We start from the raw sequence: 72,089 nt of genomic DNA, 5'->3' as shown, positions 1-72,089 counted from the left end.
CTGAACGGGCTTTGCTTGCTATTTGGGAAAGGAGGGCGGTGGATATATGAAGGCTGCAGACGCTGAAAGACAATGGCTTACCATGGCCGCATGCAAGCCGAATTCTGATGCCCGGACCTGCGTCTGTGATCTCTAACACCAAAGCCACAGGCATTCAATATTAAGATGCAAAATGCGACCTTGAAGTGAGATCACATGTGCTATATAAGATGAATAGTGTTGTTCACCGTGAAAGAGTATAACCATTGTTCTGTAAAATGTAGCTTTTTAAGAACATAACATAAGAACATAAGAATTGCCAAAGGTCCATCTAGCCCAGTATCTGTCTACCGACAGTGGCCAATGCCAGGTGCCCCAGAGGGAGTGAACCTAACAGGCAATGATCAAGTGATCTCTCTCCTGCCATCCATCTCCATCCTCTGACGAACAGAGGCTAGGGACACCATTCTTACCCATCCTGGCTAATAGCCATTTATGGACTTAGCCACCATGAATTTATCCAGTTCCCTTTTTAAATACTTCTCTCCCTTTTTTCCCTCCCTCCTGCAGCTGCAAATTTTTCAAGTCTCCCTCCTCCGTCCCAAAGGCTATCTCAGATAAGGCAGTGGAAAAAAAAGATGCGAAACGAAATGTTCTTGGAAATCATGGAAGTGACCCGCAATGAAAGAGCTCATCTGAATGAGTGGAAGGACGTGGTATCAAAGTACAGGAAAGATGCCAGGGACTGTGAGGACAGGAGGGACCAACGTGAGGACAGGAGGGATGAACGTGAGGAGAGGAGAGACGCTCGAGATGAGAGGTGGTGGCAGGAAGATTTGAGGTGTCGGGATGCAACTCTGGGGCTGCTGCGTGATCAAACTGACATGCTCCGGCATCTGGTGGAGCTTCAGGAACAGCAGCAGGATCACAGAGTGCCGCTGCAGCTGCTGTATAACCACCCACCCCCCTCACCATGTTCCTTAGCCTCCTCACCCACCAGATGACTAAGAACGCATGGGGGGAGGATCCGTGCACTTGCCAATTCCACCTCAGTGGACAGCCAACCAAAAGGCTGTCATTATTTTGAAATTTTTTTAGTGGCCTTCTCATTCCCTCCTATCCTCCTCCCAAACCCCACCCGGGCTACCTTGTCAGTTCTCTCCCTCTTTTTATAATTAATTAATAAAGAATACATGATTTTTAAATGAGATGACTTTATTTCCTTAGGAAGCAAGCGGTAATCGAAGGGGGAGGGTGGGTGGCTTACAGGGAATGAGTCAATCAAGGGGGGGCGTTCATCAAGGAGAAACAAACACAGCAGTCACACCCTACCCTGGCCAGTGATGAAGCTCGTTTTCAAAGCTTCTCTGATGCACACCGCTTCCTGGTGTGCTCTTCTAATCGCCCTGGTGTCTGGCTGCGCGTAATCAGCGGCCAGGTGATTTGCCTCAGCCTCCCACCCCGCCATAAAGGTCTCCCCCTTACTCTCACAGAGATTGTGGAGCACACAGCAAGCAGCAATAACAATGGGGACATTGGTTTGGCTGAGGTCTGAGCGAGTCAGTAATGTGCGCCAGCGTGCCTTTAAACGGCCAAATGCACATTCTACCACCATTCTGCACTTGCTCAGCCTGTAGTTGAACAACTCCTGACTACTGTCCAGGCTGCCTGTGTATGGCTTCATGAGCCATGGCATCAAGGGGTAGGCTGGGTCCCCCAGGATAACGACAGGCATTTCAACATCCCCAACTGTTAATTTCTGGTCTGGGAAGTAATTTCCTTGCTGCAGCAGTTTAAACAGAGTAGTGTTCCTGAAGACGTGAGCGTCATGAACCCTTCCCGGCCATCCCACGTGGATGTTGGTGAAACGTCCCTTGTGATCCACCAGTGCTTGCAGCACCATGGAAAAGTACCCCTTGCGGTTTATGTAGTGGGTGCCCTGGTGCTCCGGTGCCAAGATAGGGATATGGGTTCCATCTACCGCCCCCGCACAGTTAGGGAATCCCATTGCAGCAAAGCCATTCACTATGACCTGCACATTTCCCAGAGTCACAACCTTTCGTAGCAGCAGCTTAGTGATTGCTTTGGCTGCTTGCATCACAGCAGCCCCCACAATAGATTTGCCCACTCCAAATTGATTCCTGACTGACCGGTAGCTGTCTGGCATTGCAAGCTTCCATAGGGCTATCGCCACTCGCTTCTCAACTGTGAGGGCTGCTCTCATCTTGGTATTCTGGCGTTTCAGGGCAGGGGAAAGCAAGTCACAAAGTTCCATGAAAGTGCCCTTACGCATGCGAAAGTTTCGCAGCCACTGGGAATCGTCCCACACCTGCAACACTATGCGGTCCCACCAGTCTGTGCTTGTTTCCCAAAATCGGTGTTCCGTGGCTAGAACCTGCCCCATTACCATCAGGATCTCCAATGAGCAGGGGCCCGCGGTTTGAGAGAATTCTGTGTCCGTGTCCTCAACACTCTCGTCGCTGCGCTGCCGTAGCCGCCGCCTCCTCACCTGGTTTTGCAGGTCCTTGTTCAGCATAGACTGCACGAGAACGCGCGAGGTGTTTACAATGTCCATGATTGCTGTCTTGAGCTGAGCAGTGTCCATGCTTGCTGTGCTATGGCGTCTGCACAGTTCACCCAGGAAAAAAGGTGCGAAACGGTTGTCTGCTACCCTCAACAGGAGGGGTGAGGCTGTACCCAGAACCACCCATGACAATGTTTTTTGCCCCATCAGGCACTGGGATCTCAACCCAGAATTCCAATGGGCGGAGGAGACTGCGGGAACTATGGGATAGCTATGGGATAGCTACCCACAGTGCAGTGCTCCGGAAATCAACACTAGCCTGGGTACATGGACGCACACCACCGAATTAATGTGCTTAGTGTGGCCACGTGCACTCAACTTTATACAATCTGTTTTAAAAAACTGGTTTTTGTAAAATCAGAATAATCTCGTAGTGTAGATATACCCTTAGTCTTATTGCATGGCAGGTCAGGATCAGTTAGCATGACTTTATGATGCTGGGACAGAGTATGATGCAGCAAAATATCAGACATCTATTGCAATGGAGCAATAAATATATCCATTTCTAACACTTTCTCTCTATTAATTATTATTATTACAACAATTGTCAGCTGGCTGTGAAGGCGTCTTACACAGAAACAAAGGAGATTAAAGGTCCTCTAATCACAGGTCTGAAGACACAGCTGAAAGTAAATTATTCTTCGCATTAAAAAAAATCTAAGCAATAAAGAGCCTATAGTCTTGATTTAAGGTAAAAGAAACCCTAAAGAACCCAGATATTTACAGGGCTTTCAGGTACCATGTGGGGTGCAAGTGGGAGCCAGGTCTCCTGCAATCTATTCCTGGCTTGTCTTCTGGCTCACTGTGTGACCCTGGGCTAGTTACTTAACCTCCCTGGTTCTATTTCCTCACCTTGAAAATACACATTATAATCTATCACCCCGTAAATGCTATGTAGTTATTATCAATTAAATTGATATGGTTGATTAATATTTGGAAAGTGATTTGATATCCGCAGATGAAGGGTGCTGGAGAAGTATAAAGTATGATTCTTATTTAGAAAGAAGTGAAAAGGACACAAAATAATTTAGAACAAAACAATTCAAATTGATCATAGTTCTGAAGGTACTGTAGAGCAAAGCAATATTTTTCCAAAAGAAAATAAAATGTTTAGCTTTTACTGCCAGTAACACTAGGTGGTGCTAATATACAGATGGTCCACTGGAGATTGGGTACATGTTCTGGTCTGTGCCAGTACCAAACATATTGTACCTATTGGTTCAAAGTGAAAACTGTATAGCCCTACTGGAAAGCTAACGTTCAGTTCATCAGTAGTGGAATGGCGGTTGCGGTGGAAGGAGATCTGGAAACGTTAGCTAAGTTCTTATAGAGAAACCAATATTGCATGATTTGATCCAATCAAACTTGGGTAAATGGGAGTTTTCAAATTGCTTTCACCTGACTTATCTCAGTGGATAAACTAAAAAGCATCTGATTTGCAAGGGCAATTGTAGTGAATACAATTAAAATTGATTGAGTGCAAACCTTTTAATTGTATAACATTTTGATTGATGACATCAATAAACAAATCTAATTAGGGATAATGCAAACATGTTTGGGGGAATTTAGAACCCACTCAGTCATTGTGGGTTCAGAATGTCTAGACAGAACCAAACCTTTTGAGATTCGAAGTCCATTGCTCATACTGTCCCTTTAAGGTAATGTACGAAAGGGGAGGAAGCTTAAATAATACTTTATACTCTCCGTTGTCCACTAGTGGGCTGAAAAAACAGTGCTGTGGGGCAAGGAACTTCACAGCACCACGGAGAGGTCTTAGAGCTGCCTAAAACTGCTTTTAGCCTGATCCTCATCCCTCAAGGATGCATGTTGTGGGTAGAGAGGGCGTGTTTCAATTAGAGGAGTGTGCTTGAGGGGTCAGGGGCTATAGCACCCAGCATTCTGACAAATCCCTTGCCAGCAGAATGGCTCTAATTTATGCTGGACAAATCAAACCCCAGGATTACGATAGACAGAACAGTGCCATTACACTTTCTCTGCCTCCCCACCTAAAGGTGCACTGAACTCATCTTAGGTGCACTTATAGGTTGAGCTGCTCTCCTGATTAACGGCCAGAAGCTCACTGAACAACCATGTGACAAGTGCAGTCTCTGTGCCATGCTTTGTTGGGAACCCAGATTGACACTGGTCAAGGAAGTTAGAAGGATCAAGATACTCTGAGGCCTGGTCTACGCTACGCGTTTAAACTGAATTTAGCAGCGTTAAACCGATTTAACCCTGCACCCGTCCACACAATGGGGCCCTTTATATTGATATAAAGGGCTCTTTAAACCGGTTTCTGTACTCCTCCCCGATGAGAGGAGTAGCGCTGAAATCGGTATTGCCATGTCAGATTAGGGTTAGTGTGACCGCAAATCGACGGTATTGGCCTCCAGGCGGTATCCCACAGTGCACCACTGTGACCGCTCTGGAAAGCAATCTGAACTCGGATGCACTGGTCAGGTAGACAGGAAAAGCCCCGCGAACTTTTGAATTTCATTTCCTGTTTGCCGAGCGTGGAGCTCTGATCAGCACGGGTGGCGATGCAGTCCCAAATCCAAAAAGAGCTCCAGCATGGACCGTACGGGAGATACTGGATCTGATCGCTGTACGGGGAGACAAATCTGTTCTATCAGAGCTCCGTTACAGAAGACGAAATGACAAAGCATTTGAAAAAATCTCCAGGCTATGATAGACAGAGGCCACAGCAGGGACTCAGCACAGTGCTGCGTGACAAGCGTAATGGAAAGCCAAAGCATCAAATGGACACTCATGGAGGGAGGGAGGGGGTATTGAGGATTCCAGCTATCCCACAGTCCCCGCAGTCTCCGGAAAGCATTTGCATTCTTGACTAGGCTCCAAATGCCTGAAGGGTCAAAAACATTTTCCCGGGTGTTTCAGGGTATATGTCGTCAATTTACACACTTCCCCTCCGCCGAAAGAAAAGGGAAAAAAATCATTTCTCGCCTTTTTTCCATGTCACCCTATGTCTACTGCATGCTGCTGGTAGATGGGGTGCTGCAGCGCTAAACCGCAGCATCCTCTCCCCGCCCCTCCCCGGTGGCAGACGGTACGGTACAAAAGGACTGGTATCCGTCCTCATCATCATCCTGTGAGTGCTCCTGGCTGGCCTCAGTGAGGTTGGCCGGGGGCGCCTGGGTAAAAATAGGAATGACTCCTGGTCATTCCCAGCAGATGGTACAGAACGGCCGGTAACCGTCCTCATCATAGCAACTGGGGGCTGAGCTCCATCAGCCCCCCGCCCCCTTTCATGTGTAAAGAAAAGATTCTGTACTGCCTGGACTATCATAGCAGTGGGGGCTGGGCTCCTCTCCCCCCCACCCTTTAATGTCCTGCCTGGACTATCATAGCAGCTGGAGGCTTCCTCCCCCTCATTTTATCTCACTAAAAAGTCTGTGTTTCTTATTCCTGTATTCTTTATTACTTCATCACACAAATGGGGGGACACTGCCACTGTAGCCCAGGAGGGTTGGGGGAGGAGGGAAGCAACAGGTGGGGTTGTTGTAGGGGCACCCCCTAGAATGGCATGCAGCTCATCATTTCTGCGGGATCTCTGGGGCTCTGACACGGAGCGGCTGTGCTCTCTGGTTCTCTAGGAGACTTGCCCCATATTCTAGGCTGGACTGACTCTATTTTTAGACAAAACATAGGAAGGGAATGACCCAGGGAGTCATTCCCATTTTTGCCTATGCGCCCCCGGCCAACCTCAGCGAGGCCAGCCAGGAGCACCCATGATAGCAGCAGATGGTACAGAACGACTGATAACCATCATCTCATTGCCAATTTACAATGGCAGATGGTGCAATATGACTGGTAACCGTCTCTGCTATCTTGCAAAGGCAAATGAATGCTGCTGTGTAGCAGTGCAGTACCGCGTCTGTCAGCAGCATCCAGTACACATACGGTGACAGTGACAAAAGGCAAAACGGGCTCCATGATTGCCATGCTATGGCGTCTGCCAGGGCAATCCAGGGAAAAAGGGCGCGAAATGATTGTCTGCTGTTGCTTTCCCGGAGGAAGGATTGAGTGACGACATTTACCCAGAATCACCCGCGACACTGTTTTTGCATTGGGATTTCAACCCAGAATTCCAATGGTCAGGGGAGACTGTGGGAACTATGGGATAGCTACAGGATAGCTACCCACAGTGCAACGCTCCGGAAATCGACGCTAGCCTCGGTACATGTACGCACACCGCCGAATTAATGTGCTTAGTGTGGCTGCATGCACTCGACTTTATACAATCTGTTTTACAAAACCGGTTTATGTAAAATCGGAATAAACCCGTAGTGTAGACATACCCTGAGAGTTAACTTGCCACCACATTTTTCATGATTTTCACTTAATCAGGAAGATTAGATACTGGTCAATAACTGGCTGTATTGTCAGCAACAAGGATTGACTTTCTGAGCAAAGATTGAACACATGCCTCCTTTAAAGCAATTGGTACCTTTACCTCCTCATAGGCAGCACTGACAGCCTCTGCCAGCAAAGGAACTTGTATTTCTTCACTGGTCTTCACCAGGTAGGAGGGCCCAGGGTTCAGAGAACAAGTTGCCATACCACATTCTCCCAATGCATCCAGAGCCTCCATTCTAAGGTAAGCCATGCTGGCTGAAACTCAGAGAAGACTTCGTATTTATTCCCTCTAAATATTGCCTTGCCTCTACAGAAGCAGACAGTTCAGTGCAGATCTACTCAGTTCTATCTCCAAAGTAAGCTGAAGTTTCCTCACAATGGGGAGGTCATGCATCAGCAAACAAGTGGAGACAGTGTGGATAAACTGGGCTGTCCACCACAAGGAACATATCTGCTGATTGAGACTTTGCAGATGCTCTAGTGGCTTCAAGAATTCAGAAAGTCTTTCTGGTGCAGTCAGTCAGCTGCAGCATGAGGCTTCTATCACTGGAGTTTTAGCAGTTTGCCTCCTGGCCTCATTTTCTTCAGGTCATCTATAAATCTGAGAGACTTGCGAGGACAGAAATGCAGAGGAGTGTACCAAATCAGTAGCTGAGGACAAAAGATCAGTATAAAGTCTGACTAAACCAGCAATAAAGTGACCAGCCAGCAATGTCATACTCTTTCTCAGAGCCCTCCAGAAACACGTGGGTTAGGTTAAACACTGAAGACTGACCATCAAACCAGGTTCCTTCTCAAAAGGAGAGATGAGTCTCAGTCTAAATTTAAACTACAGGAAACACAATGGTTGATATAATATCCAGCTATCCAATCTCTAAGTAATTCATGCATCCTATTCAGAGCATGGCTACCTGTATTAGATGAGAATATTTGTATCTAGGATAGTCGTGTGAAATCCTGAGCTGACTCAGAAGACTCAGCATCCACAAGGATGTTAGTCATGAAGTGCTATCAGCCTCAGTATATGGTTATTTCTCCTGCAGGAACACAACTGAGGGCACATGCAGTGTTTTTATAATTGTTCAGAGTCTTAAATAATTAGAGACTATTCCTTACACTAGAGAGATTTTACTCCTGAAATTTTTCTTCTTCTGTGCATGTATGGAAACCTTAAATTTTTGCACAAAATAAGTACTTTTAATAGATGTCTACTAAGGTGGATTGGGATATGGAGCTGTTTTATTCCAATCCCATTGAGCAGCAGGAAATTTCAAAAGAAAGCTCTCTGGGTTCGAAAAGATGACAGTCAAAACCAGACCAAGATTGTGTGTGTGTGTGTTTGTGCATCTTATCCCACTGTATCCTTAGCAATTATTGTAAGATAATCCTAGGGTATATCTACACATCAAGCTGAGTGTGATTCTCGGTTTGAGAAGACATATTTGCGCTAGCTCTCATCAAGCTAGCATGCTAAAAATAGAACGTGCCTATGGCGGTGTAAGTGGCTGGAGGGGCTAGCCACCCCATGTGAATACCTGAGGACTCTGATAGGCATTGTACTTGGGGCGGCTGGCTCCTTGTGCTGCCGTGGCTACACTCTCTATTTTTAGTGCACTAGCTTGAGGACAGCTAGTGCAAGTATGCCTTCTCAAACTGAGAACCAGACCCCCAGCTCCAAGTTTAGACATACCCGTAGTGGTCGTAATGAGAACTTCCTATGTAAATCCATCATACATCTCCGCTTACGTCTCTAGATCACTCCTTCAGCATGTCCTTTGGAGGATCCTCTTCAAACTTCCTCCAGCTTTCTGTGGGGTTCCACAAGGCTTAGTCCTTAGTCCCTTTCTCTTTTCCCTGTACATTTTTCCTCTACATTTTTTCTCTTGTCCTTAGTCCCTTTCTCTTTCCCCTCTACGTCAGGGGTAGGCAACCTATGGTACGCATACCGAAGGCAGCATGCGTGCTGATTTTCAGTGACACTCACACTGCCTGGGTCCTGGCCACTGGTCTGGAGGGCTCTGCATTTTAATTTAATTTTAAAGGAAGCTTCTTAAACAGTTTAAAAACCTTATTATTTTACATACAACAATAGTTTAGTTATATATTATAGACTTATAGAAAGAGATCTTCTAAAAACATTACAATGTATTACTGGCACGCAAAACCTTAAATTAGAGTGAATAAATGAAGACTCGGCACAGCACTTCTGAAAGGTTGCTGACCCTGCTCTACATTATCTCTGAGTAATCTCATCGGCAAACACAAATTCACATACTACCATTGCTATGCTGACGACTCACAGATCTACCTCTCTACTCCAGGCCAGTCTCCTTCTGGCCAAACAAAATTCTTGACCTCTCTCTCTGATGTTTCCTTGTTGATGTCTGGTCATCAGCTCAAGCTCAATGTGGCTTAAATGGCTCTCTTAATCTTTCCCTACAAGCCTTCCTTGCTATCTTCTTTCTCAGTTACTGTGGACAATTCCACCTTCCTGCCTGTCATTCAGGCTTGTAATGTGGGCATGATCTTTGACTTGAACATCTTTCTAGTTCCTTACATCCAGGTTATGTCTAAATTGCAGATTCTTTCTGCTTAACATCTCTAAGGCCATGTCTACACTACAAAGTTAAGTCGACTTAATGTAAGTCGACATCGAGCCTTCGATTTAAGCAAGTCGATCTTGCATGTCCACACTATGCTCATTGTGTCGGCGGAGTTCATCCTCACTAGCAGGGCTTGCACTGACGCACAGAGCACTGCACTGTGGGTAGCTATCCCACAGTGCACGTAGCTGAGTGGAATTTTGGGATGGACTTGCAATGGCTTATGGGACCAAAACATTGGCACAGGTGGTTATAGGAACATGGCATTAGCTTCCCATGATGCACTTACCTCCCTTCCTCCCTGAAATCAACAGCAAAGAAACCAAGCCTTTTTTGTGCCTTTTTTGGTAAGCCTGGGTTACCTGCGTGGATGCCATAGCACCATAAGCATGGACCCGTTCAGCTGTACACTGTTGTTGTGAGCATTACAAACACCTCACACCTTATCCTACAGTATTTACACAGTCGATACAGGAGCCGCCGCGTGGAACAATGTGATGCCACGCAAGCAGCCCTGCTGGAAGACATAGACCAGAGCAATTGGCAGTTGCTGGTGACAGAAAGAGGTGGATGAAATAAGGCAGCCCTTCCCATAAACCTTCTGCAAAGGATTGCAGAGTACCTCCAGGAACACTTCCTAGAGATCTCCGTGGAGGATTCCCAGGCCATCCTTGTGCACATAAACAGACTTTTTCGGAGAGCACACTCTGTGTAGCTGGAGTGGCCACTGATACCCACTACACCTAATTTTTTGTTCAGATTAAACATAAAAAATAATAGCATGTAACCCTACAGCTTGATTGGAAATGTGTATTCACCAGAGGTGTCTTCCCTGGCATCACGCTCTGCCGCCAACTGGTCCTGTGACAATGTCCTCCTCATTGTTGCTCAAGGTTGCCTGGGGCTCCTGGGAAGTATCCACAGAGTGTTTTGGGGTAGTGATGGGGCTGCTGCTGAGAATTGCATGCAGCTCCTCATAAAAGCGGCATGTCTGTGGGGCAGAACCAGAACAACTGTTCGCCTCCCTTGTCTTCTGGTATGCTTGCTGAAGCTTCTTTATTTTCAAGTGGCACTGCTGTGTGTCTCTGGTGTAGTTCTTCTTCCCCATGCCCTGTGCAATCTTGGCATAGATGTCAGTGTTTCTTCTGCTGGATCAGAGCTTGGCCTGCACAGACTCTTCTCCCCACACACGTTTGAGGCCTTGAGTCTCCATGATCAGCTGTGCTGGTGAGCTCTCCGTGCTGGTCAAACAGGAAATGAAAATTCAAAAGTTCCCAGGACTTTAACAGGGGAGCAGCTGTTTCCTATGTACCTGGCTGATGTGCAGTGGTGTTGAAAGCAGGGCCGGCTCTACTGTTTTTGCTGCCCCAAGCAGCGTGCCGAATTACTGCCACAGATGGCGGGGGCAGTCCGTATGCCGTCAGGGCGGCACACACGTTGCAGCGGCGACGGCAATTCGGCGGCAGCTTCTGTGTTCAGCTGTCCGCGGCAGCACAGCTTCTGTCAGGGCGGCACGCACGTTTCCGCAGCGGCGGCAATTTGGCAGCAGCTTCTATGTTCAGCTGTTCGTGGTGGCGCAGCTTCTGTCTTCCAGCTGAAGACAGAAGCTGCCGCCGAATTGCCGCCACAACAGAAACGCGCGTGCCATCCTAATGGCACACGGACTGCCCCCGCCGTCCGTGGTGGCAATTCGGCGCACTGTTTGGGGGCAAAAACACACAGACTGCTGCCGCTTGCAGATTGCCGCCCCAAGCACCTGCTTGGAATGCTTGTGCCTGGAGCCGGCCCTGGTTGAAAGTGCTCTCCAGAGTGGTCACAGCGGAGCACTGTGGGATACCTCCTGGAGGCCAATTCATCTGAATTACACAATACAGTATCTACACTATCCCCATGTCGACCCACGCCTCTCGTGGAGGTGGACTACACAAGGCGACTTTACAGGCCACTTAGGTCAGTGGAAGGGACTCAGTAGTGTAGATACATACATTATTAGATTGACTTAACGCAGCTTATGTCGACTTTAAGTTTGAAGTGTAGACCAAGCCTCAGATATAGCCTTTCCTATTCATCCACACAGCTAAAACTGTCGTCCATAGGGTGACCAGTCAGCAAATGTGAAAAATCGGGACGGGGGTGGGGGGTAATAGGAGCCTATATAAGAAAAAGACCCCAAAATCGGGACTGTCCCTATAAAATCGGGACATCTGGTCACCCTAGTCGTCCAAGCTGTCTTGATTACTACAATGATTTTCTACGGCTACGACAAACGTAATCCCGCGCTGCTCATATCCTTTCAGAATGCTGCTGCAAAGACCATTTTCCTAGCCTGCCACTTTGACCGTGCCACTCCTCTCTTTATATCCCTCCACTGGCTCCCCCTTCTCTATTACAGCAAATATAAGATGCTTATCTTCATTTCAAGGCCCTTCAAGCCCTACCCCACCCTACCTATTATCTCTCATTCATCATCAAAATGTTGACTTCCGCGTCCGACTTGATGCCAGCCTCCATCCCCACCCTTGTTAACTTTTCAAACTAAAACTTTTGTGCTTTCTTCCATGCTGCCCCTCATGCTTGGGAAGAGGTCCCGGTGGTAAACATTTGCAAAACTAACTCATTATCCTCCTTCAAATTCTTCCTTAAAACTTTCCTTTGCTTTGATGCCTGCAAAAATCTTGATGACTCTTAGGCGCTGATCCCATTGCATATCAGGCTGTCTCATTGTTTCCTGGTCTCTTGTCTTATACTGAGATTATAAATTCTTTGGGGCAGGGCCTGTCTTTTTGTTCTGTTTGCACACTGCCTAGCACAATGGGGTCCTGGTAAATGGCTAGGGTTCCTAGGCACTACGGTTATAGAAATAATAAAAATAACAATCAAATACATCAGTGGGAGCATGTCTTCTAGCTTGCATGGCATGATTCAGAATATTTGGTGTGAAACATGGGATAAATTTATCTTGGAGAAAAGCTTATTTCCTAAAACCACAGCAGATTAAATTGAATTATAGTTATCATACTATCAAATGTAGGTATATGAACCTTAAAAATCAAGACACTACTACTCTGTTTGGCAAGAGCCACTTCAGTTTTAAATAACCCAGTGCATTTAATTGCAGAGCTGAACCAGGCAACAGAGTAATAAATCATTAGTAGTGCTACAACACATCTGTCTAAACAGCATTTGAGAGCAAATTGTTTGGGCCAGATCCTCAGCTTCAGTAGAGCTACACTGATGTGCACCACCTGAGGGTTTGTTCTTTAATGTGTATAGCTATCAGTATTTTTTCCTGTGGCTGCCAACATCCATGACACTTCATTGGAGGAGAGACTGGAGTGACAGGTGTAGTTGGAGAAATTGTCAGTAGTCAGATTGAAACTTGCTGCTTTTTATGTTGCTTCTCTTTACTGCACATGCATTTGTCAGATCAGTGACTCAGATAGCCCCATGTTAGAAGGCACACAAAGGCACAGATCTCGCTCACATGGAAGTCAATGGAAATCAGACTGGGCTCATCATTTGGTACATCTTTCTTTATTATTTGAACAAAGTGAAAGGTACAAACCAGATGGACCCACCAAATTTCCTTTTTCATATGGTGCTTGAAACTATCTAGACCAAGACAAAAAACCCCAAACCCAACCAAGCAAAAATCCCTCCCTGTGGATTCTAGTCTCCTCTTTTATGGTCTACATCAATGGTATTAATATAAAAGCTCAATTTTACGAATGGTGACTTTACTCCATTGACTATACAGCCAAGTCAGTACATATAAAATTGCAAGATGCATTTAATGTAATTCAGTTAGGTTTAATTGAATTAAAACTATTATTAAATTCAGCCAAAGGTACGTCTATGGAGTTTTTTTCCTAATAACTCAAAAAGCTTAAGTCTGGATGAGTTTAAAATAATAATCTTACAAGAGAATATGATTGAATGAGTAAGAACATACAAACATTTAGGAGTCTGGCTGGATATTAAGCTGAACTTTATATCTCTCATAAATCAGTTATCAAAGAAATTAAAATCAAGTGGGGAGGGTTCTCTCAACATAATTTTTTGCTCTGTCTTTAAGTGTTTAAAGAAAGATTGATTTCATGTCATTTTAATTGGCTAACCCAGCTAAATGTTGTGGCCCCAGTGTTAATGCAATGAAATATCCTTTGCCATATGGCCGTTGGGTTTATGGAAGCTGTTCACCTAAGCCGTTTCCCCAGTCCCAGCAGTTACTGGCAGCTAATACCTTGTTACTTTACCTTTTCTAGTATAGCATATTGAACAGCTCAAACACTCCGGTCTTCCAGATGTCACCATTTTTAGCCAAAGTCTCCCTTTCTCCCTTTTTCTTTTATCTTCAGATGTCAAGACCTGGTAGTGAGAGTGGACAGCAAATTAGATAGGATTGTGCAGTATGATGGGACAGCTAATATAATCTTGAACTTTATACCTGAAGGCAGCATGGTGTGGAGCTGGGAGCTAATAGTAATTCTCCGTGTGGTGGGTGAGACTCCAGTGGCTGCAAATTTACAGATACCATTGGGGACTGGGATATTATTCAGCATCAAAAGCATAAGCATTTATCATTCATGTGAGGGAAAAAAGTAACTTTATTTGCTGCCATACATAGTAAGCTTTTATCCTTGCAGTGGCCAGCCGCAATAGTACATTGTCATTACTATTTATTATTTTTATTGTGCTAGTACGTAGGGGCCTCAACTGAAATTGAGTCCCTCCTTTGATAGATGTTGTACAAACATATAGCAAAAGGCAGTCCCTGCCCCAAATAATGTAAATAGAGAAGATATCAAAGGACAAGGTGGGTGAGGTAATATATTTTATTGGACCAACTTCTGTCGGTGAGAGAGACAAGCTCTCAATAATACTGCATAAGACATACAAAGACTGACGGAGGCACAGGGAGATGGAGTGACTGGCCTGCAGTCACATAGCAGGGACTACAACTCATTTCTGGATTTCCATACCCAGCGTCCTTTCCACTGGATCAAACTTTTATTTATACTGTTAGGCATGAAAGTGTCATGTGTTAAGAAATACTTCTTCCAGTTGTGTTGGATATGCTAACGTTAAAACATATTTACTGAAGTAATTAGTAGGTTTAGTTGTGTCTTTGATTAAATTCCTGTGGTTTGAAGTTTAATTTAAAAAATCTAATTAAAAAAAAGGAAAAAAGATATTTTGAGATCATATGTCCTGTTTGTATTGTTTCTATTAGAACTAGAGTCTCTCTCTTTTGTCCTCCCTTCATGCTCTTGTATTACATCGAGTCACTCATTGCTTCCTGAGGTAGGCTGTCATCACAATAACCAAAACAGTTTTTCCTGTAGATGGCTCTGTTTTCCTATAAAATGTTGGGAATGCCATAGTCCCAGAAACAATGCATGAACAAGATTGTGCTGGAGTTTTTTTCAGTGTTTGTTATCTCCAGACTAATAACCACTGGAATTAGACATGATTGGGTTTTTTTCACTGGTTGAAAATTTTCTGTCAAAACTGTTAGTTGATGGAAAATTGTGTTTTTGACAAAATGAAATTTTTTGTTTTGCATGTGGACATTTTTTACCTTTTTGGCAGAAAAAAAAGAAAAAAGAGACCATTTTGGCTAAAAACTTTCAACTTTTGGGTTGTAAAAGTTTCAGAAAATGCTGCTATTTGTTTTTTTTGACATTTTCTGCACATCCCTTCCTCTCAGTTTCCACTACATGCATCTGACAAAGTGGGTATTCACCCATGAAAGCTCATGCTCCAATACGTCTGTTAGTCTATAAGGTGCCACAGGACTCTTTGCTGCTTTCACAAAGAGGAAATTAAACGACAGGGCCCTAGTTACTTGGGAAGGAATCCCACAGAAATCATTGTGGGGAGAGTCTAGCTGGGTCAGCTCTGAACGTAAGTTTTGGAGATGCACAGCAAGGTGAATGCTGAATATATTTTAAATACGTTTAGTGAGTATAAATATAATTTCAAATTAGTTGTTCATGTTAATGTACCTCTGCACTGAGTTGTGTCACACCAGGATGCACTGAGCCATATATGTATGTGCATCTGAAAGCAGAATTTGGCTCGCTCTGTCTTTTTTTTTTTTTTTTTTTTTTTAAGAGCAATAATTACTGCATTATCTTCAGTCAGTCAAATTTCAGACATGGTGGTGCTGTTTTCATGCTGGGGATATGCTGGTGCAGAAAGGGGGATAATTACCAGAGAGATGGTTGTCCAAACAAAATTTAAGCATTTTAAAATTAAATTATTGTGAACATTATTTTTAACAAGTACCTAGAGAGATCTAAACATCAAGATTTTTTTCAGAAAAGGGCAAAGGAAGTGATTAGAGGCTAGAAAGACATTTATAATGGGAGAGATTAAAAAGATTAGTTATTTAGTTTAGAAAGGAGATGAATAAGAAGTGACATGACGAAGGTATATAAAGTAATGAATGGTACAGAGAAGGTAGTCATGTGCCCCTATTTATCCTTTTTCATAATACAGGAACAAGAACACACCTAATTAAAATAAAAGGCAGCAAATTTAAAACCAGTAAAGACAATGCGTTATGTGACATATAGTGAATCTGTGGAACTCATTGCCACAATAAATTGTGTAGCCAAAGAATTTAGTTGAATTAAAAAAAGGATTAAATGTTTAAGGATAAAAAAGCCCAATTCTGATTTTCAAAAAGGGGTTTAGGCACTTAGGACCCTAAGTCTTACTGAATTTCAATGAAACCTAGACTCCTAAGTGCCTAAATCAATTTTGAAAATAGAATGTAGGCTCCTAAATCACATAGGCACTTTTGAAAATGTTACCATCAAATGAATAAATGCTCTCCTTCCACAGCTATGACCTCCAAGCTAGGTTCCAATGGAACAATGAAGCTGTTGATTAATAAAGGGAGGCTTGTAAGTGCAGGAGATAGACCTTTCACAGGAGCTGGACCTCATTCACATATGAGATGACAATGACCATGGAACTAACCACTTTCAGAGGTAAATGCACAACTAATTTATTGGATTTAGCCCTAATGGTTCATACTCAACAGCTGACACACAAGAGGTTTTGTGCATAATGTTGTTGACTGAGACGCAGGAGATCTGGGTACAGTACCTGCTTTGACAAACTTCTCCTAAACAGGGGGTCTGTTTTGTAGCTTCCCCTGCAAGGAGGAGAGCAGCCCGCCACCCTGGAGCAGCTTTTCTCCCTGCTGCCACTAGCCCTGCAGTAACTGGCCTCTCCATTACCCTCTGTCACCCAAGGAGGAGTTTTTAAAGGTCTCAGGCAGCCCTTAATTGGACTCAGGTGACCCTAATTGACCCAAAGTAACCCCTTCTCAGCTGACAGGGAAAAGGGTCTTTATTGTTTTAGGGCTAACGTACCTATCTTCACCACTCTTTTGCTGCTAGGCTTGGAGCACCCTCTTCAGCTTTTGTCTGGGCCAGACCCACCCCTTCCCCTACTACCTCACCAGTTGGTGGTCTCCCTGGCTGTTGCTGCTCCTTGGGGGGCCCTGCTGGCTTGCTTCCCAGGAGTGAGGGACCCCGCCACTGACTTTGTTACCATCTGTGGGGTCCCTCCTGGCTGGCTGCTGCTGAGGCTTTTGCTGTTGGCGTGAGGAAGAGGGAGAGGAGCTGCACAGCTTGGACCATCTGGAGCTACTGCAGAACATTGTGGAGGGGGTTTGTTACCAGACTGACTATAATGCCCTTGCTCCTGTGGAGGTAATTACTGTTGTTGTGGGAAAAGAGGGGAGGGGCATGGAGCCCTCTCCCTAGTCTGTCTACTCCCCCCCCCCACTACTCTCAGTCACCATCTGGGACTGCTTTCCACTCTGGGACCTGGCCACATGTCTCACCTTATCCACTTGGCTTTTGCAGCCCCGAGCGGGGACTCTTATACACAAGTGCATGTGGGTGCATGTGCCCTCTCTCCCTTTGGACTTGCCCTCCCCTGCAGCTGCTTTAGGTTGGTGGGCCTCCCTGCCCACTGTTTTTGTCCACTGGCCTCCCACCCTTTGCAGCAGTTTGCTTCCCTTTCTCTTGTTGCCTGCCCCGCCCATCCCTTGCAGGCCATTTTTGCTCCCCCGCCTCCTGCCCTGGTCCCCCTGCCCCTTCCCTGCCTTGATTGGCATCCCCATGACCCCCCTTCCTGGCAAACCTCTCTGAGCTGCAGATCTTCTACCAGGACCTCCTCTGGACCTGGACGCTGGTATTGGCAACCAGGTCCATGGTGGCTGCCTTGCGGAGACCCTGCTACACAATCCCCAAATTGGTGTGCAGGTGGCAGAGTCCCCCTTTGTGCTCCTGCGGTTGGCCCTGGCAGGGGTCACCAGGATTGGAGATCTCTTGGACTATGACCGGGGAAACTGGGTGGATCCCCTGGTGCTCGCTTGGCACATGGGGCTTTCCACCCTTCGAACTCCCCGGCGTGTACTTCAGGAGGTGAGGGCACCCTTGTTGCCCATCTCTCAGGTTTACCTTGAGTGAGTCCTGCAGGAGGGTGCTCCCCGCCCGTCCTACACCCTGGGTCCTCCAGATCTTTTTGTTGGGCCCTTGCCCCATGAGCCTCCTCCCCCATCGGCTGTCCTCCCCGCACACCCTGAGCTGGCCTGCAGATGGTTCACTTCCAAACTGTGCCAAGGGCACCTCTGCACATGCTCATGCTCCATACTCTCCATTTCCTCACCCTTGTGTCCCACCCCGGCACTAAGTGGTGGGACCTGTTGCCACCTATTCAGAGTGAGGAACCTCGGTGGGCCAGCCTATAGTCCATCTTGGTCCCACGGCCCGCTGGGGATATTAGTTGGCGACTCCTTCATGGATGTGTATGTGACATGGTTCACCCCTGTTCCCGATGCCTGTCCCTTTTGTGGTGTGAGGGAGACCCTGGCTCAACCTACCTTGAGTGTGCCAGGTGGCAGCCACTATTCCAGCTCCTCTTGGACTTCCTTTTGCATTTCTGGCAGCACTTCTCCCCCCATCTTCTTATAGATGCACACCCTGTCCATGGTCCCACAAATCCGTGGGACTGCCTTGTCAACTTCCTCTTAGCGATGGCCAAAGTGGTCATCTATAACACCAGGGAGAGAAGGCTGGCTGAGAGGGTTCTTTGTGACTGTGGGTCATATTTCCGTTCTACTCTCTGCTCACGTATCCAGGCAGAGTTCCTCTGGGCAGTGTCCGCTGGTTCCCTTGACACCTTTGAGGCGCAGTGGGCACTGTCCGGTGTTCTCTGCTCAGTATGCCCTTCAGGTTCCATATTTTTGACCCTTTGACTCTCACACCTATCTTGGTTTTTTCTGTTGTCCCCCATACTTGTGTTCCAAGCTCAGTAGGTCCTCCCCAGAGGCAGGGGGATGGTCCTTTAGCTATGGGCGGGCTTGCATCTGCCCATTCCCCAGAACACAACAAGATCACCCTCTTACAGCTGCCCAGCCTGACTTTGTCACGGTCTGAACTAAAAACTAATTCTTACTACACATATATATAGCACCTGGCACCGTAGACCTCTGTCTTGTTTGGAAAGGGAAATAAATAATTATAACAATGATAGCTGTGATTTTCTAAGGGGCCTAAGCGAGTTAGGCACTCAGGTCCTATTGGAATTTGGGTGCCTTACTCCCTTAGATCTCCTGGGAAATCCCAGTCAATAATAACAATTAATACACACATGAATCATTTAGCTATCTCTTTCTTTTTTAAAGATGCCAACTAATAATGGATGACTGTGCTGTAAATCATATTTGTTACTTCAGAAAAGCAGCTAAAATCGGCAAGACTTTTGTTGCTTTGTTTGTATCCAGCCCCCACAACCCAGCTGAATAAATTGGGGGAAAAATTGCATTGCAGTTGTGAAATTCTGTACTGGATTTAGGTCCAGTGTGAATGATAACAGCCAGATTCTAGCCTATCCTTTAATATGATGGTTCATAATGGAAATGACAGACTTTTAGCAGCGCTGGTGAGTGGTCTAATAATTTCACCAATAATCTCTTTAAGATAATAAACTTTCACAGTTATTGGAGCCATGTCATTTTACATTGACTTGACTTCAAATTTGAGACATTTCTCTTTTTGAGGAGTGTGGGGGAGGGGGCACAGAATGAGTTTAGAAGTTGAACTTAATTATGTTTTTGTTGGCTTTGTTTAAACAGGTTCCTCCTTGGTAGGCAGTTAGCTTTAAAACCCTCCACATGTCTGTGGGTTTTGACCTGTTCATGCTAGTAACCAGAAGCTGGTAAAGAGGGCTCTTGTGAAATGTGGGGGAGGAGATCTTCCAACAGGGAATGTCCCTCCAGCAGGTGCCATCCACATGTTAGGAAAGGGATTTCTTTATGTACATCGGGGAGGTCTCTTCTCAGTTTTCACTCAGATGCCCAATGTTTGATTCCCTTTGGGAGTTTATCTGAATAAAGACTGCGTAAAAACCGAGGGCCTGATTTGCATCCCCAAGATCTGTGCGTGGACAGGATGCTCTTTGTGTGGTGTTCTCTTCTTCCTGCAAGAAAGGAAGAATGCTACTTCTCTCCTCCCACCCACTCCTCTAGATCCCACAGAAGACTTTACATGGGTCCAGCAATCTGCAGAGTGGGGGAGCCAGTGGAGAAGTGTGTGGGCCAGGGCAGGGCTGAAAGGTGACATATTTCCTTACACACATGCACAATCCTTGCAGAGATTCTCTTGGAAAGATAAGACAGATATATCTTTCTACAGAGAGGGACCTCAGAAAGGTAATGCTGTCTGGGCCTGTCTGATCTTTCTGAGGTCCCTCTCTCTAGCTGGGAACCTTTCTTAAAGGGTGATGATTCCTGCATGCAGCTGGCTGCAGAAATGATCTGTGCATCTCTAATGGAGTTTGCAAACTTGTTTATTCACATCACTGATGGAATATTTTCCCAATCTTGAAAGGTATTTTCCCCCCTCAAAGGATCTCGACAACAGGATTTTAACCACCTCCTTACTTTTCCCCCTCTGTGTGTGTTGTACATGTGAGCTGTGCACTGTATAACATAATTACTGCTGGCATCAAAGGTGGCAATGGCTGTGCCATCCTTACTGATTGATTAGAGCTCCAGACTTAAATGAAATTAGATCATTAAAGTTTGTGAAAGACTGTTAGTTTCCATTAAGCCAGTCTGGGTTTTCTATTATTTGCTAACTCTCTTTATCGGTATCATTTAGTTCTGGTTTTCTGAACAGACACAAAATTATGATGCTTTCTGTGGGTTCCATTTTGGGAACATCACAGCATGTTAGTGCAAGGGACCGAGTGGAGAAGTGGCAGGTATGCAGAGCCCATGAGTGTATTCAAACCTCAATTGGGGGTGGGGGAGCCAGGGGCGGCTCTAGCCATTTCGCCGCCCCAAGCACGGAGGCACGCCGCGGGGCGGCGCTCTGCCGGTCGCCAGTCCCGCGGCACCGGTGGACCTCCCGCAGGCATGCCTGCGGAGGGTCCGCTGGTCCTGCGGCTTCAGTGGAGCATCCGCAGGCACGCCTGCAGGAGGTCCACCGGAGCTGCCTGCCACCCTCCCGGTGACGGGCAGAGCGCCCCCCGCGGCATGCCGCCCCAAGCATGCGCTTGGCGTGCTGGGGCCTGGAGCTGCCCCTGGGGGGAGCCACGCCCTAGGAGCCCAGCAAGCATGCTCATATTCTGAACGTGTTCACAGTATGCTAAGCCAGCCTCTTATCTTAGCATACAATGGGAGAGTAGTGGCACTACCTTCCTTCCCACCCCCAATTTGACTCCTGTTTCTGGAGGAAGAGGGGTTCACATTTCTCAAGTCCTTGGAAATCCTGCAGATCTACTAACCCTCATTACTAGATATGTAGTCGTCAGATGGGTCTGTTCTGTTAAAATCCAGGAAACATTTCAAGGGATATATTGCATTTAGGGCAAGATTGCTGTTAAAAATTCATTCCTACAAGCTCCCCTTTCTGTATGCTATTCATCTCATCCCATGTAAACATTGCTGAAATAAGTTAGTGTCATAGTAGCTTACATGCAGTTATATTAGAACAATGGCTGGCATAAGAGTTGCTGTGATGTAAGTGAGGGCAGAATGTGTCTTACAGCATCATTGTTGTTGGTTGGGAAAAGGTAAGCTTGACTTTAACATTCCAAATTGGGTTTACAGGCCTTGCAATTAAGAGAACTCTCTTCTCACTTGTCAACTGTGTACATTTGAGAGAAATCACTGAGGCCCGAGTATGAAACCACTATGATAAGAGTTTTTCAGTCACCTCTCAGAGCAGAACTGCACCCTACCTTGCATTTAAAACGTCATTAACAATCCGTTGATGCACCAAGAGGAGTAGACTCCAGCTTGCTTTCCCAGGATTGTTTTGGCCTTACTGTGCAAACAGGAATAACAAGTAGTACGTAACTGACTCTTTGAATGCACACAGGCAGTGGACTAGCAATTAAGAGAATGCTATTTTTGCAGAGTCACTTTTCCAAATAAAACTGCATGTTAAAGAGCAAGCAGGATGCTTACACCTGTGGAAATAAGAGCTTTCTCTTCAATCAAAAGATCCCTTGAACCTGTAACACCTGCATCAGTTCACAAAGCTGCAGTTACTAATGGTAATGGGGTTGCTTTCAAGATTATTAGTCAGAATTCCATGCTCACTAGCTTTTAAAAGATGTGGCCTTTTACACAACACAATTATGGTGTCTGTCCCCTTTTCTTCCACAAATCTTCAAACACTCCCACCCAGGGAGGTAAGTGATTTTTATCCTTTCTGTTCTATATGTTAATACCGTATGAGCTCTGTCATTTTGACCACTATTTCACACTGGGATTACAGGGTTTATCTAATTTTAGAACTGATTTTTTTTTAACTCACCCTATGTTTGTGGATTGTAAATATACTGTAACATGCATGAGTAAGTTTATGTACTTACAGAGATGTTGAGATTAAAAGAAAAATCAGGTGTTTCTCTGTTCTGCTCAATGCAGCACAGTTGCTAAAATTTTGTGGTCTTTCTAACAATTTTGCATGACTCATCTGCCTGTGTCTTTCCTAGCTCTGTGTTGGGTGCATGGAATAGGTTAAAGCAAGAGTACAGCTAACACTGAGGTGTTTGGGGGTCAAACCGTATGAGACAACAAGTGAGATGGAACTTGAGCTATGGCCAGCTGCTTCTCAAGCCACAGGAAATTCGTACACACTTCTATTTGCCTGACCTATTCAAGGCATATTGAGATGCAGAAGACATTATTCCTGGCTCTGCTACAGGCTTACTGTATCATCATGGGCAAGTCATTTAACAGCAGCAGGCCTCAGTTTCCCCATCTACCTAATTAGGTTCAGGCTAATTTATTTTTATAAAATGCTTTGAGATCATCCCATGAAAATCATTATAAGTGCCAAACTTCGATATCAATAGTAGTGGTAGTATTATTGGCACTGGTGGATTATTGGTGACAATGCTATTGGTACTAGTATTCAGTGTTGATCTATATTCCGATAAATGTATTAGAAGTACACTCTTTAGTCTGTAACGCCTATGGTTGTGCCTTTTGTGGAAAACAGCAAAGAATTTGGCTCAGGCGCTCTTCTGGCTTGGGACAGGAAAGTTGCCACAGGGAGAATATTTTGATATCAAAGTGGGATAGAATGGGAAATGTTGGCACTAAATTATCTTCACCGATGGTATTGGATTTCCATTTGTGTTGTAGCAACATCCTCCCTTTTAGATATGGAAAACATGGTGCTCAAGTAGTAAAGTGAGCATGCAGAGTGCTAGAGACAGCTTAGTTATATACATATGCTGCAGGATTGAGCAAGTGCTGCTACCCAATACAAAATGTAACTTCCCATTATAAAGATTATTTTATGCTGGTGATTTTGAACTAGACTTTGTTTAATGCTAATTTTTCTGTCAATTTCAGAAATTGAAGGTGTCCCTTGACCTCCTCCAACCCCCCTCAAAAGAGATACTCTTGTGGGAGCACATTCATTTTATCATAGAATCAATTTTTCAGCATGGGATTATACAGTTTGGCTGTATAGGCTTAAGGCTTTTAATTTGCTTACACATAGATAGACTGGCCTGAGCTCTATACATCACCAGATCAATGCAAATCTGTTTACTTGAAACTCGGTTCAATTTTAAAAAAATTCCATTAACCAGCAATAAAGGCCCTGGATTAATATAATTACTATAGGGTTCCAAGCACACAGGGAAGGATTGGGTATTTTCTATAATAACCTTAACAATAATACTGTGGAACTTCTTTCAAGAAAAATAGGAACTGAAAAGGAAAGAGAGAAAAGACTGTAGATAAATTTTAGATCTTTCCTTTAGCTTTACATATAATATTTGAAAACAACACCAGTGATAATGTAGAGCAGTGGTTCCCAAACTGGAGTTTGTGAACCCCTGGGGGTTCACGAAATGTTATGGGGGTTCTTGGGGAGGGGGGAGATCCCTAAAGGTGGACAGAGCTGTCCCTACGGACTCAGGGCAGCATGGGGTCAGCAGCCTGGAGTCCCTGGACTTCCAAGAGCTAAGCAGATCAAAGCAAGCATATCTATCACACTGAGGGGATTTAAACTTGAAGACTCCTTATAAGAAATGGAAAGAGAGGTGAATATTTTTTGCTGTTTTTAAAATTAAATAGGCAGCTAGTATTGTTTTTAGAATTATTATGAAGAACAAGTTTAAGCTTTGTTGTAACATGCGCTGTTTGCCTGGACTGCTCAAGACATGAATGCTTGTGTAGGAGGACCTCTTTGAGTTGCTTTTAAATACCTTCATGCTGTTTTACATCTAATACTCCTTGATGAAACATAGGAGCTTTGTCTTATAATAGGCTTATTCAAAGTGATACAAGCTACAAAAGGGAGATCTTGGAAGAGTGTTGCCATTTTCATAATGTAATGAAAATACTGTAATGATTAATAATAATAGTGTGTAATAAGCATGTCATAAAAACAAATTTTATATTTTCAAGATCACTGCTTTTATAATTTATACTCAGGTAAAGGAGAAAAACCCTGGAAACATTCATTTTTAGGAGGGGGTTTGCGAGACTTGACGTGTTAGTGAAAGGGGTTCACAGGCTGTTAAAGTTTGGGAACCACTGATGTAGAGGAATACTCACACAGTTTCTGCCAGGAGAGAAAGAACTGGGGAAAATACAGAGGGGCAGGAGTCCTGGAAGGGAGACAGAGTAGCAGGGGACTAGGAAGGACATGGAAGAAATTTTGTGTTCTTAGACAAAGCCAATGTTTGTAATGGTTGAGATAGAAGAAATACTTGTGAATCACTTTGATAGTTATAAGTCCTGTATCTTGGAAATGTCTTGTCCAGTTGACTTCAAATTTTTCAGAATATCTTTTCTATGACAAAAGCCCACCATTGTGAAATATGCAACACACATCCCTGGGGGAATTCTGCATCACTGCACGTGTGCCAGATTCACAGCCCCTGCAGATTTCTTTGCTTCCCCACAGAAAAATGACTTCTGACAGGGAGCATTAGATTGAGGGGCAAGCTGAAAACTTCTCTGTCACGTGCCCCTCCCCAGCAGTGTAGGCAGGCTGGTTTGGATGCTCAGAGCATCCGGTAGAGTTGGAAATCACTGCCGGGGCAGTGGGGCTGGGCAGCCATGCGTGAGAGAGAGAGTGTGTGACACTCTGTCCCTCACTCACTATTGCAGCATGCAGGGGCAGGGCTTTGGGGTGTTTCTGACGAGGCAAGTGTGGGGCAGGCTCTGTCCCTCAGGCAGAGCAGAATGTAGCAGAATGCTTAGTGAATTCTTCCCATTGTTCTTAGTGAATTCCCCCAGGAGTATAAAACAAGTGTGTAAATTTTAAGGCTCCTTTACATTGCCAGAGTGGTGTAAAGGAGCCTTTATTGTAAAGGACAGTTTGGCCTTATAAATGCTTATAGTGCTTTAGTGATTAGAACTGGTCTAAATTTTTGGATTGGAAAAATTTCTGATTAAAAGGTGCTGCGTGAATTGTTCACTACTGTCCTTTCTGGAGGTGGTCAGTAGCCAATATAAATTGTGAGTTTGAGTCCTCAACCTTTGCTTGCTCTTCAGTTGCCTATGATGTAACAGGCTGCATATATATGTTGACGAATAATTAGAAGTAAAAAGCCAATACTAATTACATTACTATTAGAGGGGGTTTCGGGATTTCCTCCAATGCCCCCACTCCATCCATTGTACTATAGTTTTAAATAAATTACCAAAATAATTGAAACTAGCATGATTATATTGTATTATTTTAACAAATAAAATATGCAGAATTTTAAAATATTGTGTGCAGAACTCTCCCAGGGGTAAACACAAAATACACTTGAGGGTGATAGTGTTGTGGAAAAAATCAGGCTCGTCCTAGAAAGGTTATTACAATCTTAACTAGGTAGAGACTGTGATTTTTGCCATAAGAAACCATTACCAAAGTTGCATTTCTCTGTTAGGGTATGTATGCACAGCAGCTGGGATGTGTAATTCCCAGCTTGGGTAGACATACAATTGCTAGCTTGCCTTGAACTAGCATGCTAAAAATAAGTGTGGCAGTGTCATGGATGGTGGCTCAGGCTAGTCACCCAAATACATACCCATAGGATTGGGCAGGATCAGACAGCAGTTCAGTCTGGCCACCCAGGTAGTCATGGCTACACTGTTGTTTTTAGCATGCTAGCTGGATCACAGTTAGCACATCTACCTGAGCTGGAAAATACATCCCTGGCTGCAGATGTAATCGGTGGGTTTCTCCACACACAGAGTGACTGAAAGTTTTCTTTTCAAATAATCCTTTTATTTAGATTAAGCATGGGCTTTGCAAAGAAGTTGCGCTTAATTCCAAATAAAATTTACAGCAGGAGATCGGCCCCAAATTCCCTTGAGGCCTCTAAAAATCCCAGCCTATAAGAACAACAAAATGAGAGAGGACAAAAATAGTTTCCATGAAAGAATGTGACTGTGTCTATTCAGTCTTCTTGGAACTAGGCTGCCATTTTGTGGCCATCTCTTCAGACAGATGTCATTAGAAACTTGAAGGCCACACAGAACAAAGGTATAACTGTTTCATACAGTAGAGCCATGGTTAGGGTGACCACCCATCCTGAATTGGGTGGGATAGTCCTGAAACGCAGAGTTCAAGTCCTGGTCCCGTGCTGAATGTCTCCGAGGCAGCATTTGTCCTGGATTCCCTGTGCCACTGCTCCACACCTGCCTGGGGCTCCGGGGCAGATCCAGCCTCTTCCTGATGGGGGAGGCTGCGGTGGGCCTTAACTCCTCCCCCTCACCATGAGGCCCTCTCCTCCCCCGCCCCAAGGCCCTGTCCCCTGGCCAAGCCAGCAGCTGGGCAATAGTAAGAGCCATCCAGGGAGACTGGGCCATAGTGGGGAGCCCCAGACCCACCATCTGCCCTGGGGAATGAGAACATGGGCCAGGGGCTGCTCTTGGGTGCCCCAGCCTCCTGCCAGGGCAGGTTGGAGGGTCTGGGGCTTCTCAGAGTGGCCCTGGCTCTCTGGGTGGCTCTTAGCACTGCCTGCTTCTGGCCAGGCCAGGGGGTGGGGCCTTGGGAGGAAGAGGAGGAGCAGGGCGTGGGACCATTGAGGGGGTCGGGGCTCCTGCGTGTGTCCTGCTTCTGCCTTTTGGAAAGGTGGTCACCTAGTCACAGGGAGAGGTGTGCTTTAGGTCAAGACTTCCAAAGCTTTCACTGTAACTGCTACAATGTATTAAAAACATAAGGATGCAGGGAAAGGGATGAGGACTGGGATGATAAAGCAAGGATCACAAATGTTCTGTAGTGAAATGGAGTTAAGAAAATGGCCCCTTCATCTCCTAAATGTGATGAGGGAGGTGTGTGAGGGGAGCCAAAGGATGGGCATTGGATCCATCCTTAATGGTTGCATTTGAGGGTGTGACATTTGGATTAATTTTTTTTTTTTAGAGCTGCTCAAAATGTTTTTGATTTTTTTTCAATGAAAATTGTATTCAAATATTTAAATTGATTGAGGGGGACTGTAAAATGTTGAGAATTAGGGAAATTTGGGATTTTTTGAGAGGTGTGAAATATTTTACTTTTTTTTTTTTTAAATCGGCAAAATAGGGACAATCATTGCACTAAATTCTGTCCAGGAATGCAGGTGCGGGGCTGCCACAAACTTCCATGGGAGCTAATCTACATACAAGGAAACTCTATCTTGAAGTCTACACTGTTTGTTTTTTCTCTGGCTTGGGCCACTTACTCAGCCACGGGTCTGATATTTGAAATTCTTTCAACAGTAGTATATTTATTTTTCACCCGCATGAGATGCTGTAAGAAGACCTCATAGTATTTGTCCCAAGATTTATATTGTTAAAAATTCATGAAAAATTTGTTTATCAGTAACTTTTTGGGAAGTAAAAAGAAACTGATGTCATGAAGGCAGATTATGGCCTAATGCAGCAGCCGGGAAAACGCTGTAGAAAAACAATAGATTCCATATTGAAATCTGAAGGTGACAATGTAGCTATCTATGCAACAGTTTCCTAAACTCACTTAGGCCTGGTCCGCACTTAAATTTTTTTGCTGGCATAGCTGTGTTGGTTAGGAGTGTGGAGGCAGAAAAATCACACCACTAAGCAATACAGCTATGCCGGGGGAAAAAGCCTTAGTGGAGATGCAGTTATGCTGTCAAAAAGGTGCTTTAGCTGGTATAGCATTTTTTTTTTAATTCAGGGAACTGGTATAAGCTGTCTCCACTAGGAGGGTTTGCCAGTAAAACTAAACCTAGTCTGGCTATAGGAGCTATAGCTACATCAGCAAGACCTTTCCAGCATGGACAAAGCCTCAGCCTTTGACTCATCTGCCTCCTAACTAGACTTCCTCAGGCTAATTTAAGCATCTTCTGTTTTTTACACTTTATTTTCAGTTTGGTCAGTAAAGAAAAACATACTTTTTGTTTTAGCCTTGTTCTTCAACCTCTGAGCCCTCTTATTTCAAGCAGCCCTAGATTTGACCTTCTTTGACATTAAACATTTTCTTCTTGAAGGAAAAACTTTTGGCCAATTCGGTTCTTCGCTTTCAGCCGCCCGTCCTCTCCCCTCACTGCCCTTACTATGAAAAATCCAGAGTAAAATTCAGAGGATGAGAAAATGTGGTGGAACAGTTTCATTTTTTTTTCTACCAACAACTGAGTTTCGTTCCGTGGAAAGCTGAAGGAATAGATTCTTCGTGGACTTCGGGTCAAACTTGTTTGAAAAGGGAAAATCCTGGGGTTTTTTTGTTTTTTTGTTTTTTTTTTTTTTAATTACTCATTGTCATTTTCATTAGTAATTTCAGGGATCGTGTATGTAAATAGTCTATAATAGCAACGTGTTCCTATGATGGCTGCTGAATGGTATCCCAGATGATACACTATGTGACATTACCCAATATATGTTTGGCAGTAAGTTATTTGGCAGGTTGTGAGAAGGCATATTCTGGAAGTTTTTCACACTCCCATAACCCCATTGGTGCTGGGAATCAGGATTTCCTCATGTGAAGTGCTAATGCAAAATGCATTGGCACTTATCAGCAGGAGAGATGAGCCTATGGGTACCAGGGGGTAATTCAGTCCTTTTCAGTTAGTAGGGTGGGGTCATGCCTTTCCTTGCACCAAAAAGAGAAGGAAAACATGCCCACACTTGCTTTCATGATATTTAACAGAAATAACTTTTTCTTTTAAAATTGTTTCCATTGCCTCTTCATCTGCCAGCCAGAGAAGCTACTATTGTGCCCTAATAGAGAGCTTTTATCCATAGATCTCAAAGTAATTTACAAAGTAAAGCATTGTTATCACCATTTTGCAGGTGGCTAACCTGAAGCTAAAGCCATTGTTTCAAAATGAAATCCCTCAACTTGGGTACCTAAATGAGAGACCTAATTTTCATAAATCAGGCCACTTTCATTCAGATGCCTAAATGTGGATCTAGGTCCTGTGATGAATTGCTGCAGAAAAGTGGCTGTCTCCTCCCAATCTGTGTTCTGGCCACTCAGGGGCGGCTCTAGGCATTTTGCCACCCCAAGCACGGCAGTGCCTCTGAAGCCGCGGGACCAGCGGACCCTCCGCAGGCAAGCCGCCGAAGGCAGCCTGCCTGCTGCCTTTGTGGCAACCAGCAGACCGCCCCCCGTGGCTTGCTGCCCCAAGCATGCGCTTGGCGTGCTGGGGCCTGGAGCCACCCCTGTGTCCACTAGATCATAGATGCCTAAACTGTGTCAGTCTGAGCTGACATGGGAGAAAAACACCTTTCTATAAGATGGGTGTTCTGTTTTCTTCCCCTGCCCCTAGTGGAGTTCTGTAACTATGGGACCTATCCCATTTGTGAGATGCTATGTCTCTGTATGCTGATGGCCTGCAGTATCTTCCTAGATGGTGGGCTATGTGGGACTGAGCTGTTTAGTTCAGTGTGATTTGCCACTGTTGCCACAGCCAAAATAAAATGTTAGGGTTGTTACAAAAAGGTAGGTATGCAAATCACTTGTTACAAGTATTTGCATAAAGAACCCGATTATAAGAATGGTGCTTATCCAAACAGGGAACAGAGTCACATGACCAATCACAGCGAGGCAATGCAGATCAAATTTTAAATAGCCATTGAGTAAGTTAAATTTGTTAGAAGTTTGGATGCATCATGCTGTAAATGCCAGGTATTTACAGCCTCTAATGGAATAAAAGCCAAGATTTTTTTTTTTTTGAAACCATATGCCTAAAGTTAGGCTTCTTAGTCCATAGATATTTCCCTAAATGAAAGTGGTCTAATTTCTGCAGCTGAAAATCTGCTGTTACAATCTAACCTATAAATAATGATTTGTATTACTGTAGCACCTACAAACCACAACTATTATGGGAGTCCCAGTGTTCTAGGTGCCCTGCAAAGATGTACAAAAGACACAGTCCCTGCCCAAAATAATTTACAATCTCAATAGACAAGACTATAGTTGGTTGAAAAGTTTCTGATGGAATCAAAAGTTTTTGACTGAATCAAAATGTGCCATATTTTCTGCCAGCTGGCTCCAGGGCAGCTGGCTGCCTGATTTCCTGGCTGTCTGGCCAGCCAGCTGGCTGTGAAGCTGGCTTGTCAGCCTGATGATTTTTTTTTAACATTTCTATTCCACAGAAGACTTTGCTTTTGACTTTTTGTTCCAATTCTGAATAAAATAATAATTTTGGAAATGTGTAATCTTCCATGGGATGGAAATTCTGGTTAAGACAGGTAGAGTTTGGGAGAGGGAAAAAGAGGTAAAGTCTAACTATTTGTGTTTTGTGTTTTTTTTAAAGCCCCAGCTCATGGAGTCATGTGATTCCATGAGACTCTTGGCTTGTTTTTTTTTTTTTTTTTTAATTTCTAGCATCCTTAAGGCCCACAAACAAGAAGGCAAATAAAAAGAACCTAAAACTTATTCTCTTAAAATAATTTTTTTAAGCAAACCTCATGATTTTTGGAGCCCTGGTTAATGATTTTTTGACCATTAGAGGTTGACAATACTGTTATCCATTAACTAGGCCACACTAATCTATCTCTTAACACCCAACTCATCACCATAGTTCAGTATCTGAGGACCTTACTTATTTCAGAAGAAATGCATAGATTCCCATACAGTCCTCTATCAAGTGTACTCTGAAATGACTTGTGTGATGGGGCTTCAACTGCTTTCAATTCTTTAGGAGTTTCTTCCAGTCTAATGTGGCTCACTGGTAGGGAATTTGTTCTGATAAATAGTCTAAATTTTCCTTTGTCAATTTCAATCCTTTTCTTTAATCTTAGTGTCTCTTTGGACCACCAGTGACAACTCCATAAAGCCCTTGGAGGGCTGTTGAGAGGAAGGTTATTTTATGTACCTACTATACCAGATCTAACTGGTTCAATTTTAGATACTGTTCCCAGGACATCATCCCTGCATATTTACCTTCTGTTTTAAACTTTCATAGACCTCTCTGGAAGAATTGAAGTCTTGGCATAAGATAGCAGAAAATGTTGATTACCTAAATATTATTATAATTGAAAATATTCCTTTAGCTGTATTTTCAGAAGTCTCAGGAAAAGTGTTGCTTTTCCTGATAATTTTTTTAAAATTTATTTTCTCATTCATTAAAGTCTCAAGATCTTCTGTAGCAGAAAATGTCTACTAGGCAACTGCTAATGTAATTAATAATCTTACCAAGGTGACACTGAGAAAATGATTTTCCCATAATGAATCACTGGCTTGATTAAAAGACCTGTGCTCATCTGAAGAAGCTGGGAATATTAAGAAACCATAGAATGCAACTTCATATGTCTGTTTATATATGTTTCATTGGAATTCATTGGAATAATTTTCCAAAATGGCAATGGCAAAGGCAAAGTATAGTGAACAAATTGCCATGTTATGAAAGATGGATCAGAAGGGCCTAACTTTCATGAGTGTATGTGGGGGCATAAGGCCTACACTGTTGTAATTCTACGGTGGGTGAGGAAGAAAATGGATATTTTTGTCACGATTAGAGATGGTAACACCTGCAATGTTGGTTTGTGTGTTCTACCTGTTCAATACAGAAAATGAATTAACTGTTAACTCAAGGAGACTGCTGGCACTTGAAAAATAGAACATTTTATATGACAAGATTGTATCATCAAACATTACAACCCATGCTCGATGGGAACCCTATTCTGAAAGAAATCTTTCCTGAACCCCCTCCTCTGGCCTTCAAACAAACCCCCTCTCCAAGCTCATCACCAGAAGCAAGCTCCCCACAGACCAACTCAAAGGGGCACCAGACCTTGCTAGAACAGATACAAAATCTGCAGACATATCTCTGCTGCTACGATGATCAAGACCCCCCACAACATACCTTTCGAGATCCATGGGTCCTACACATGCCTATCACAACATGTGGTATACCTCATCCATTGCACTGAATGCCCCAGTAACGACTGTGTGGTTTCACTCACATAATCAGTACATTCTCAGAAGAACTTGCGTAGGAAATAAGATGACCAATGCTCTATCACCTGTGGGTGAACACTTTTCTATATCTGACCTATCAGTCTTCATCCTCACAGGAAACCTGCACAACCCTGTAAAAAGACAAACCTGGGAGCTTAAATTCATAACTTTGCTAGACGCTAAAAACCATGGTCTTAATAAAGACACGGGTTATGGCTTATAACCCACTATCCCCATGTTCCCCTATGATTACAGGGGGTGATTTTGTATTTAGCTGTGACACTGGGAGTACCTTTCCTAGACCTGAAGAAGAGCTCTGTGTAGCTCAAAAGCTTCTCTGTCACCAACAGAAACTGGTCCAATAAAAGATATTACCTCACCCACCTTGTCTTTCGAAGGTACATGTGGGACTTGGAAGTATATAAAAATAAAACACCTGAAGATATCTTCAAGCTATATGTCAACATTGGGAAGTATTGTATAACATTGTTCACTAAATACTTTTGTATTGCTGGCTAATCAAGGTGGATTGCCACTAAACACTTCCTACAGTATGCACCGCTGCTTGCACAGACATGCAGGGCCAAATTTTCACTTATGGTCAGCTAAGCTGAGCCCATAAAATGTGCCTGAGCAAAAGACACACTTGTGTGCCTAGATGAGTATCTACTGAATAATAGTATGACCAAGCATACTAGAAATTCAGAGAGAGATGGGTCAAAAAGGGATGATCAGATCTGACATTTCATGGTATCTTGTGATTTCTGCAAGGAACAGGAAGAAATGCCACTCTTATTCACCAAATGTGAACTGCTATATATTAGACTGATCAAGTGAATTTAGTGATAGTGGGAACTCAGGCATAGGCCACTATCTGTTCTTGGTTGATAACCAGGCCATTCTGGTATGGCGGATCCTATGTTCTTGATTGCGTGTGCAATAGGGGTAATGATGCATCTATGGGTTCATTACAGGCATATGTAATTGCATCTTCTTGGGGTACAACTTAGGCACTTACCTTTTTGAAAATTTGACCCACAAAGGTTGACTTGAATCTGCTTTGTGTCTTGTATTTCAGTCTAGAAAGTTTCCCTTTGATTTGGCTTGTCCGGCATTTGTGAGATCCTTTAGGAGAAATCCTCTCTGTTAACTTCTGTTGACAGAACAAAGGCTGTAACATGGGAATTGGAAGATACTTTCGGCCGTTGACAATACCTCTGCAGACCACATTATTAATTGTTTTCATTTTATTCATTGCTCACCATTTAATTCAGCTTGGGAATCTTTTGTTGTGGAGCTGTTTGCTCTACGTTCCCTCAGTCTTCGGGATTCTTAATGTTTCATTTTCTTTAGTTAATTCATCCTTATCCTGGCATTACAAGAAGTGATACAAAGAGGTTCTACAAATAAATATAAGAAGTTAAAGAATTCTCCTGTAACCAAGAACGTCATGGTGCCCTCAGCCTCCTGTTATCCCCAGCCTATGGCATCCCTTTTCAAATTTGCCATTTTCTCAGGTATCACTTTGATTTTTGGTGCCTGTATGGGTCTTAACCTAAATTGTCAAAAGTGACGAGTGATTTTTTTTTTTTGGGTGTCCAACTACAAACACCTTGCAGGGGACCAATCTTCAGAAAATCCTGAGCACCAGCCCCGTGAAAATAGGGCCAAAATTGAAATGTAGCATTTCCTGTTTGTGGCTGATGACCACCTTCCCTTCTCCAAGCTTCTTCACTCCCTACTCTGCATTTTGCAACCCCTGCTTCTCTTTCTTGCTTGAGATCCCCCCACCACTTCCTTCTCCTCCTCCTCCTCGCTCTTCAGACTTGCAAGGCCTCTCCATTAAGACTCAGTGTCAGGGTGCAGTCCCGGTCTCGCTAAGCCTGGCATCCAGTTTAATCAGCCCTTTGCTCTGTGTGGCATTGGGGGTGTGACTCTCACTAGCTGTCTTGTGCTCACTGAACTTTGGCTGCCAACGCCATTCATTTACATATGTGGCCCCCTTTTCTGTGCTCTGTCCTGTCCTCCCAGGGCCATGTGTGTCTGTCATGGTTACCTCAAGACCAGAAAACTAAAAAAGAGGGGGAGGGAAGAATTCTCCCCACCCCCCCAGCTCTTGTGCCACTCCTAGCATGTGCTTCTTTCTGTGCTGTTTCCTTAAACTAATGTCAGACCTGTCCTCTGTTACTTTGTGTGGCCCTGCATGCCTGACTCAGTGACCTGGCTGAACCAATGTTTCCATCTGTTTTGCTTTGTGCCAAGGCCTCTGTTTGTCTGAGCTCACGCTGCATGATCTGTTCTTGATCTGACTGAATCTGTTCTGCCCAGCTCTGCTAACAACCTGTACCGAAGCTCTAGTCTGTCTTTGTAATGGGCACGCATGTGCATTGAGCTCTTGTTCCTGAGGTGGCACTGAGGCAAGTCACTAATGTATGTGACTTGCATTTTATCTAGAGCGAGAACTCCCATGAAGCCATCCCACTCCCCTACCTGAGAATAGTTAATACATTTGTCATGCTTAAAAATAAGTTTTGCTTTAAAAAAAAAAAAGTGTGGAAACCATGCCCTTCATTTTCCTTCTACCCAAAATGTCACATAGTGGGATAGGAAGTAGAGGGGAGTATTAGAAAATCCATCTCTTTTCCTGTTTCTTCTCCTCCTCCCCCACTTCTCTTGAGCTGCTGGTGGCTCCTAAAAGGATTAATTAGAAAGATGTGAGCAGGGGTTGGAACGTCAAAAAACAATCGTCACTTTCATATCTGACCCCTATCACCAGCTGCAGAATTAACAAATTGAATGTCGTCAGCAAACAGGAGTTGCAGATGATATGAAGTTCATTACGAGCAGCACAGGGCTTGTGTTCAAAGCTCACTTTAAACAACTCTTGCTGATTAAATTCCATGCAGGAGCTCCTGCCAGAGACTGTTAGAAAATACGAACATCTAACAACTCTCTCTCTCCCTCTTTTTTTTTAAAACATGTGCCAATTATTTGTCTCCTATCTGCAGGTGCTGGCAAGTATCAGTGCTTTGGCCGCACTGTCTACAGTCTTATCCATTTGGCGCCTGATCTAGTGCTCTCACATTACCAGCAGTGGGTTCTGTTTTCGACTGTGAAAAGCTGTGAGCATAACTCCTGCTCTCCCCCCTCCTTTATTTTATTTTTTTCCCCCTCTCACCCTTCTACTCCCACAGCTCTTTTAAAGTGCCTGAAAGTGACAAAATAGACTCTTGGTAACCTTGTTAAAGATGTTATGAGGAAGAATAGGAGAAAAAAAAAAGTAACAAGTGCAACTTCTGTTTTAACTGCACAAACTCAGGTATATTTCCATTGTCATCCTCTGGCTATTTATTTTCACCACTACCCGCATCGGGCGGTAGCAATCGAGCTGGGATCGATATATCGCGTCTCATCTAGACGCGATATATCGATCCCCGAATGAGCTCCTGTCGACTCCGGAACTCCACCAACCCGAACGGCGGTAGCGGAGTCGACATGGGGAGCTGCGGACGTCGATCCCGCACCGTGAGGACGGTAGGTAATTCGATATAAGATACTTTGACTTCAGCTACGTTATTCACGTAGCTGAAGTTGCGTATCTTAGATCGATTTCCCCCTGTAGTGTAGACCGGGCCTCTGTTTCAGTTGTGGCGGTTTTCTGCTTGTCCCAAATGCTCTTCCTTTCACATAATGAAAGCAGCTACTTGTAGCAAAACTGAAGTGGTGTTCAAAGGTGCTAAAAATCTGTCAAGTCTATGCTTGTACGTAATCTCCTGCTCTTCTCTAGATAAAGAGGAAAGGAGGGCATGGAAGTGAACAAACATGGAAACATTTGTAAGATTTGGAGTGCCCATGAAGGGGTTTAGCCCTTCTCCGGTAGGTTTTAGGTCAGGAATCCTAAACTCGAACACACATAGATTAACCTTCCTTCCCCTCCACCCCAGCACATTTTGCTCCTTGTCTATTGAGTCAGCCAAATAGATTTTTGAATTGGATAGCAATATTACTATTACTCAGATGAGTCCTAGGGAGGATGTGGCAACCTACCCCAATGCAGTACATGATTCTACAGAGGCCATGATGCTGCTGGCAGGATTCTAGCACCATTTTTCTTGGATTTGGTCCTCAGAGGCTACCTAGGGGAAGATACTCTTTATAGATCTACCTATACTAGGAAGACTGTGCTGTCAGAGGATTATGTTGAAGTGTGGTAGTCTCCCATATATGTATCACTGGTTGGACATTTCTAGGTAGATAATGAGTTTCTGTTGGTAATTTTCTCAGTTGGGAAGTATTGTCCTCAATGCTTGTCATTTTATGTAGCCGTCAATGGAATTATAGGTTCCTGAGACTTTGCAGGTTTTTTATAAGAGTTTCACTCATAGGATATTTCTATTAGAAATGCACACAACATTCAGGGTGTTTGACTCTGGGGTTTAGTTCAGCTTCCCAAGTTTCATGGTCCAATTGCATTTTGTCTCTTTCAGGCTATCTCCGATTAACATATACCCAGCATGACTATTCAAGATTACAAATTTATTTCATTGTAGCGTCATTATACTTTTCTTTTATTTTCTCTTCTCTCCTTCAGTGCAGTCTCTAACACCTGTTTTATTAGAGAATACCTGGTCATAGTGAAGTGGTTTTGCTTCTACTCATGCATCTTGTGTTTCCTGTGATTGCGCTGCTATTTAGTTTTGAGAGAGAAAAAGCTGGTGTTTCAAAAAAAGAAATCAGCCAGCTGGATTTTTCTGTTTTGACTTCAGTGGAATTATATCACGGATGAATTTGGCTGATAGGGTCCTCTTACATCCAAAGTTCCCACTGCAATTTCTTTGCTTTTAATTGTGTGTGTGGGAGGGGGGGTCCCCAAATACTTGCCTACACATGGATCTAATAATTGCATTTAAGACCCTGATTCCCATCAAAACTTCATGAAAATTACATAGCAGTACAAATTCAAAATTACACAGCTATTACAGACATCACTTGCATGTCCATCTGCTCTTATTTATGCACGCTGTCCCAGTAATTGCATGTGCAAACACATACTGGTACTTCATAGCAGCAACTTCTGGCAATGGCTGCCCTGTCAATAAAACATCAGCTCATTACTCTAGAAGTTCTTTCATCCTAAAAATCAAGGTAACTCAACAATTAATAAAGGTTGTTAATGGTGGAAAAACCCAGCACCCATGTAGCCATAAATTACTACAAATAAAAACACAAATAAAAACAAAATATAATCTTTATTTCCCTGCTTTATCCTCAATTCATTACCATTGCTTTGGTAGTGTGCACAGCATGTTGTTGTAATGTAATTAAGAGCATCAATCATAACAGCTTGTCTGTATGTCTGAGCATAGGTTGCTGCATTTCCTGCAGCCTCTTTGTTCCACTGTTGACAGAAAATGTCATCTTTTATTTTACATATGCAAAGTGCTGCAGGTAAATATTAAAATTCATTGCTATGTTAGTCATTGACGTTGGCAGCTCCAGACAAAACTCCAACTTGCTCAGTCTCCCAAAAGCATGCTCCTCCATCATCCTGCACCTGTGTATAAAGTTGATGACAAATTCTCCATATTTGTGTAATTATTGAATGGTTTCATTAGCCATGGTAAAAATGGGTACTCAATCACAGTGGGGTTAGGACAGTCTTGATGTAACTGTTGCTTGATGGGGATAGAGTACTGGGAATTTGTTTCAGAAGTTTCATTTAAAATTTTTTTGGCATCATGCACCATTCCTGGTCACTATGTACTTTTCTGTTAGGGGGATAAATTGATGGAGTCCAATATTTCTCTGAGGCAATCTTCTGCATATACAAAGAATATACAATGTTCTGTTTCCCTGAACACAGTGGGAGACTGTTCCTTAGCTTGCAGTTCCAAGCCCCTTTCCAGCCAGCACTTAACCCTGAGAAAAATCTAAGAATTTTCTGCTAAGGTACAAGTGCTTCTCTGGCTGTGTCTAGTGCCTTCTGTCTCCTTCTGTGGTGTTTCTGCCTCTGTGTGTCTGTGTGGATGCACACACTTGCACATACACACAAGCAAAACCCTTCATCCACACAATGCAGTTTCTGATTGGCCCTGAATGGCTGGCCTGTATTTTGGGCTGTGGCTCCTGTTTCAGCTATCTGTTCCATAAAATGTATGTATGTATGTTTGTTCGTTCCACTTATCCTGAGTGAAGGGTGATGGTTACATCCACAAACTTCAAGGTTTAACTTAACATCCAGCATAACACACAATTCCAGCAACCTCCCATGATGATCCACGGGGTACTGTATCTCCACTGAGTAACACCCCTCCACATGGTTATACTTCTGGGTTGTTTGTGGGTAGTGGCAGCAGGGCTTGCAGGTTCCATCCATAGCTCCTACATGTTCAAGAGTTGTTTAAATCCTTCAGTAGTCTCTGGCACATTGACCACCTTGATCATATGCTTTTACAACACAGTGTATTAACATGCAAACCTTCATGACATCAGACCTCTTCATGGACTTCTTGATCCAATACTGATGCCCAGATGACTGGTAGCTGTGACAGGCCAAGTGCCTCTATCGTTTCCATAGGAAGTGGCGCACTCAGGCTGGCTGGCTTGGAAATTGTGGGACTAGCTGTCCAGAGAGAGACAGAAATATCTCCTTACTCATTCTGGAGTTATGCAGCCTCTGTTTTTCATTCCACTTCTTGATGACTAATTCCCATCAGTCTGTGGTCATGGTCTGGTCCAGTAGAAGCACTCAACCTGGTGAACATTTGTCCTCAATACTGCATGGATCCAGCTAACCCAGAGCTGCAGGTGCATGGTGGTTGCAGCATAATTCCGTCTGCTGATCTTGGTCTCTCGCTCCCCACACATGGAGCAAGAGCTGAACATTCATCCTGGATTTCACTTGGTGAAAAAGCCTAGGGTAAAAACACAAGTGCCTAGGGATTTATGGTAACTTGCCCACTGAAATATGAGATGGTTGGTTTGTTTGTTTTTAAAATATCTTCCACAATTCCCATGGGCCGCCAGAAAACCCTTTGCCACTTCAGAGGCGACTTCTAATGGAGAGCAGTAGCAGGAACTGTGGGACAGGTACCCAAAAGGAAATGCAGCCACAACAGCATAGAATAGTAGGAGTATAATTGTAAGACAAAACTACAAGCAGCATGGCTAGTCTGGACAAACTACATCATTGGTGTGATCTCATCTGTTTAGTTACCAATGGTTCATTTCCCTAGTGCAGATGCAGTCAGGGTGTCTGGGTCAAACAAAGCCTATTAATTTCTCATTAACATGTACACCAGAAACCAGACTGAAAGATTTTTGCATTTTAAAAAAATAAGTTAGCAGCCATCCTAGTGCTCCCCATTTCTCTAATCTTGTACAAATAATAGAGACGTACTTATAAGCGAATCCATTAAGTATTGTTTATGAGCTGTGACAGAGAGTGCAATAAAACCCATGTTTTGGCCCCTGGGCCTTCACCAGGACATTTCTTGATTGAAGAGGGCACCATATAAGTACTGTATTCCGTAGCTATACAAAAGCTGTAATAGAGTTAGCCAGCAGTAAAATTGTAATTAATGTCATGTAATATAAAGATTTACCATTTTCTCTGAGGACTCTCCCCTTAAGGCAGTTACTTTGCGTCACTCAGTAATGTTCTAAATTAAAATGACCGTGCCCAACTCCCACTGCCTGACCTCCCGCCCCCTCCCCCCAACCCTGAACCTCTTTACCTCTTTATGGTCCTCTGACTCCATGCACGTTCCATAGGATGTTTACCATGGGGTGCCACATCTGTAGAGAGGAGCTATAAAGATATATTAAAATAATCGATCAATATTGGCACTGGTTTCTCTCTTTTTTTGCTTGTCTGGTGAACGGTGAAACGTTTTGTGGTTTGTTTGGGTTTTAGCTTTTTCTCCCTTCAACCCTTTAGTTCTTTTCCCCAAGAACAGTGCCTCCCGCCACCCTCCAAAATACATCTGTATTGCTCTGAGGATGGTAAAAGAGCTATTGGAGCAAATTTTGAAAAATGGTGGTTTGCTTTTGCTACTTTTCTCTGTTGGGGGCTTTTGCTGAGGTGAAAGTGGTGAAACATTTTTGCCTTATTGAATCGGAAACACCCTCAAATACTTAGAAATCACAACATTGACATTTGAAAATTCATTCCTGTGAAGATGGTCCATATGAGGCCTCACTACATTTTAAGTCCCACTTAAACCCTATATTGAGGAGTTAATTAGGAATTAATTGGTGCATAGGTCTTGTGCTCATCCCTGCATAAGGATGAATTTCACTCAAAGCAAAATTAGATAACTGGTTAATTCTAAGGGGTGGGAAGGGTGTGTACGCTTTGAGCACTGAAGCAGCTTAAATCTACAGTAATTTCCAGCTGAGGGTATTCCTCTTTCCCACACTTCCTAGTGTATTGCTAAATAGTTTGAGTTCTCAGGTTCATTTAGAACCTGATCCAAAGCCCATTAGTGTCACTGAGCATGAATCATTTTTGTAATCACGCATACATGATGTCTGGGGTTAAAATGTTTATTGGCCAAGTGGCATGCAGCCATACAGTGAGATGGCCCAGCAATTGAACTAACAACCAGAGTGCTACTGTGTACCAAATGAACAATAAACAGGCAGGGTGAAATCCTGGCCCCACTGAATGACAAAACTACCACTGACTTCAATGGAAGCCAGGTTTTCATACCTAGTCTGTAGACCCTAAGTAGGGCTATAGAGATGGTTACCCTTTGAACCCTTAAACCTGGCAAAACTCACCGGATTTTAGCTCCAATGAGAAAGCAAACCTTTGAAGTACACAAATCTCTCTGAGAATATTGGCCATCCTAGGAGCCATTTTCTTTCCCTTCCCTTCACACTCCATACCTAGGAGCCTTAGGGCAGGTCCATACTCACCGCACGGGTCGACGCGGTGAGTTCGACTTCACGGAGTTCGAACTATCGCATCTGATCTAGACGCGATAGTTCGAACTCCGGAAGCGCCGCGGTCGACTCCGGTACTCCACCACTGCAAACGGCGGTGGTGGAGTCGACGGGGAGCCGTGGAGTTCGACCCCGCCGCGTCTGGACGGGTGAGTAGTTCGAATTAGGGTACTTCGAATTCAGCTACGCTATTCCCGTAGCTGAATTTGCGTACCCTAATTCGAACCCCCTTTTTAGTGTGGACCAGGCCTTAGATTCTTCTGCCTACCTACTGCCATTCAGTGACCTTCGAAATCAGGAAATGTTCTTTTTGGTCCAGCAATACTCATAGCCTTTGCCTCTGTTTCCAACTGTGTCCCAGTGTGCACAGTTATAGTGGATTAGATTTTCTGGTACCGCAATGCCGTCTGAGAAGATAGACTGGCTTGGAAAAGTGCTGAGTGCTGCAGGAGGTATTCAGTTTGATTTGGGGACTAATTAAAGCTGAGCACAGCCCTTTTATCTTTCCATTCCAGTCTCCAGATATTGGGGTATAAGGTTGCGCAGCTTGGTAACTTGTAGCTATTTTGTTTCTGGCCCTTTAACAGACTGACATAAGCTACAGTAGCATGGATGATTTAATAGAATGTGTGTGATCCTCCTGTTATCACGTACTATAAAATTTAGAGGTGGCAGACCACCTGTGCACATGGCACTGACTAGAAATATTGCCTAGCAATGCTGCCATGCTATCACAGACTATCAAATTAATACGCAGTTTGATTTTCCATCTGACTATATATTGCCTTGCACTGGCCTAGTGAGAGAGGCAGCTGCAAATGGTCATTTGCACCAAAAGGCCCTCAAGTCAGTTCCCATTAGAACTATTGCATCTTTTTCTAGTTAATGAATTGCTCACATCTGTGAAATTACAGCCGCTCACTTTTGTTTTGTTTAAATCAAAATTGCAGAACCCATCAGGCAGTCTGCTGCTTCCAGCTACTGTCGTCCCACAACATGATGTTAAGCTGTATGCTGCTGGTTTGTGGTGATGCTGTTTGAGTTTGACAAGGAACATATTATGCAAAGCAGTGCTGGCCCTGTCCCCAGGAGCAAAACCACCTTGGTAAGCAGTTGTGGCTTAGAAGAATGAACTGTCCTATGTGATGATAGGGTCTGAGTCCTGGAAAGAGAAGAACTCAGACTATGAAGTCTGTGATGAGTTATCAGAGACTTACACTGTGTAATGCTGTTCCGGGAGTGTGACCTATTGATTGAAAAGAGTAGAAATAAATTCAAAGACTGCCCACTTGTGTCCTCACTCTGTCACTAGCAGTAGGACAATGATTATCCTCACAGATCAATATAGGAGAGTCTTTGCATCTGCCACACAAAACATGTTCTACATATCTGATAGTGTGCTAATTAGGCGCCCCCACAAGAATTAAATCCTAAAGACCTCTGCCAGTCTTTTCTCTTTTCAACATCGTCTGGGGTTGGAGTTCTGGAAAGTGGGTTTTAATCTAGCAAATATTCTGTCTCATCATGCCACCACCTTTTTCTACTTCTGCCACTGAAGAAGTCTCTCTTCCCCACTATTATTCTCATATACAAATTGCTTAGACTTTGTAGCTGATCATAGTGACTGTAGAACCTTAGAACTGTAAGACTGTTGCAGCCGTCAATCTTCATACTTCCCTTTGATTTCAGTTTCTGATGTTACTGAGCACTTCCTCTGTGGTGCATCTCTCTTCTCTTCATGCTGCAGTAAGCACTATGCTTCTTCCTATTCCCTTGCAGAAGCCACAGGCCTTCCACTTCAGTTGGTGCTGAAGCAGGCAGAAAAGAACTGCATAGCAGCATCTGTCAGCAGCCTCATGATGTAATAGTCTGTACTGTGTTATTCTCAAAGATGGATGATAAAAAATATTCCAGCATACAAAAGTACATTAATATGGAGTTACAGTTCAGTACATAGCAGTAACTTAAGGGTAAAAACATTACAGGGATGTTGACATTAACCTCAAAACAAGCATTAAGTCGAGAACCTTCAGAGTGAAAATCCAACCATGTTAAGATAAGGAAATACATAGTTAAGGCACCTATATAACCTTAACTCTGCCCTGTGGGGGATGCTGTGCAATAAGCATATGATTATGATGAAACCATTTTAGCCGTTGGTCTAGATTAAACTGATTTTAAAGCTTTCTGGAGTTTTTCATCTCTCCCCCACCCTCAGGTGTCACTACAGGACAGTATTAATGGTATTTGGATGCATTAACTGTTTATTTCTTGACCTTAATGGAACAAAAAGGCTTTTGTAAAATGGAGCTTTGAATGATGTGGAGAGAACTAACTTTTCTGTAAGTTACATGATGAGGCAAGGTGTGGTTTCTTCTGATAAGACTGAACTTATTTGTGGGCAATGTCACTGGAAACAAGACTTCACACATCCCTCTCCCCCGCCACTTCCTCTAATGGAGAAATCATGGCACGTCGGGGAGCCCTACCGCAGCAGTGGGGGAAAACTGATTACACATAGGAAGGCGGAGTCCTGCAACTGACTCCATATGGGCCTACCCATGTAGAGCCCTGTTCACTTCCAGATGACCCAGGGATCCCCTGTGTGGTTCTCAGGGCAGGGTCGGGTACTACATGTTTTTGTTTTAAACAGACGTAAGTAGAGAACACAACAAACAGAAGAATAATGCATTTAGGCGCAGCTTGTGCCAGGTAGATATTTGACTGACTGTGGTGGGAGCATGGGAAATGTACCACCCAAGAGGGAGCTCTGGGGAGAGACTGTGACTCAGGAGGCACAATGCTCAGGGGCAGTAGCTTCCCAGCACACAGGCAGTCAAGTCACATCATCAGTTTGTAGGGAGGAAGGTCTGTGGCCCTGCCTATTCCCTATGCTTTCTGAGGTAGCTAAGAGAGTAGGGCCCTGTGTTCCTGTTATGACTGGCCCTGTGCAAGGAGTGTGGAAGGCCTTTGCCCCTCTGCCACCAGCTGCACACCCACATTAGGCTCCTATGCAATCAGCCCTGGCATATAAATAGATATGGGCCTGTCCCAAATGCTCAGTGCAGAACACCACTGAACTCTGTGGAAGTTTTGACTGGGATCCCAATTTTGTGGCTCAGGGTCACTTCTAACACCAAACTATTGATATATCCAAGAGAAGGGATTCACTTTGCTCCTGTATGTTACCATATACCGCCACAAAGCAAGAACCTCCCTTCTTTTTGTTCTGTTTTGGTTTTTTTGGGGGGTTGTTTTAAATGTGAAACTCATTTGAAATGTGATCCTATTCCCCATTGGCCAGCTTACCAAATAACAAAGCCAATAGCAACAAAAGTAAGGGCTAAATTTTCAAAAGTGACTAGTGATTTTTGGGTGCCTCGTGTGTTGCTGCCTGGCTTTCAGAATGTGCTGAGCCACCCACCCCCTGAAAATTAAGCCCATTTAAGATGTGTCAGGTTGGGCACCAAAAATTGCTGGTCTCGCCTGCAAATTTATGCCCATATATGGTGTCTTGGTTACCAGGATAGCTCCACCTTTGTCTCTCTCTGAGTGCACCCTGTGAGCTCTTAGACCTCATGCCTTCACCTCTGTTGGGGTGGGATCCCTGATTCTCCCACTCTCTGAGCAGGGCCCTGGACTACAGCCCTCTGTGTACCAACTGTGATTACTCAGCAGACGTGACTGGTTTTGACACATGGCGTTCTTCCTTTTGGGAGCATGTTGACCACTCGTTAATATAGGTAGCCAAACGGCTTTCTCAGCCCAAAAGAGCAGGAACAAAGCATATCTCAAGAGAAGAAAGGGTTTTACCACAGTAAAAGGCCTATACCCATGTCTATCTTACTATAAACTCTTCCAGCCTGTGGTAGTGGGCCAGGCAACTTTTGGTGCTTCAGCTCCTGCAGAGGAGCCTGCCTCTGTCAGTCTGTTTTCTGTGAACAGCCTCCTGACAGCTGCCTCCCCCTGTGGCATTTTTAACTGTTTAGTGTCTTTTAGCCTCTTGGCTCCTAGCCTTGGCACAAGAAGTCGAGTAACTTTGGCTGGAGACTGGAAATAGCATCTTCCCAGCTAAAAGCTCAGGCATTGTCTCTTAAGGATCCCTGCCATGTTTATCAGGAGGTTGCTTAAGAAGCTATTGTGTTGCCTTCCTACTAATTTCCCAACACCTCTGCTATTAAACTAAACCAATATATGTATACAGTAAACATTCCAATAACCCAATAAAGCCAACAAGTTAACTACCCCAATAACAACGTTCTTAAATTATTACAGACTAGCCCTAGTGAAATACAGTCCTCTCTGGGGTGGAGCTTAGAGAGGTAGCGAATTGGCACAGTGCACAAGCACGGACAGCAGGGGAAACTTTGACCAAAATATGTTTTATCTATACCACTCAGATGATTAGTAAGTAGAGAGAAACAGATTCCACATTCAATCGAGCTACAAAGGATTTTTTTCTTCAAAAATCCTATCATCCCAAACAAACTCATCCTCTGAATTAAAGCAGGGTTTGCAACAGCAAAAACTCAGATATTGCACATTTCTACCTCAAATGTACTTTGTGAAAATATTTTTAACAGTGAAAAGCTATCATTTCTGTGCACAAAAACTTGGTAGTTTGTTTCTCACAGCTGTAAAGAACTGATTGTGCTGTCTGAGTAGTTTATATGGCCTCCATCACTGTAGTACCTGAGCACCTCACATGCATGAGCCTTACTGTATCCCAGTGAGGTGGTATGTTTATTATCCCCTTAGTTCCCCATCTGTAAAGTGGAGCACAGAGAAATTGTGACTTACCTAAGGTCATGGAGGGAAGCTGTGGGAGACCCAGGAAATTAACCTAAATGTCCTAAATCCTTGTGCAGTGTCTTGACTACAAGGTCTTTTTCCTCTAAATTCCCAGCTCTTTCCCCTTCGTTCCCTCAGTCTTGACTGGAAGAAATTCAGGGAGCACTACTTGTAAATGTCCCAGGTGCTTGGGCTCTAAAACTTGTCTGAGCCCTGTGAGAAGAGACCGGATGAATAGCTCCTGCAAGAGACTCAACATTCAGAGCAAGATGCTGGCTGTTTAGGAGGCACTTGAGACCGTCCAGCTCATTTCACATTGGACCTCTGGCTGAAATTGTATGTGTCCCCCAGAGTAGGTGGCAAAGGCCTTAATCTGTTTAGCAACACAGGTGGTCTGCTTGCTTCTTGAGATGACATTTCTCTTTGTATTCCTCCCCATGTTAGACACTTGTCATCTTTATGTTACAAATGTGTCCTCCTAATTTAAATGTACACTGATTGATTGGCTTGGCGTTGCGACCTATCAGTTGTTCATTTCATGCTCTTGAATTTTATTATAGAATCGCGTTTCTCTCTTTATAAAAAAAAAAAGAAAAAAAAAGTGTGTGGGAGGCAAATTAGTTTTTCCAATGCTTTAATCTGTGATAGGATTAAACTGGACTGGCTCCTTTAAAAAGTGTCCCCTTCCCCATCGTCCTCCCCACTTCCAATTACAGCACTAATTTCAGTAATGGAGCATTAATAGAGTAATGGGCTGCTGAAGCTGGCCTGAAGGAACTGTAGTGCTCAGCACAAATTGAGTAAATAAACCATATATTAGATTTCTAAACAATACTTTTAGTCTAGTCCCCAGGGAAAGAGAGTTGTCAAGACTTACTTAAGTCAACCCTGCAAAATGTATGCAAAAGAATCCTCTATTCATACCCTGAGAAACAACAACGTAGTTTAAAGTAGCAGCAAATCTCTCTCCCATAAATCTTAGAGATCCAGACAGAGAGAGATTTGTGCTGTTTCCCTCTTCCAATTCCTTTGGCTTGATTTATTTACCAATAAGCATCTTTATGCCCATTTCTATTTGTGGCCTAGTAGAAAGCTGCCTGTGTAGAGTGGAGCCATCTCCCAATAGCGAATGATTTGCAATTGAAAGTAAAGATTTATCACTAGGCCATACAAAATGATCTACAAGTTCTTCTGTCTGGGACTACTAGTATCTCTCTCTCTCTCCTCCCCCGACCAAATCTGTGGCCCTCTCTGAAACATTTTTATTAATTTTAATTAAGAGGCTCCCTATCTCTTCATTCAAATAGATATGAGTAACGAAGTACCAGCTACTCAGATTTACCCTAGAAAACATACTAGTACCAGAGGGATAGGCATAATTTATTATTGCAATAACACCAACATGCCCTAAGCAAGACCAGATTCCACATTTTGTGAGGCACTGTACAAACGTATTGTGAGAGGCAGTCCCTGCCCCAAAGAGCTTACAGTTTAACTAGACAACACAGACAAAGAGTGTGAAGGGAAATAGAGGTGAAGTGATTTGCCCAAGATCACACATCAGGTCAATGGGTGAGCTGGGAATAGAGGCCAGGTCTCCTCAGCACCAAGATAGGACAATGGGCCTATCTATAGCATGCTGCCTAACAAATTTATCCCATCTCTAGGGCCTGATCTCGAGAGGCCATGAGAACCCACAATTCTCATTCAAGTCAGTAACCTGTGGGTGCTCAGTACCTCTTAGGATCAGACCCTAATTTTTGACACTCCCATAGCTTGCCCAGACCCTGAACTCTACCTCTTAGTTGTGCCATTTCAAGTTGGCATTTTGGATGCTGCATTCCTGAGAACTACCATGGAAGCATGACACTTTTGACACTGGCAATGAATATGATGAAGGACGTGGTATATCCTTTTAGCCCTGAAAAGTAAGTCAGTTTCACTTATGGATTAGGGCTACTCTGATGGCTGTAGGTATCTTAAAGTGCCATTCAAATCTGAAAAGTGATTATGTAAAAGTGACATCTTCTTATTTAACAGGTATGCCCTGTGTGTGTACTGTCCTCATTTCTGACTCTTGTGCCAGAAATAAGTTTTTGTTGTGTTTAATTCCTATTAGCCCTGCAGTACTGACCTAGCTAAATGGGAATGAACTGGGCTCTAGATACTCTTGTGCATCAACAGACGTTTGCTGAGTTTTTTAATCAGTGGGGCCTGGGCAAACCCTAGCGGAGCAATGGGTTTGCCAGTGTCGTCAGTGGCTTATATAGACCTGCAGGACTTCTATTACTGTTGATCATGCACAAGATGGATTGAAAGAAAACCTTTCCTAAGTAAATGATGGTGTGCTATAAAGTTCTTTCCTTGCTGTGCAGATCAATGAGCTTCACCGTGCGAAATCACTCGCTGCACTGCTGCCTGTATTACTGAGAATAAGGTAAATAAAACTTGCACTTGAATTGAAAGAAATAAAATCGCTTTAGTCTCAGAATGAGACTGGTATGGAGGCAGAACCCTTTGGGTTGGATCAGGGGAAAGTTTTATATAGACCCCATTAAACTGGGCCCAAATCACTCAAACCTATAGCGTGGGTTCATTTAAATCACTCCCTCACATGACCTCAGGATATGACACATGAAAGGAATCACAACCCATTCACATATAATTGTACCAAGCTGATGTAATGTTTCAGGTGGTTTTATTGGTGGTACAGTAATTCCAAAAGATGAGACAAACCTATTGAGCTGAGTAATGCGGTCAGAGGACTAAGACAGCCAGAAAATCCTGAGTTCTAATCCTGGTTTTACAACTGACTTCTGCGTGGGTTTGGACAAAATATTAAAACTCTGCCTCAGTGTCCTCCTTTTGCAAAGGAGGGATATTTGTTTAGCCATGAAGATTAACGAGTTACTATTTGAACAGCTCCTTGAAAAGATAAAAGCAATTAGACTACCAAGTGTGATTATTTTATTACTGAAAACACACAGTATTGTGGATTAAAAAAATTAGGTACAGGATTGTGTCCTGACTGGAATGTGTGGTACACGAAATCTTCATTAAAAAGATTGGATTCTTAAAATATTTGTCTGGAATCTAGACCCTCCTCTACCCTCCCTTTTTCACAGCTTTAATGTTCTCAAATTCAGCCCTCTGTGTACCACTCATGTTCACTTCAAGGTGGCCTCATAGGATCAGCCTCAGAGTAATCACTTCATTTGTGTTTAGAAAATCCATTTTGCTTCCTTTCAAATTGTGCTAGCCAGATGCCAAAATAAATCTGGATATAGACTGTATCACACTTCCAGTACATCTTTTAGAATATATGTATTTATTTTAGTAGTTTGAGAGATTCAAATGCGTTAGTCTCAATCACTGAAGGGCTTTAATGTGATACAATTCAGTCTTCATGATCCAGTGAAGAGGGCACTGGCTTACTTGGGCTGTATTCCTGGTTCTGCCACTAACCTGTTATATGACTTTGGGAAAGTCTTCTGGCCTGAAAATCTATGAGACTAGCCTGAAATTCTAGGGCCTGTCTTGCCTGACCTGATACACCCTAGAATATCATCCAATAATTCTTGCATGAAGTCTGTTGTTGCTGCTTGAATAAGAACATATCTTGTAGAAAGGTATCGAGTTTGTATTGAGTGATTTTTTTTTTTTATGTAAAGACTTCAAGTCATTTCACTTCTCAGTGAAATGGACACTTAGATCTAAGTAGACAAAAAATAGGCTGACTTGAAGTCTTTACATCAAAAAAATCACTCGATACAAACTCGATACCTTTCTACAAGAAAAGGGATAGGGACTGTCTCTTAGGATTTATTTGTACAGAGCTAAGCATAAAGGAGTCAGGATCTCAGTTGGAGCCTCTATCTGTATAATATTCCAGGATTGTCATTCAGTGTGAGTGTCACTCTGAAACCTAGAATGTCTGAGTCAGTAAGATGCAATGGAAGCAGCTACAAGCATGGTTGAGAGCACTTTTTGTTTAGAGTATTGCCATGTTCAATCATAAGTGGGATTTGTGGTCTGTTAACTTAAAAAATTGATGGTATCAGCCATTTTTCACTTTTTTACACACTTTACTGTATGAATCACCCCCTGGCAATAGCACAGTATTGATATAATTATATCAAAAAAATAAGTTAAGGTTGCAAAGTCAAGCACTCAAAAGTGAGGAAATGCTAGAATTAAGGCTGCCCATGAACCTTAATTTGGCCCCCTTGTGCACGTGCTTTATGACACCATCTTTAATTACATGATCACATACCATTTTTTCCCCACAGGACCAAGAGCATAGGATGGATGGACTTCACTTAATAAGCAACTATTCAATATTTTGTTTTATCCTCATTGTTCAACATATAGCCTCATGCCTTATTTACTGCACAATATTCAATTACTGCTCTGCATACAGAATTACTAATTTCATCATGGGCTTTTCTGTGGTGCTCATCACTGTAGCATTTGTGTGCTTCACAGACATTAATTTATTTTCACACCACCCCTGTGAGGTGAGGCAGGGGTATTATCCCCATTTTACAGATGGAGAGCTGAGGCACAGTGAGATTAAAGTAAAAGTTTCCAATAATTTTGGGTGCCTGATTTTTACATGCCTAGACCCTAATTTTTTTTCCCCCGGAGTATTTAGAGTGCACTATATAATGCTATGTTCAAAGCACAGCTCCCATTGACTTGAGTTGCAATTGTGAGTACACCATACTTCTGTATATCAAACTTCCGGGTCTCAGATTGGGTACTCAGAAAATGAGGAACACACCTGTGGAAAAGTGAGGTTAAAGCGACTTGCCTAGAGTTACATTGGGAGGTCTGTGGCAGAGAGAGAATTCAGTTCTCCAGAGTAGCCTTCAACTATCTTTCTTAACCATGAAACCATCCCTTCTCTTTCTGCAGTCCCCTGCCTCATTCACCACACACATTCCAACTTCCGCAACAAATGAAGCAGGGATCCTACACACAACAGCATCTTATATTATGCAACCCTCATTCATCCCCAGAGCACGTGCATCCAGTGCACTGAATGAGGCAGGGGTCCTGTGGGAAAAATGTGTTTTGTAATTAAAGACTATATCACAATGCATATGCACAAAGGGGGCTGAATTAAGATTATACAGGTGTCCTTAATTCTGGCACTTCCTAACTTTTGAGTGTTTGACTTTGCAACATTAATACTGGTCTTTCAGTGTCATTTTTGTATGTGTAATTTCCTAGGTTTCTAGCAGAGCAAACTGAAAAAAACAGAAGTTCCATCATGTGGCATCCTACTGGCACTCACATAGTTCATCAGCAGTCTTAGAACTTTTATATCGATCATACAGACCTCTGACACGTGAGCTAAGGAATTAACTGAAAGCGATAGGGTTGCTGTCCTGTATGTGGACTGGAACTCAAGGGGGATGAGACAAACCATTTGCCAGTGGGTTTCACTGTTTGTTGACAGCAGAGGAATGGAAAGACTCAGGAACCTTGGGTTTCATTCCATGCTCTGGAGGGGAGTTTTGTCTAGTGGGCACAGACTTTTCTGCCCGTTCTGTCCAAGCTTGACCCTTTCTGCTCCATCCCCTTCAACCAGTCACTGTCCCAATCCTGTATCTTTCTCCCCACTGGCTCCTTGTCCCAGTCCTTTTCTTTTTGCCTACTCAGTCCCAATCACCACTCCCCAGTCGTAGTTTTCCCTTCCAGGCTCACTGTCTGAGTTCCAGTCTCTCCCCATCTAGCCCCAATACTTCCTTCCTGCTCAATCATCCAATCCATCTCTTCCCCTGCCTGCTGGCTCCCATTCTCCCTCCAGGAGCTCCTTATCCAAATCCAGTCTGCCCACATCCACTCCCTGCCTCCTTGTCCCAGTCTGCTTGGCCAGCCAGCCCTAGTTCTCCCCTCTAGACTCCAGCTCTTCGTCAGATCTGTCCCCCCAGCCTCACTCCCCTCTACTGTTTTAGTCCCAGTGTCTTGTCCACTCAGTGCCAAATTCCCATAGCTCTTCATCCAATCTCAGTAGTCTCACTCCTCAGCCAACTGGCTCCCAGGTTCTCCAACCACCCCACGCCCCAGTTTCCTTCACCAGCTCCTAGACTTCTTCAAACAGTTGCAGCTTCCCCTTCCCCCAACTCCTAGTTCCAGTCCCCACTCTCTGGCTCCCAGCCTCAGCCTACCCACCTAATAAGTCATCCTCTGCTCTCTCCACTTCAGCTCTAAATTTCAGTCTCCTTACTGGAACAGGCCCAGCCTCCCCTAGCTCCCAGTTCCAGTATCCTTGCTGAATGACTCCCAATTTCCCTCCCTTACTCTCAGTCCCTCTCCAGTCCCAGTCTCACCAGACTCCTTTGTCTTCCCACAGGTCTGGCTTTTGTCCCTGGCCCCTCTGCATTCAAACTGAGCCTTCTTCATTCATCCATACCAGCAGCGGGGCAACTGAGAACACAGAAGAAACAGGCTTCCTGCTCTCACTTCTGGTGCCTGGCCCCTACCCTGGCCAGGAGCAACAATTCCAGGGAAAGTCCAACTTTACCCTTGTAGCCCTGGGTTGGCACATGCTTGGTCACTCTGTAGGGCTGGCTTATGTACAGTCTGGTGAGCACTAGGAGCTGTGAGAGGCTTAAAATGCGCAGAAAAGACAGAATCTTCAGAGATTTAACTACTAAAATCAAAGAAGTCTCCACTGAGCAAACTGCATTTTTTTCAAAGGCATATAATGGCTAAATTTGGGGAAATTATCCTGGGGATGGCAAAAGGCACCTCTCTGACACAAAAGCCAAATTTCAAGTCCCTGCTCCAAAGCTTGAGGGCTCTTGATCTGTTCAAAGACAAGGACGCAAGGACTTTTTTAACATTGGCAAAAAATGTTTTTCCCTAGCCTCTTTCTTAGAAACCAACAAATTCAGCCTGAGACAGTCACCTGCCATGAAAAATTTCAGGAGAAATGGTTAAAATTTTAACCATTATCAGCAACTGAAAATGGGGTCTTACAATAGAAAGTGTTAAGCAACCTTAATAATAAGCAGCACCAGGGCTGCCCGGGGGGGTAGGGGGGCAGGCAAGTGGGGCAATTGGCCCCGCAGGGGCCCCGCGAGCCCTGGCCCGGCAGTAGTCTGGGTCTTCGGCAGCATTTCGATGGCGGGGGGCCCTTCAGTGCTGCCAAAGACACAGAGCAACCAAAGGGGCCCCCCGCTGCCGAAATGCCGCCGAAGACCCAGACCACCGCCAGGTGAATACAAGCGCAGCAGCTCCCCAGCTTTGCCCCAGGTCCCCTGAATCCTCTGGGCAGCCCTGAGCAGCACTACCATCCTATAACAATAGTGCGTCATGAAACTTTCTTTTCATTGAACACTGATGCACAAATCTTAATGTCTGAGACTTGTAATTGGATTAAATAAAATCTTTTTTTTTTTAATTGAAAAGTGCAGGCAGTGTTTGTTCAGCAAAGTATATTCCTGTTTACACCTTGAAATACCTTAATTTACTACTCAGATTTCTCTTTGAGCAATCTTTCTTTATTTCTATCTATGCATTTATAATGTGCCCTTCACTGTAGTGTCTATTTGAATGGTAAGTCAGAGCAGCATTAAGAAACAATTAATTTAGTGCTGGTGAAGTGCCAAACTGACAGCCCTGGAGCCTGAAGCTCCCTGCTTGTCCCCAGAACAGGTACAGAGTGGACTGTGCCTCTGCTGTGCCTGCCAAGCCAACAAGGTTGTAAATTAGTGCCAACTGTTGAGACTGCTTTTCTAACACGGCCATCTGTTCACTGATCTGAAACTAACCTAGGTAACCAGTAATCAGATGGAGAACAGTTTTTTTTTCCTGCCTACAAGACTTTTTTGCATATGAATGGTAATTTGGAATATATTGCAATTTTATATTTATTTTTCCATTGTGATGTGTTGCACATTTTCATTTGCCAACCTAAATATACAACTATCTATATTTTGAAAAGTCCTAGATATTTTATGAAACTCCCCAACATTCTGTGGCTCTTCCATCCAATTTTTTTCTAAATTCCTCTTTTGGATACTTTCTTGTATATCCAAGAGGAAATTTTGGCCCATACCTGGTAAAGCACCCTAGGATTCTTTGAGATGAGGCTTTCTTGTAAAATAGTATCCTTATAGGAGGTGGGGAATGTGTTTTTTGTTCCTATGGAGGGGGAAAATGACCGTTTTTTCTTCAAAAGGTTTGGGGGGGTTTGTTGAAAAACTGAAAAATTTTGGCCTAAAATTTTGGTTAGTTCTTGGTTGCAATTTTTCAGTTTTCAGGTTTTTTACATTAATGGAACCCCGCCCCCCCAGCCCAAAATGGGCTTTTTCCTACAGAAATTGCCCATTTGATGGAAAATCCATGTTTTTGTTGTTAACCAACCTTTTTAGATGAAGAATTTTGATCTAATTGCAGTAACTCCTCACTTAAAGTCGTCCTGGTTAACGTTGTTTCCTTGTTACGTAGCTGATCAATTAGAGAACATGCTCATTTAAAGTTGTGTAATGCTCCCTTCAAACATCGTTTGGCAGCCGCCTGCTTTGTCCACTGCTTGCAGGAAGAGCGGCCTGTTGCAGCTAGCTGGTGGGGGCTTGGAACCAGGGTGGACCGGCAGCCCCCCATCAGCTCCTTCTATCAGTTCCCTGCTCCTCTAAGTTCCCTGTGCAACAGCTGCCCAGCAGGCTAGCAATTGCAGCTGTCTCTCCCCCCCCCACCCGCCCCATGTGCTGCTCCTGCACTCTGCCATGGAGCTGCTCCCTGAGACTCCTGCTTGCTGTGCGGAGTGGGGGGAGGAAAGGAAGAGGGGGGGCTAATGTGAGGGTGTCCCCCTCACTCCTGCACCCCGCTTACCCCATCTTCCATAGAGCAGGGGGGACATGCCAGGGCTCAGGACGAAGGGAGCTTGCAGCAGCTGCAGTCTCAGCAAGCTGATCTAATTAACAAGGCAGTGTACTTAAAGGGGAAATGTGCATTTCTCCCTCCATTCCTGCTGCCATGTAGAGTGAGAGAGTTAACCCTTGAGGGCTCAGCCAATTGCTAGTTCATCATTTAGCAGTAAGGGAAATATCCCACCCTCTGACTCCTCCACCTCAACCAAGCCTCACGATCATCATCACTGTGTACCAGTATTAAAATGTTTGTTTAAAACTCGTGTGTGTGTGTGTGTGTGTGTGTGTGTGTGTGTGTGTGTGTGTATATATATATATATATATATAATCTTTTTGTCTGGTGAAAAAAATTTCCCTGGAACCTAACTCTCTCATTTACATTAATTCTTATGGGGAAATTGGATTCACTTAACGTTGTTTCACTTAAAGTTGCATTTTTCAGGAACATAACTGCAATGTTATGTGAGGAGTCACTGTATTAGGTCAATTTTCCTTTGTATTTTCTTGTGGTGATTGTGTTCTGTACCTTGATGGAAGACTTTTCTACAACTCTGAGCAGCCCTACAATAAAGCAAAAGAAACAAACCAAAGAGAAAAATGAATGGCCACAGTCATTAATCTGTGCCCAGGCCTTCCACTCTTCAAGTTTTTTTTGGTTCACTACAAGAACACGTTGCCCTACTCCCTCTCCCACCACAGCGTTCAGTGTCACTGGTGGTAATGTCTATCAAAGGAACACCTCCTGAAGAGCGGCATAATGTTAGCACTGGCTGCCAACCTGAGAAAAACAGTCATACTATTGAAGACCACTAATAGCAGCCTGTTCCTTCTTCCTCCACTACACAAGCTGTTAAGACCAAGAAGAGCTGCTGGAGAGATCACAAGAGCTAAAGAATTTTTTGAATGTTTTATGCTTGATAGTGGCAGGAATCCCTGATGGCATTCCACTGTCACAGAATGGATGCACAGAATATATCCCAGACCCAGACTCTAAGGAGGAGATACATTGTTGAGCCCTCTAAGGAGGGGGAAAATGCAGTCACGCATACTTTTTCCTCCCCCATCTGGTGGTAAATTTCCAATTCTATCTTAGTGACTGTGAGAAACTAGTGGAAAATAAATGTTCTTTTATTAAAGAGGCTCCAGTGCTGCATGCTACATTTACAAGACCAGGATAAGCTATCCAGGAGATAATTGATTATAATTTAGGCTTGTGGGTCCTTGTAATCTGACAAACACACCAAGATCTATGTTGAGACAATGGGAGAAAGCTGGACAATGGGACAGTAGAGAGAGGAGGAAAGGACATGAGGGAAGAAGTGACAGGTAAGGCAGAGGGGATACTTAAACAAAAAAACAGTTGTCCTTACACCAGGACTTGCATTTATCTTTAATGCTGATACAGTAGTGCAGAGTACTGAAAATAGTCTGTACTGTTCGAGGGCCAGCATTCAGATGAGCCATTGAATCAAGATCCTGGGGGTTTTTTTTGTTTTTTGTTTTTTTTTCTCCTCTGGCTCTGCTGCCTGTCTAGGAGGAAGTGAGAGATCTTATGACATCTTTTAAAAGAGAGAGAAATGATCCCAGTATCTTGGTTAACATTCCTTCTGTCAGTAAAATAGATTTTACTCTGTGGATGCTGTTGATGAGTGCAAATGCCGAGTATGTCCAGGTTGTAGTCTCTTTGTTACATAGACCAGATCCTTAGCTGCTGTAAACCATATAGCTTCATAGTCAATGGAGCTATGCTGATTTATACCAGCTGAGAATCTGGCCCAACAGTGATTTGTGACACTTTGGGGATATTTTGAGTTTGAAAGGTGCTATATGAGACTCACTGTTACTCTAGAGTATCTTTTGAAAATAAAATACAAACCAGAACCGCTAACAGCTAAAACAATTTTATGGACTCATTTTTAGGCCGGGCACTATAAAGAACCCTATGGGTTGCATAACCTTATTGTGCAAATTTTATTCTTTCATCAAGTCTTCTCCTTTACCAGAGACTCATTCATTGGGCTTGTGTTTTATGAGATATACTTTGTTTGAGGGCAGACAGTGCATTAAATCACCCAAGCACCTTTTGAAAGGATAATGATCTTCAAATATTTACCTCTTGGTGCTTAAATAGTTAATTCTGTACACTTTACTGTCCTTAAAGTAAATGTGTTGTCCTTCAATGAACAGAGAATAAGATAAACGTACAGGAGGCATAGTTAAAAAGTTTTACTCACTGGGAGCAAGGTATCGGAAGATCTTACAGGTATGAGCAAGTATTCCCTATACGGATAATGAGGAATATCTCTAGAACTGGTAATAGCTTTCCTACTGGTAAAAAGGAAACAGAAAACTTTAAAACTGTGTGCCCAGGTGTACTAGGTTTCACCCAGTGCGTCCATCTTGGACGATCATCTCTGTCTGTCTGCATTGTGTGTTATCCAGGAAGTGCCTTACAACATTTGACCATTGTTCTAGTAGTCTCAGGAGCAGGGGCGGCTCTAGGCACCAGCGGGCCAAGCGCCCGCTTGGGGCGGCATCCTGGGGAGGGCAGGATTTGGCTCCGGTGGAGCTCCCGGCATGCCCCTGCGTCGGTCCACCGAGCCGAGACGACCGCGGACCTGCCGCGCATGCCTGGGGCGGCCGTCCCGCTCCTCGCGCTCGCCGCTGGCCACGACCCGCAGGGCAGGTCCGCGTCCGCGCCCCCGTCGGAGCCGCGGGAAGAGGGACCCCGCCGGGACTGGGAGGCGGCGCGCGGCTGCTCTGGGGGCTGGGGGGCAGCCCTTTTTCCTGCTCAGGAGCCTGTCTCTTGAGTTGGCCAGTGCCTAATGCTTCAGAGAGGAATCCTCCCACCAAAATACATCCACCTGTTTCCTGATGCAGAAGATTCGATGAGCTTTGTACGTTCTAAGTGGGCTCTAGTGTATTTGGTCATCAACTTCACATCTCTTTTTCCAAGAAGAGCTCACATATGCAGTCAGTATTTGCAGTTAGCAGAGGCGCTCTGCCTGAATCCCATCCCCTCGCCAGTTATAAAGAGAGGGGATGCCTGGTAGGGCATTCTCTGTGAGATCTCGGGAACTTACTCTCCCCTCTTCTTAGTCTGAAACCACCCAGATTGGTTGACTTTCTGGGCATGCTGCAAAAGATGCTTGTTTGATAGGGTTTTCGGGAGAGGGCTGAGGGCATGCGCCCCAGAAAGTGAGAGGATGGAACAGAGCTTTTTGTGTGGCTGGCCGAGTTCTTTCGGGACTTATTTAACTCGGCCAGAGTTTTGTGTGGTTATAATGTTAGTTGTGTGTCAGGGGCCTAGAGTTTTTTATATAGGCGTCTTTTTATAGTATTTTTTTAAAAATAGTGTGAAGCTGTGGCATATGGTGCTGATGCTTAGCTGGGTTACCTAATTTATTGTCCTTAATAAAATTCCTTGTCTCCTGAGGAATGGAACCAAACTATACATATCATACGCCAATTGAAAGCTCATAAACTGTATACATCAAAAGTGATGGCAATTTTCATGTCAGTCATCTAGGGCCTGATTATCTCAGGAGATGTACATATTAATAACAACACTTAAGCATTATGCCATTTTTCATCAAGATCTAAATTCCTGTGCACAGCTCCAATTAATGTCCCTGATGAGTGAGTAACATGGTCAAAGTATCATATGGTTTTCTTACAGGCAACAGGAAGCCAGTTTATTTACTATACACAACCCACCCAAAGACAAGATTTCTTAGCAAACCCACAGCCAGCATGCAAATTAGCAAGTGGAGTTTTGTGGGGATCTAACCTTCCATGTCTTTTTTTTTTTTTGGTGATAACAAAGTTTCATTTTCCTGCATTAGATATAATGCTTCTTAACATCAGTGCTGTGGAGTTGGAAAGCTACAACAACAAAACACACAAACTACTTAACAGGCTGGACACCTAATTTTAGAAATAAGAGTTGACATGCAGAATAACTACTGCTAGCACATGATTTATTGCTTACCACCCCATCATATGACACACTCTCAGTTACTGGCATAATAAGACTTATCTGACTGACACCACTGAATTAATTGCTCTCTGTTGCTGAGCGAGGTGAAGATCTGAAGTACAACAGGTTTGGTTTAGTCTTTGTTCTTTACTGAAATTTGTGAAATTAACATTTCCCCTCCTCCTTGTCTCTCCCTCCCCCCTCTCCTCAAAAATACCTTCTCCTTTGTTCCGCTTTGTAAGTTTAAAAATAGTGTTTTGCACGTTATTTCATATGATGGTAAATAGAGCCTTTTAGCCAGGGTAAGTGAGCCTGATCCAGGAATGTAGAAGATCGTATCTCGAAAAAAATCAATATTAAGATGTACAATTGCTCCCATGGTATTGAAAGAATTAGTTGATCTACATGCTAAATGACAACCCCCTTGATAACAGGGATTATGTGTCCTGTCTTTCCAGGCTGTGCTTCTTGGGGGCTGTTCGCTAGGTCCCTGAGGCAGAGATAATCTAATTAGTACAACAAAGACCAGGTCAATTTGAAAATGTAGGAGGGGATTGGAGAGAGTGGTTGTCGGGGGTGACAGTGTTACAGCTAGAGACAGGCTCTGGAAAGTTACAGGGGAAGAAGGGAAACTTAGAGCACAATTTAATCTTCAGTTCGGCTCCACAAACACTGGAGAGGCAGACCCACTAGACTATTACCAGACGAGCATCAACTTAGTGAGAGCTTACAGCACACACATCATATGCACACACTCAGTCACACACAGGGAAGGAGGGGGTCAAAAGGAAACAAAAATGATCTTGTTTTCACTGGAGAGAAGATGGTTTTGACCTAGATAGGCCTGTCTGCTGTGAAGTCATGGGCTCTGGCTGGAAAGCCACTTGTTAACTAATGTTTCACCAAAAGACATAAGATTTCCTTTCCTCTCTATCAAAGAACTTGGAAAACATCCAATGGTTCCCATTCAGCTGTCTGGCCCTATTCAGCAAAGCACTTAAATATGTGCTTAACTTTAGGTACATGCTGAAATCACACTGGCTTAATTTTAGGCACATGCCTGGAGTTAAGCACATGCTTGAGTCCTTTGCTGAATAGGGATGGACTTTAAACACAGATGCTTTTCTGAATTGGTCCCCAGTTTCTCAATTGGAGTAAAAAATCATCCTAGCTCTGTTCAATTCTAATGAAGAGCTATTTAGGCTTCTAATGTCCATTGAAATCTTACTGACACCACCGAATTAATTGCTCTCTGGTGCTGAGGCGAGGTGAAGATGTGACGTGCAAGAGGTTTGGTTTAGTCTTTGTTCTTTACTGCAATTGTGAAATTAACATTTCCCCTTTACCCTCCCCCCGCCACAAAAAAACCTTCTAATTTATTCCAGTAATATGGATTATTAATAAATAATAACAGAAGGTTACAATTTGCACAACTGAATCAATTCAAATTCCAGAGTCATTTTAAAATTACTTACTAAATTATCAGCAATCCCTACTGGTCCTGAACCTAGCGATGGTTAGTGATTTCTTTATACCAGTCCTAGTTTTCCATGGTGACTACAAGTCACATTGCTTTGGAACCTTATGCAGGCCCTATACCTGGTCCTTCAGCATATCCGATCAGCCTCATAAACTTTGATGCCCTTGATAGCTGTAACTATTTTCAACAGGGATCAGATGAACAGCGAGTGCCAGATACTCAGCTAGTGTAAATTGGTACAGCTCTTTTGCATTCCTCAGCACTGCCCATTTGCTTACATTTCAGAATGTATGTAAGTCTTAGGATCAGGACCTAACTAAATGAATATTTTGCTTAACTACTAACTCTGTTTTTTGTCAGACTATAAGCTGGCGTGATGGAAAAGGATTGATACTGGATTTGCATTTGTGTTACAAATGGGTCTGTGACCTGCTACCTACCAATTTTAAAATGTTTAGAATTTCCAGTACCATTTGCAGGTTAGACAGGGTTAAAAAAAATACTGCTGGCTACAGTATCTCAGGTAAGTATGTGCCAGAGTTGCAAATTTTTGGAATGAGATCCAAGCTTTCCCAAAGCCAGGGGGTGTTTGTATCTGAGATTTTTGGTTCTAACCATTGCAGGCATAGGACCATAAAGTTTAGATCTGAATCTAGATTCAAACTTGGCCAAAGTCCTGTGTTTGGATCTAGATTTTGGTTGGGACCCATCTCTAATATGAATATTTCAAGCACTGCTTTGTGCAAAATGGGTGCAGGGTTCTTTGAATTAAATTGATATAATTTAGCAGCCTGAGGAAATGAGACATTGATTTCTCACATCTGGAAGTTGCTCTCTTCTAAGGATCATATGCACATTAAATTCAAGCATTTTTTGTGCTGCTCTTCTGACTGTTGCATCCATGTCATCAAACCCAATCTTGTTACTTTGGCAAATATTCACACAAATAAGAACATTGTAACAATGGGATCTTTCTTATAACATTTCCTCCTCCTGCTCCCCTTGTCCCTTGCTGCCTGTCTCTCCTACGTTTGAGAGACAACATTTGGAGAGGCGGCAAGGATGAGATCATAGTTCTGTGAGAGGTGACAGGAAAACTGGCTGCGCCGTTCGGTGCGCCACGTATCCTTTTCCCATGAAGCAGATCTGATTCTCTTTTTCCCTATCCGCAACTGCGTGGAGACATCAGCACTTTGGAGACGGTGCTCGCCAGCCACTCTGGTAAAGCTTCAAGAGTGCAGATAAGACCTTGAGACATGGAGCCATCCAAATGTGAATGTCTAGCGTTGAGTTTGCATTCCTGGCTTTGCTTATTGTATTTATTTACTTTAATTAAGATATTGAAATAACTTTTTATAAACAGGAATTAGCCAGGCACCAAGTCTTGATACCCTTTGGGAATTGTCACAGACTGCAAAGTGGCTCTGCTGGGGATGCTGTAGGTACCCGATGTGTCATTAATCTCAATTGTGGATGCAGATGCAGTCATTCATTCATGTTTGTCAGTTTGCTACTGGCTAGGCTCCCCATGCTTGGCTCTTAAACTCAAATCTAGGCGTTCAGTTATAGTCAATTAACTGTCAAAGCTGGATTTTTAGAAGAGCCTAACGGGGTGAGGCAATGGGACTTAAGTCCCTTTGCTTCTAGTTCCAGCTCTAAAGACCTGATGAGCGCATTTCTTTGCAGAAAACGGAACCCTGATTTCAAGCCCTGCCATTACATCATACAGGTGCTGTTGGGATTCTTGTTATGTATAAAGTGCCAGAGGTGGGCTAGCCCTTACAGACAAGTAAAAAAGCCAGGTTTCTGCCCCGGGGAGCTTACAATCTAACTTTGTCATAGGAAACACAGCAATTAAACAGTCCTAGAGCAAGAAATGGCGAATTCTGTTCTGTGTATGAGCCACATACCTAAAGTCTGAACCCAAGTAACTATGAATTCTCTGAGACTATTAATATGTTTCACTTGTTAGAGAAGAATTAGAGAAATTCCGTTTACAGCAATAGGAGTTTTGCCTTTGACTTCAGTGTGACCAGGATTTGGCCTCTTTGGGCCCAGACTTTTGTAGCTGGTTGGTTGTTAACCAAACTGATATTGAAAAAATGGATTACAGTTGAGAGATCTAGAAAACAGATGATCTTGGACTGACTAGGAAGTAGCTATTTAAAAAGTGCAAATGTGACCATCCATCAGTCAAGGTTATTAAAATGCTTTAGTGATTTACGTCTCCTAGGCTGCCTTTCCACCCCACTAGTCTAGTTTAAAATTTCAATTGAATTCACATCCGATTCACTTCCCCATATCTACTTGGTATTTGATGTTAACCCCGTGAGAGAAGATCCTGCCTTTCAGAACCCACATATGAATGTACCAAGGAACATATTCTCCTGGTGTCACTTTTTGAAAATCATAGACAAAGAAGACTTATTAGGTCACCTTATCCATCTCCCTAATAACACCATAAGGAACCATTCTGTGTATTGCTTGGTCCACTTCCTTGGTTTAGTAAGCTTTTGAGGACAGGCACCATCTCTTTGTTCTGTGTTTGAACAATACTTAGCACAATCGGGACTTGGGCCATGACTGGGGCGCCTAGGCATTATTATAATATCGTAATAGTATGCCCTGTTATGTGGATCATACTAGCCCCTGGGAAAACACAACCTTTGTCAATACAGTTAGGATAGACCATAGACTCTAGTGATTTATTCCTATTAATAATTGTATTCACTAATACTGAGGGGCCAGCCTTGAAACTCTGGCATTTCTCTCTCTGTAAAGTATTATGTCATTTCAATTTGCAGTCCTTTTTTTGGATAACACTTTTTTGCATCAAATGAAACCTATTCTTCCTTCCCATGTCACTCACTTAAGCAACATGGTTCAAGTTTAATTCCTGTGGGATTTGTGGGGGTACGGTATATAACTCCTGATGTATTCCATAGGAAATTAACATTATTAAATGATTGTGTGATGTATCGTTGGATCTTATCCTTTGGTGCCTTTGGATACTGCAGCATTTTGCGCAACTGCAGATTTAACACAAATATATTTAAAATTCTTGTTTCATTTGATAAAAGACCATAAAGAGTGAAACAGAGCAAATCAGATATAATAGAACAGAACATAACTGTTTGCATGAGAACACTGGGAACTGTGTGTCTCACCCTCACAGGCCACAAAGATAATTTCCGGACTACTTAGTAGTAGGTTTTTTTAAAAAAAAATCTATTAGACAACTTCTCCTCACTCAAGGGAAATGTCTATCAGCAAAGCTGATTAGAGATAAGGGTAAGCAGATGCCAAAACAGAAGACCACCAAAGAACTGGGGGTCCTAAAGTGAACTGGGAGAGCTCCAACAGGTAATAAAAGTGTGGCGGTCTGTCATAGCAAGATTTAGAGCCCAATCCTGCCCTCCCTATGCTGCCACAACTCCTCTTGACTCCAATGGGAGTTTTTCAAGAAGTAGCACTGCAGGATTGGTCCCTGTGTTTGGGTGTTGCAGATATACCTTGCAGTTTTACATATGAGAAAATACATGTTTTCATCCCTCTTGTTAACTGTTTTTTAAGACCATTTTTCCATAGCCACAGTCCTATAGTCTGAACTGAAATAGAAAACAATAGGCAAAACAAAGATGGAAAACTGTATTGCAGATTCTCCTAGTAATTCATTATGCTCACATCATGAAGGAGGAATTTAACATAAAGAAAATTGTTCTGTGGAGGAGAGAGAGGTTCTTATTGTGGTACTAAAGGAGTATTGCCATTGACTTCAGTGGAAGTAAGGATTCAGACCAAAGTGTCTACCAGGGTTTCAGAAAACCCCACCCCTTAACTTAAAAGTAGAGCAGGTTGTAAGCTTTTCTGCTGGAACTTTTTTTTGTCAGAAAATGGTGATTCAATGAAATCAAAAAATTTCTTGAATGTATTTTGTTTAAATTGTTGAGAGGAAATTATTGAAAGGAAAAGTTCCGATAAGGTTAGAATTTTTATTTTATAAAAAATGTCGATTTCTACCTATCTCAGAATCTCCTGTGGGATGGAATTCTGGGTTTGTGCCAGTTCTACTTAAAGCCACAATGAGTCAGCAGAGCCTGCTTTACATTTCCCAGCTGGAGCAACACCTGCTTGCAGGAGACAGTGTTTCCGGCAAACCCCACCGCTTGCTACAGAGCAATTTTACAACTGCAATAGGATACTCCATTGTTTGAAGTATTAATTCATCTGATTGTATTGTCAGCACTCAGTTTCATATTGTTATCAAAACGCGCAGCACACTGAATTGGGTTTTGTTCTGTTACACTCTGGCATGTGTGTTAATGTTGGGGAAACTGAACAGACTATGACTCAGTGGTTATAAAAGAATGCAACACAAACCATCTAGTTTTTTTGGTCTTTATTGGTTCTAGGTAAACTGTTGTGATGCCAGAACAGAGAGCACGTAGGTGGGCTGCCACACTGGGTAAGGAATGTTACAGGAATAGACTTTCTTACAGGCTTTCTGTTTTTGATCAAGCCAAATCCAACCCTCTGAGAAAGCTACCATTCCACAAAGATTCTACAGCTGGACAGGCTCTGGATGGGACTTCTATGTGCAGAACATTTTCAGCTTCTGTGGAACATTTTTCCAGAGGAGACCAAACTGACCAGGCCCAGCATCTAAATGCAAGATCCACCTCTTTGATAAAGCTCCAATGTAATCCTGTTCCTGCAGAATTTCCAGTCCAGTCTCACAGGCCTGCTGTAAAGTTTGCGTTGCTCAGAGAATAATTTGCTTATCTGAGTGCTAATTTGAACCTCCAAATACAAAGCCAGACTTGTATCCATTAAAGGAGTTTTTTTCAGATTAATCAGATGCTAATCTCATTGTTTATGGGCAAAAATCTGAAGTCCTTACTCAAGCAAGCTTTCTTTGAAGAATGTGAGTAAGGACTTAGAGTGGCCCACTTTAACTGTTAATTGTATAATTAGAGAGTCCGCTGTCCCCACCTCTCCTTTCTTTACACCTCACTTTTTTTACACCTTTCTTCAATAATCATCATAATCTAGGAGAAGGAATAATCTCTTTTCCTGATTCTCCCCACTCCTTTTTTTTTCTTCTATTCTGTCTTGAGGTTGGATTTTATCTGATTTGACTTCCCCGCAAGCGAAAGTCTGACTTAATAGATTGTAGCTCTATTGTCCTTCCCCCCCCGGCCAATCTCATGGCTCCTTTATCCAGCTGGGTTTTCTTTTTAGAGCACTGCCACCCATTTTCTGTTGACTAGAAGAAGCAGAGTAATCCACAGGTACTTATATTTGATCCACCTGTATCAACCAGCCAGTCACTTCTAAAGAGGACTGAAGCAATTTTAACAAATAAATCAAGGCCACACAGTGTTAACAAGCCCCCACAAGAAAAGGTAACTGAATACCTAAACTTCTACCACTGCATGAAATGGACTGGAAAATTTAGACAAATGCCGGTTGGATTCTCTCCACATTTGGATAGCAGCTCCAGGTTGCCACAGGGAAATGGTAGTTCTACCAAGAGAGCATGTGAAATATGCTTTTCCACTTTATTAAAAGCTTTAAAAAAAATTCTGGACCAAATTTTCCAGAGCGCTTACATGACTTGGGACTTGATCCTGTACCATTCAAGTCTGTGGAGTTTTCCCCATTGACATAAAGTGAAGCGGGATGGAGCCCTTTAGTGCTTAACTCTCATTGACTTTCTATAGGCTTTAGACACTTCAGAAAAATTTATTTTGCACCACTTGGTTTCATTCAAAAGTCTTTACTCTAGCCCTTTTATTTCAGTAATGCCTGAGGGCTGGTCTGCCCATAAGCTTGCACTGAAATGACTCACCTGGTTGCAGTTCACACCTCTTGTTGTTTTGGTGCAAGTCTCCCTATCTGTGGGGGTGATTATTTCAGAATCAAAGTGTTCTAATTTGATTTAGTATATGTCAGTACAAAGTAAATTAAGCTAAATCTAAATAAGACACTTTTTAAATTTTGAAATGTGTCCACAAACAGACTTGCACTAAAATAATATGCCCTGACTAAAGGTACGTCTACCATGATACCGGGAGGTGAGATTCCCAGTTTATGTAGATATCCCCCCCAGCTCTGCTCAAACTTTTACCTATAGAACAGTGTCTCTGAGGCAGCATGGGGTGGGAGGGGAAGAAGGGGCTCAGGCTATTTCCCCAAATACATATGCAGGGCATTGTATGCGGAGCAGATAGTTGGAGCTACTGCCCTTGCTGCTGTGGACACTGGTATTTTTAGGTACTAGCTCAAGCAGAGTTAGTGTGACTGTGGCAATGTGAGGTGGGAATCTCACTTCCCAGCTCAAATGTAGACATAACCTAAAGCTGTGGGGAAACTCAGTTGAAGAATTTCTCAGGTGTTTGTGATGTGATTTTTGGGGTTGTTTGTCTGTCCAAGTTTTATATTGCATTTGTCTCTCAAATGCATCTAAAAACTGAAAATTCAGCTACAGCCTGAGAGTTTTTGAGTAGTGATGAAGGGGGCAGCAGAGGAATGACTAGACTGGCATAAATCAGCTTGGAGCCCTGATTGTCAGAGGGCAAGTGTTCAGCATTTTCCAAAGTTCCTGATCTTGGACACTCCAAAATCACTAGCCACTTTTGAAAACATTAGCCCCAGAAAACGTTTTTCTGAAATGAGTCTTTAAAGAAAAAATAAACAAACAACCTCCTGTCAAAACACTACACTCCCAATCACCAATAATACTTCATTTGAAAATAGGGTTAATAAAAGTGCAAAAATGCATCTTCTTAAAAACTACAGTATTAAAGGCATGTGAAATTCGTCACACAACTGGGATGTAGTGGAGTGCACCCTTTCACAGGTTTCACAAATAGGCAAGGGGTGGGGAGAGAGAAAATACCTTATGGCTGCTGCTGTTTTGTAAGTTTTTGTTTATTGTGCAAAACATTTTTTGCCATTGGAAGCTGCTTTTAACGTAATGAGAACTCGAAAAGGAGTGCAATGGTGTGGGAGGTAGGTCAAAAGTTCAAATTCATCTTCCCTGACTTGTTCTCTATGTGACTCGTACCCACTTGATAAGTAACACTCGGGGCTGCATTTTCAAAGCGTTGCACGGGGGGATTTAGCCATCTGACCCCCATTAATGTTGATGGAAATCCTGCGGCTATATCTCCACGCACAGCATTTATCCCTACCCTGCTTCACACTAAAGAAACCTTGAAAGGAGGAGTGGGGAAGACAACAAGGACATCAGGAAAAATCTGTAAACTGTCCATTTCTTCTTTTCCAGTTTTTAGTTCCCTTTTACTAAAATATTTAATTCAGCCCATATTGCTGCTGACTTTCATCTTCTGTGGTTTTCATTCCCTACATTGCTACACAGTGAACAATAAAGTATATTCTCAATCCCTCTTCCCTAATTATTTTCTTACATATGTTTTCTTAATCATCCAAAATCTTTGAGGGAGATCAAAAACATTTGGATTTCTGGGTTTCAGATGAATACAGGAGTGAACCAATGTGTGTGTTCTTAGGGGACATGATCCAAGCCCATAGAAAGACTCCTATTGGTTTCAGCAGGGGGATTGGATCAGTCCCTTAAAGCCAGATTTGTATGTCCTTCCTCATTTTGGGGTAGTAGTTTACTGCCCCAAGTAGTCCCATAGAAGTTGCTCCACTAGGTGCATATCCCCCTAGCACCTTGAGTTCTTGGTCCTTATCTACAAGGCATTTCGTGGTCTGGACGTTGGATAGCTAAAGATTGCCTGAAACTCTGGGATGGAGGTTGTGGCTGACACCTCTGATCCTCGGGCCTAATGGAATGTTTTCAGGTAAAAGCAAAGCGCCTTTGTGCAGGAGAAAGAGCTTTCTCGGGGACCAGTCCAAGGCTGTGAAACAACCTCCCCTTCCCTCCAAAAATCATCACAAACATCACCACCCTTGCAGTCCAAGTGCAGGGCCCACTTCTTCGACCTGGCCTTTTCTAATACAAACACACAGCCGTGGGTATGTTAAACTAAAATAACCCCCCACAAGAAAACCCTACCAAAACAAAGCACTGCACTGCATGCACAATACTCCTTCTGTGGGGAAGATGAGAGAGAAGGACCCACACCTGATAGATGTTAGTCATGGCACTTGATGCATTACTGGAAAGATGCTCAATACTACTTTGAGGAGGGTGGTATAAAAACCTGAATAGAAAGGAAAGCTAATATTCTTCTATCTTAACTGACCACAGAAAAGCCAAAAAAGATGCCCTTGCTCGATGTTCAGCCTCTTCTATCCTTGCCCCTGCAACTTGCTTTTGAACTAGATTAGTAGATTTTTCTGCAGAACCTGCACGATGGAATGGTCTGCAGACACTCTCTTTTTTTTCATATATACTTTTATTGCTTAAATATAAAGATGGGTAAGATTAATATATTAGACCAATGAAATCCTACAACCTGCCTCTTCTCTACTCTGCCAGAAAAATACAGACATTGGGTCAGACCCACCGCTGGTATAAATTGACAATGTTCCATTGAAGTCAATGGAGTGGTTATTTTACACAAGCTGAAAATCTAACCTATAATATACACATATATTTAAAAACAAATAATAAATAAGCAACAGAAAACAATGAAAGCAGCTGTAGATTTGTTTCAGGATACAGAAGTACATTGAATAATATAATACATCATCTAAAATGTAAGTCACAAACATTGGACCTAATCAAATATATTAACATTAGCCATAAACCTCTAAAAAGGCCTGGATGGTTTCTGTCCTCTTATTACAGTGATAAGTTATTTCACTTAAACCTTTTTGTACCAATATGATATGTTCAACGGTGTGATGGATTTCCATTTTTATAAGCTTTGTCTCTTAATAGTATGGAGTACCTCCATCACAGGAACTTTTTGTTGGTTTTAGAAATACCATTTAAGGTAGCCATATGAACAAGAATAAAAAGGGCTGGATCTTGATGCAGATCACTATTTGATATTAGATTAATACCATTTCTAATAAGTTGGAATATATGGATATTTTGACACTTGTAAAACATATACAGTATTGTGCCACTTGGTGGCCCTCAGTTTCAGAACCAGTATACTGGATACCACTATAAGGATGCTATCCGTATCCTTAACTCCCCCTTCAGGGGATGTATCAAAATATGACCTGAAAACTATTTTTGCCATAATTTCAGAGTTTGAAATCTAACACTGATGGTACATGCTGTGTGTCAGTCTGATCCTGATAAGTGCTGAGCATCTGCAATCTGATTTCAGTGGAGGCTGCAGGTGCCTTAGCACTATTCTGGATTAGGCCTTATTGCTCCATATCCCATGACTGAATATTTAAAGACAAAATTTTATTCTGTGATCTACATGGTAGAACTTAACACTGGTATTTTTCTCTCCCCCCACTTCCAATTATTAATCCCTTGCTGTTCCATATTTAACCGTTCCATCACTCACTTTTGAACAAAAATAATTATACATTGATCACTCTTTATTTTGTGTGTACTTCAAAACCGGTCTATTGAAGAATGCCTGCCAATTTAGACTTTTTTTTTATACTGAATTCTTTACCTGCAGCTATTTCTACTGTTGTGGGTTATGTATACATACTTTAGTCTCCATTTTCTGTGCAATTTCCACATTAATGTATCGAATATTGGAGAGACTCACTCAGAGAAGGGTTCTGTCTCCAGTCAAGATAGTATATGAGAATGGCCACAGAGCATTTCAACAGGTGGTGGGAGAGATTCCTGCTCACTTCTGGATCGTGAGCGTATTTTCTGTCGAGTGTTATCACTATCGTGCCCTTCAGACATCGCCTTTTAGTGTTATTGCTAAGAGTACCAGCATCCGGGGACAAGACTCCTGAGAAGAACGGAACTGCACTTGGTGCCACCCTGAGCAACTTAAATTCACACAGGCCCAATTTGTGCCTTTGGGTCTAGCCCTGAGACATGAGCAGTGCACAGGCCCATTTGTTGTGACTTTTCCTGTTGAAAAATGTGTCAGAATTGACACTTTTCCTGCAAAGCATTTTGATTTTGACAAAACTGCATTTTTCAATGGAAAACACTTGTGTTTTTTGACCATCTCTAAGCTATTACAAGAACAGGTGAGAATTTTACAGACAATAAACAAGCCCTGTATAAACATCACATTAGTAGAACTAAAACTGTACCTAAAGCAGCTTTCATTAGACTGGGAAAGGTCTGAGCATATCCCTAACAAAATAATACCCATTCTTACAGATGTCCAAGACTTGAACTTGGTGGCAGTGCTAGCCTGGCTCCCACAGAAGTTTGAGTATGTTCTGAATAAAATGTTCAATATATGCTTTGGGTTCTGGAGATGTATTGCACTGAATGAGCTGCTACGGCTTCAGCAGAAGTCTGAAGGTATAATCTGAGAGCTATGTCATGCTCTAAGAACCTTCAGTGTGGGGATTGTTTTTCCATTCCAGGCAGATTATTTGGAGAAATAGGCCATTCCTGAATTTTTTTTTATTTCTGTGGCGCTCTCATTAAGGTCAATGGGAATTTGATTTGTGCAAGAGCTACAGGATTAGGCCAGTAGATGGTACAAAGCCTTGGCTAACTATCCCAGAATGATAAATAGTCTTACACGAACCATTTGGTCAGTACTCAAATCACTGTCACCAGGTGGTCAGGGGCTTCCATCAGCTTCCAGTGACAAATTGTTTTACTTTTGCCTGCAGAAATTCCAGTGGCACTACATCCAGTGAGGAACATGGATTCCACATAAGGCTAGAATATCAAAGGCTCTTGAAAGCTGGTCCAATTTCCACTTTGCCAGGCATTATGACAATGTAGTGAGAACTAATTTTGGATAATGAGCAGTCAGCAAGAACAGAGCATCTTATAAGTCTCTGTTGAGAATACAGTTGATCCAAATCTTGCTTACGTGGGTTCATCAGAAAGCCTTTTTCATGGAACAAACCTCAAGGAGCCAATTATCTTTCCCTCTTAGGTTGAATTAATATTTTGTCCCTTTAGTGGGACAATTGTAATTGTTCAAGAGGACTGTTGGGATGATGCTAGCCCATAATGCTTTGCTAATTAGATTTAGAGATGTTAATGTGGTGATTCAGGTTACAAGATCCTGGTGGGTTTTATTCTCTACTTGTCTCACACAATGGCAGCTAGGAAGGAAATCCATATTAATGTGTTGCTCTTTAATACTAATACGAATGTTTTGATCTTTTAAATTGGTACAGTATTGCAAGATAATCAATTTTGTGCAGTAATATCTGGTACATAAATGTAATCATGATTAAGCTGAATGAACTGAGTTGCAGAGAGATGTGGCAGAAATATCATTTGGATAAACTTAGTTTAACTGGAACGGCTGCCTAATCAGGATGAATTGGAATCTATCAAAGCATCTTGCATGAAGAGGCTTCTGCTGTACATAGAATTCAAATGGATGAGTTCATTCAGAACTTGCAAAGACAGAATGCTATATCTTTATGGTTTCTGCCTCCTCACAGTTAGAAGATGCTACGAGAAT

The 72,089-nt window shown here is 43.1% G+C and overlaps 1 long non-coding RNA gene across 2 annotated transcripts; it reads left to right on the top strand.

Annotated features, from left to right (window-relative positions):
• The first annotated feature begins 22,184 nt into the window (after positions 1-22,184).
• Positions 22,185-53,346, top strand: LOC120398533. 2 transcript variants are annotated; one of them, XR_005594506.1, is made up of 4 exons: positions 22,185-22,272; positions 35,477-35,590; positions 42,368-42,522; positions 52,570-53,346. It is a non-coding gene; the product is annotated as an uncharacterized LOC120398533 (long non-coding RNA). The 2 variants fall into 2 exon arrangements; XR_005594507.1 differs by lacking the exon at positions 35,477-35,590 and having other exon boundaries at positions 22,195-22,272.
• Positions 53,347-72,089: the final 18,743 nt, after the last annotated feature.

The sequence above is a fragment of the Mauremys reevesii genome, linkage group 2 (assembly GCF_016161935.1).
Source record: "Mauremys reevesii isolate NIE-2019 linkage group 2, ASM1616193v1, whole genome shotgun sequence".
NCBI lineage: Eukaryota > Metazoa > Chordata > Testudines > Geoemydidae > Mauremys > Mauremys reevesii.
Note: the sequence above shows the minus strand (reverse complement) of the source record. Positions and strands in the feature narration are given on the sequence as shown.